This window comes from Mustelus asterias, chromosome 18 (genome assembly GCF_964213995.1).
Source record: "Mustelus asterias chromosome 18, sMusAst1.hap1.1, whole genome shotgun sequence".
Lineage (NCBI taxonomy): Eukaryota > Metazoa > Chordata > Chondrichthyes > Carcharhiniformes > Triakidae > Mustelus > Mustelus asterias.
In genome coordinates this window covers 64,775,137-64,847,225 of record NC_135818.1, presented here as the reverse complement: position 1 = coordinate 64,847,225, position 72,089 = coordinate 64,775,137, and the positions used below count along the sequence as shown (strand labels likewise).

Here is a 72,089-nt window from a genome sequence, read left to right as displayed (position 1 = left end):
TATTCCAAATGTGGTCTCACCAAGGTCCTGTACAGTTGCAGCATAACCCCACAGCTCTTAAACTCAAACCCCCTGTTAATAAACGCTAACACACTATAGGCCTTCTTCACAGCTCTATCCACTTGAGTGGCAACCTTCAGAGATCTGTGGATATGAACCCCAAGATCTCGCTGTTCCTCCACATTCCTCAGAACCCTGCCGTTGACCCTGTAATCCGTATTCAAATTTGTCCTACCAAAATGAATCACCTCGCACTTATCAGGGTTAAACGCCATCTGCCATTTTTCGGCCCAGCTCTGCATCCTATCAATGTCTCTTTGCAGCCTACAACAACCCTCCACCTCATCCACTACTCCACCAATCTTGGTGTCATCAGCAAATTTACTGACTCACCCTTCAGCCCCCTCCTCCAAATCATTGATAAAAATCACAAATAGCAGAGAACCCAGCACTGATCCCTGTGGTACACCGCTGGTAACTGGTCTCCAGTCTGAAAATTTTCCATCCACCACCACCCTCTGTCTTCTATGAGATAGCCAGTTACTTATCCAATCGGCCAAATGTCTCTCTATCCCACACCTCCTTACTTTCTTCATGAGCCGACCATGGGGAACCTTATCAAACGCTTACTAAAATCCATGTATACAATATCAACTGTTCTACCTTCACCTACACACTTAGTTATCTCCTCAAAGAATTCAATCAAATGTGTGAGGCAAGACTTACCCTTCACGAATCCGTGTTGACTATCCCGGATTAAGCTGCATCTTTCCAAATGGTCATAAATCCTATCTCTCAGGACCTTTTCCATTAACTTACCAACCACCGAAGTAAGACTAACCAGTCTATAATTACCAGGGTCATTCCTATTTCCTTTCTTGAACAGAGGAACAACATTCATCCCTGTGGCAGTGAGGAGCCAAAGATCAAAACCAAAGGCTCTGCAATCTCATCCCTTGCCTCCCAAAGAATCCTAGGATATATCCCATCTGGCCCAGGGGACTTATCGACCCTCAGGTTATTCAAAATTGCTAATACATCTTCCCTCAGATCATCTACCTCTTCCAGCCTATCAGTCTGTATCACACTCTCATCCTCAAAAACATGGCCCCTCCCCTTGGTGAACACTGAAGAAAAGTATTCATTCATCGCCTCTCCTATCTCTTCTGACTCCATGCACAGGTTCCCACTACTATCCTTGACTGGCCCTAACCTCACCCTGGTCATTCTTTTATTTCTCACATAAGAGTAAAAAGCCTTGGGGTTTTCCTTGATCCGACCCGCCAAGGACTTCTCATGCCCCCTCCTAGCTCTCCTAAGCCCTTTTTGTAGCTCATTCCTTGCTACCTTGTAACCCTCAAGCGACCCAACTGAACCTTGTTTTCTCATCCTTACATACACTTCCTTTTCCCTCTTGACAAGACATTCAACCTCTTTTGTGAACCATGGTTCCCTCACTCGGCCATTTCCTCCCTGCCTGACAGGGACATACCTATCAAGGACACGCAGTATTTGTTCCTTGAACAAGCTCCACTTTACATTTGTGCCTTTCCCTGACAGTTTCTGTTCCCATCTTATGCTCCCTAATTCTTGCTTAATCGCATCATAATTACCCCTCCCCCAATTATAAACCTTGCCCTGCCGTATGGTCCTATCCTTCTCATAACTTATTTCCTATCTATCTTTGTATCATCAGCAAATTTAGCTACAATACAGTTGAGGACTCAGTATTGATCCCTCTGATTCTATTTATCCCTAGTAATTAGCCGGTGCTCTATCCACACTGATATATCACCCGCAACACCATATGTATGTGGGATCCTGAACTTTATAAATAGGGGCATAGAGTACAAAAGCAAGGAATTTATGATGAGCTGTATAAAACACGGATACAGTCTCAGCTAGATTATTGTGTCCACTTCTGGACCCTACACATTAGAAAGGATGCAGAAAAGATTCACAAGAATGGTTTCAGAGACAAAAAATCCAGTTACATGGATATATTGCAGAAACTGGGACAATTTTCCTTGGAGAAGAGGAGATTTGATGGAGTGTTTGAAATCATGAGGGGTCTGGATAGAGTAAGTAGGGAGAAACGTTTCTCATTGGAAGGCTCAAGAACCAGAGGACCCCAATTTTAGGTGATTGGTAAAAGAAGTAATGGCAAAATGAGGATTTTTTTTTACACCGCAAGTGGTTAGAATCTGGAATGCACTGCCTTGGTATCAAAGTCTTTAAAAGAGAATTAGATAATTACCTGAATTGAAAAAAATGTATAGAGTCACAGGGAAAAGGTGGGGAAATGTAACTAGGTGAGTTGCTCTTGCTGAGCACGTGAACAGACATGATGAGCCAATTAGCCTCCTGTGCTGGAATCATTCTTTAATGAAAGATAGTTTTTTTTTCCAGCTGGCAATTGATAATAAGGAAATGGGTTTTAGAACATAGAGATGGGGAAATTTATTCAAACAGACTTGGGCGGCATGGTGGCACAATGGCTGCCTCACAGCTGCCTCACAGCCCCAGGGTCCCAGGTTCAATTCCACGCCTCGGGTCACTGTCTGTGTGGAATTTGCACATTCTCCCTGGGTCTGTGGGTTTCCTCCCACAGTCCAAAGATGTGTAGGTTAGGTTGATTGGCCATGCTAAAATTGGCAGGGGGATTAGCAGGGTAAATGCATGGGGTAGCAGGAATGGGCCTGGGTGGGATTGTGGTTGGTATAGACTCGATGGGCTGAATGGTCTCCTTCTCTACTGTAGGGATTCTATGATTCTCCCTGGGGTCAGGCAGGCTCATAAACTACCCGTGTAACTCATGCTGCTTACCCCATGAATTGAGGTAAGTCTGAAAACTGCAAAAAAATTCTCATCCAGAATTGGTTTTTAGCTTAAATGGCGGGGGCGAATTTCCACATCATGAGTTACATTGTTTTTACACCATTGGTAAAAGATTTGTCTCCTTTGTTCCCTGCTCTCCCCGGAGAAGTATTTAAGAGCTTTCTGCATCAGTTCTATGGACATCTATTGGAGGCCTCCTATCCCAACCAAAGCAGGTGTAATAAGCAGTGCTGCATGGACATTAAAACTCACACAGTAACATGTTTACATTGTCAGAGACATATATCAGAGGCCGAATGATATTCTCTGATATTCGGGTAAGCGTTCTCCAAGGCAGCCTTCGCGACACACGACAGCGCAGAGTCACTGAGCAGAAACTGATAGCCAAGTTCCGCACACACGAGGACGGCCTCAACCGGGATATTGGGTTCATGTCACACTATTTGTAACTCCCACAGTTGCGTGGACCTGCAGAGTTTCACTGGCTGTCTTGTCTGGAGACAATACACATCTTTTTAGCCTGTCTTGATGCTCTCTCCACTCACATTGTTTCATCTCTTAAAGACTTGATTAGTCGTAAGTATTTGCATTCCAACCATTATTCATGTAAATTGAGTCTGTGTCTTTATAAACTCTGTTTGTGAACAGAATTCCCACTCACCTGAAGAAGGGGCTAAGAGCTCCGAAAGCTTGTGTGGCTTTTGCTACCAAATAAACCTGTTGGACTTTAACCTGGTGTTGTTAAACGTCTTACTATGTTTACCCCAGTCCAACGCCGGCATCTCCACATCATTAATGTAGAACACACAGGAGTCAATTGTGTCCAACAAACACCCACAAACAGAAATGTGATAATGGCCACATAATCTCTCTTTTATGATGTTGATTGAGGGGTAAATATAGATCAAAGAAGATAACTCCATCACTCTTCTTCAAAATAATGCCATGTGATCTTTTACATACACCAGGCAAGTGGGACGTCAGTTTAACATCTCATTTGAAACACCTCCAACAAGACAGCGCTCCCTCAGCACTGCACTGGAGTGTCAGGCTAGATTAATAATTATATACAAGGGCATGTCTTATGCAATGCTGTGCCTGTTCCTGAGAAGCCATCATTGTAGTTGGGATTGGGGGAAGGGGTGAAACTCTGCAGATCACTAACCCTATCAGAAATAGCACGAAATAATTGCAACTCTGTGTAAGCAATGGCAAAATAAATCATTGGAAATAGTATTATACAACTGCTGGAATTGCTCATGAAAGTCATCAGGATCAGTCACTCCTCAGTTACCACCCAGCTGAGGTGAGCAGTAGATGCACCACATAATTCTCAATCTCAGTTGTCTGGAGCGTGACGCAAATGTAAAAGCAGGAAATTTGGACTTGCAACCTCACGGGTCCTTATTATGACATATCCAAATGAGGCCACTTTGGATTCAACGATTGGATTGTAGGAAGGACTAAAAAGCACAAGGGTAGTCAGGCAGAGCAGCTTTATGGCAGAGAGCCAGCAAAGACGGTTTCTGTTCAAATTTCTTTTCACAATGTTATTTGTCCTGACTATGCATCTTACACAACAAAATGGTGCGAGCTCTGATCTACCGAGACTATAACAATGTTAATGAGAATTGAGTATTTTAAAATGAATATTATAAAGGATACTGGAAAAAGCTGAAAAATGGGATTAAAGTGAATAACTTGTTCAGGAGCTAGCATTGGTACCTTTTGAGTTGTCATTTCTACAATTTGATGTTAGGAATGAGATAGAGAGTGCACTTACACCACAACTATAATATCAGTACAAAGTAGTTTATAGTTTAAACTTATATTGCAAAATGGCCATCATTTTAGACAGAAGGAAGAATGCCAACAACAGAAGGTGCAGCCAAATCCAGGGTCACAATTCAAGCTGACTCAAGAATGAAGTGGAATGAGATTCTTTAGACAAGGATCTTACTCAAACTTGTTTCAGAATCACATTGGGCTATAACTCTGGATTTACATATCATAGGCACAGTTTTCCACATATGCACATATAGTTCATGACCTTGCACCTGTTCACCTTGGTGAACATAAAAAACACAGACTGATGAATAGCAAAACTCAGTTCATTAGTTTAATTGTCCACAGATTATAATGTTGTCATGTAATGAGTACCAGATCCTCATAAGTACAAGTACAATAGATAATCAGTTTGATAATATATTGATACACCGCCTTCAATGTAGCAAAACATCGTGGTGGATGGGGTTGCTTGGCTTTTAAAATATGTTACATTGAAAGTAATTGAAGAATTTAGTGGACATGGCTAATTGTACACCAATACATGTATACATTCATGTGAATAATTTGGCTTATAGTTTTTCTATTCAAACACCTACTGTATACTTATATTCAATTAATGTCACATATTAGTTGAGTTAATCACATGTGTAAAGATGGATCTGATAGACAAATGGTAGTTTTCAATGGAAATATCTCTACATGGAGCAATTTCACTCATAGTCCCTTCTTCATAAACTATTATGATGAAGGCTTTCACAAGTTTATTGATGACCAAGAATAGTATTAGACATAGTAACAAGGTAACAAGGCCAAGGAAACCTCCTGTTTATTGCCACCTATCACCTTCCCTCTGCTGATGAATCAGTACCCGTCCATGTTAAACACTTGGAAGAAGCATTGGGGGTAACAAGGGCACAGAATGTTCTCTGAATGCAAGAGATCAATGTCCATCACCAATATTGGCTTAGGAGCACTTCTAACCAAACTGGCTGAGCCCTGAATGACATAACTGCCAGGCTGGGCGTGTAAAGGTAGTGAGAGAACCAACATAAGGGAAAAGCTTATTTGACCTCATCTTCACTAATCTGTCTGTTGCACAGGCCATCCATGTCAGTAATGGTTGGAATGACAACGTCACAGTCCTTGAAAAGATCTTCACACAGAGGGCACATTCCATCATGTTGTGTGGCACTACCACTGTGCTAAATGTAACTGATGCTAAACAAATCTAGAAGTCCAAAACTGGGTATCCATGAGGCACTATAGGCCAACAGCAGCAGCAGAATTGCATTCCACCTCAAATTGTAATTTCATGGTCAGGCATCTCCCCCAGTCCAACATTACCATAAAGCCAAAAACCAAGCTTTGTTCAACGAAGAGTAGAGGACAGCAAGCCAGGATCAGCAACTAAAACTGAGGTGCCAATCTGGTGAAGCTACAAAACAAGAGTACATGCATGCTGATAGTGTAAGTAGCATGCTAATGACAGAACTAAATGATCCTGAAACCAATGGTTCAGATCAAAGCTCTGCAATACAGCACATCCAGTTGTGAATAGTAATGGGTATTAAACAACTAACAAGACAAGAAAGCTCCCCAAAAATCATTATTCTCAATAATGGTGGACCCCAACATGTAATGCAAATGACAAGACTGAGTGGATGATCCATCTTGATCTCCTCCTGAGGTTGCACTATTACAGATGTGAATCTTCATCCAATTCAATTCACTCCACATGATATCAAGAAACAAGTAAGCACACTGGATATAGTGAAATTTATGATCCTGACAAAAACTGTCTGTAGAACTGTAGACTTGTACCTTTCAGGTCAAGCCATGCCCCTAGCCAAGCTGTTTCAGTACAGCTACAATATTGCCATCTACCCAACAAAGTACAAAATTACCCTGGTACATTCTATGCACAAAAAGCAGGATAAAACCAATCTGGCCAGTTACCACCCCACCAGTTTACTCTCAATCATCAGCAAACTGACAAGAAGGTGACATTAACAATACCATCAAATGGTATTTATTCACCAATAACCTGCTGTACAATGCTCAGTTTGGGTTCCATCAGGACTACTCAGCTCCAAATCTTATTAATACTTTGGTCCAACCATGGACAAAAAAGTTGAATTCCGAAGGTCAGGTGAATCATTGCCCTTGAACTCAAGGCAGCATTTGACTGAATGTAAAGTCAAGGAACCTTACCAAAATTAACGTCAATAGGAATGAAGGAGAGAACTCTCCACTGGCTGGGGTAATATCTGTACAAAGGAAGATAGTTGTTGTTTTTGGAGGCTAATATCTTAGTCTCAAGGCATCACTGCAGGAGTTCCTCAGTGGAGTGTTCTAGTCCCAACCATTTTCAGTTGCTTCATCAATAGCCTTCCCTCCATTGTAAGGTGTTTGCTAATGATTACACTTGTTCAATTCCATTCTTAACTCAGAAAATGAGATGCCCACGTGCAGCAAGACCTGAGAAACATTCTGGCTTGGATTAATGTGGCGTATAACATTCACACTAGGCAAGTACCTGGCACTAACTACCTTCAACAAAAGAGTAGCCAACTGTCTCCTCTTGATATTCAATGATATTTCCATCAGTAAATCCCACTATCAACATCCCAGGGGTCACCATGGACCAGAGATTTACTTTGTCTAGCCACAGGAATAATGTGGCTAGTTGACCAGGTCAAGGACTGGATATTCAGTGATGATGAACTGACTCTCGAAAGCCCATTCTCCCATCAACAAGGCACAAGTGAGGTGTAGTAAGAAGTCTCACAACACCAGGTTAAAGTCCAACAGGTTTATTTGGTAGCACGAGCTTTCGGAGCCCTGCTCCTTCATCAGGTGAGTCACCAAATCCATGGGAGGGGGGGATTTTCCCGTCCCACCCACCACGGGAATTGTAGCAGTTGGGGGAGGGGCGACCATACAAACGCCTGTTAACCTTGGGTGGGATCTTCCAGTTTTGGGTCGAGCGCGGCTGGAAACTCCCGCCCATAGTCTCCGCCATTTAGGAGAACAAGGATGACTGAAACATGACCACCTGCAAGTTCCCCTCATGCCATTTGACTTTGAAATATATCAGAATTCTTTCACCATTGTTGGGTCAACATCCTTACTGATAACACGGTAGATATACCCACACCGCAGGGATTGCGGCAGTTTAAGAAGGTGACTCACTATTACCTTTTCTCGGGTCAATTGGGGATGAGCAACAAATGGTGGGCTGGCCAGCAATGCTCACTTCCCATAAAAAATGGCAAAGCGGGTGAATGGCTGGTGTGTGGTGGATATTTAATGTAATGTAATGCTCATTGCTGCCATGTGCATACAATGCAGGGATAGCCGCTAAAGCTAGTGGAGCAGGAGATACACCAGTTGGGTCTGGTGGGTTATAAAAAGATAAGGCACTCATGCTGCATCAATTGTGTTTGCAATTGCATTGCTGGAATAGGACAAGATGAAACTATAGATACTGAAGTTGCAGGGGGCATTGACACGGTCACTTGTAAAACACTGTGTTGGGCTTTAGGACATGAAAGTGAGGAGGGCTCGGACTGAGGAGCAAATCACTGGAAGATGTTGCTGCGGCTTTATTCATGATAGCAGGTGTATTGGAACCAAGGGATGGGCGAACATCTGGGGGGGGGGGGGGGAAATACTGCATAAATCCTCACCTAACCGCTCGGCTATTAGCAATGTTGTTCCAGCTTGCCAAAGATAAGTATTGTTGATTTTGTTTCGACTCCTCGCTGATTAGATTTTACGCTATTGTATCGTAATTTGACCCTGTTCTGTCCAGCACTGACAGCTTAGAAAAAGGTTGGCACCTTTTTTTTTTAACGAAGGGTTAAAACGAACCGGTTTCCCCTCTCAATTTGTATTTTATTTGTAACTTTCTGTTGTCAGAGTGCCTGCAAGAACGCCTCGCTCCGCTTTGTTCTCGTTAATTCCCCCTCCCCCTGTGAGTGAGTAGTGGCTGCAGATGAAAGCGGAGCCCGGCACTCATTAACATTCCGCACAGGTCCAGGAATACCGGCTGCGGCACAGTGCGATTGTCATTTCAGAGAAAAAAAACAATCACCAGCTCAACTTCCACTGCCACACCGATGCTGATTTGGTACAATTTCCCGCTCCTTTATCCCTTCTATTTGCTTGTACCACGGCCACGCCTGGACGTAAGCGTATGGGCTGTTCATATAGACGTTCGTACATACCCATTAACGAATACGCAAAAAAAAAATTAGAAAATCAGATGCTACACAATATGTGTTCATGTTTTGGATCCAATCTGTAAAAGCGATGCATTACAATATCCAGACGTGCTTGTGAAATAAATACGAACTTTTTAAAGTGTACGCTATCAGAGATTTACTGTGCACCTTGCACAGAAAGTTACATGTGGTCTGATATAGCAAACTGTTGTGTGTGATGTCAGCATCTGCAATTGGTAATGGTGGAGTGTTACACGAAGCTGATATCAGACTAGTGCGTATCCAGGGCTAGAGATCCGGAGTGATGTTTATTGGATACATTCTGCAGGTGGATAGGGGCAGCCACAGACACGTTTCGACCCTTACCGAAGGAATAGTGTAGCGTAAACAACCGCCTCCCCCACCCGCGCCCCCCCCCCCCCCCCAGGAGAGAGAGAGAGAGCCCCTTCCATCCCGCCTGATGTTAACCGTCTTTCCCCTCTTTGTGCGGGGAATGTTTGATGAGGGTGGTTGCCGCCTGCCGCAGGACACTGCCATGTGCCCACAAACCCGCGGGTGTCTCCACCTAACAACACGACACCGCCACACACAGCCTCGGTCTCCAGCCAACAACATGAAAAACAAGTGAGTTCAAACCACTCCAGCCACTCCCGGGAGCGAGCGCTGCGATTTTCTCCATAGATAATACACTTTTGTTGTAATTGCCACATGCGAGGCAGGCGCCTGCAATCCGTTCTGCTCTCTGCAGTGTGAGATCATTCATGCACTGATCGGGGCTCAGGCTCAGCCCGGTTTATGAATTTCGCGTTCATATATCTATATAGTAAGAAAAACCATTCATTCTCTTTATTTTCTCGACTGGCTTGGAATAAGGCAAGGATGCCTAAAATGTTGACTCCAACGTATGGCCTTTCATCTTAAGTCCGCGGATTCAGAGTAACTGACTGCAATTTGCGAATGCAAGGAAAAGGAAGATTTTGGCGATCGAAGATGAAATTTCCAATAGAATCGTCAAGAAAACACACTAGTTGTGACCCTCCAGGTTCGTAGCTGTACTGCAGTAAGAATTTGTCTGTGTATGTATGTCTGTGTGCTATTCGGATTTGTGTTCCACGAATTGAACGGTATTTGCCCAGTGGGTTAATTAATATTCTTAACCTATCATTTAAGGTGCAGATACATAAACAAACCGGTGGACAATTGGGCGAGCGAGCAACCATCACCCTATAAATGGCCAAACATTTTCCTGGTTTGGCTCACATTTACTGGAAACGACTCATTTTAAATGATATCTCCCACTCCAGGTCCTGACAATATCATTTTGAAACGATTCATTTATCTGCTGCACAGGGCTATCAGAAGGGTTACTCTATGTGGAAATCCCTAACCATTCCAAATTGCCTGGTGGGAACACCGTTTATCTCGCTCGCTTTCTGTTTATTTCATTGCCGTTTCGTTTTAATCGATCGTTTCCTATACTTGAGCAGCTCTGCTGTGTGTGTGTGGCTGGTGTTTTTCTATTGCTGGATCACTCCAGCAAGCACACAGCTGAGCAAAAAAAAACCCGCAGTCTGATGCGGGGAGGAAGCAAAGCTTCTGGCAAATTGCTGTTAAATGTATCTTTTATTTTCTGAGACTACACTGTTCATTGACATATCAAAATGGGAAATTAATATGTTTATGCCTCTCCAGCTCTAAATCAGCTCCCCATTCGCTATCCCCCCCTCTTGCTGCCTTGTCATATTCCCGTCTTTGGGGGGGAAAATGGTTCTTCCATCGCAGCAGGCACGGCACAACAGTCTCAAAGCATTCACCAGTCACGCTTCCCCGATGGGAAACTGAAGTCTGTTACTGCCCCGCTGTATTGTAAGGGGGGCAGTGGTAACCTCCGAAACACTCAACAGCGGATGACATCATTCCAAACAGCTTTTAATTAACAGACCAAAAAAAAACCCCCACGAACTCTCCATTATACTTGCTCAGTTCCCAACGGCTTCAGAAACCCTATGCAAATATCCAAACCGACTTCTGGAGTTAGCAGCTCCGCCGGCGGGGTTGGGCCACCAGATGTTACAAATGTTGGGTACTCGCCAGGCTAACGTGAGTTGGTCCCAGTAACAACTACAAGTGCCTGGGAGCTCTCGTGTTGCGCTGAACCCATTAGAGGCAAATTCACGATTCCGGTAACCCTACACAAGATGCCAATTCCTGCTCTTTTACCGGTCCCAAGCCACTGCTGCTGTCTCCGGTAACCCCTCGCAGAATGACACCCACTGCCCTTAAACAATACCCAAATAGATATAAAAACAGAAAATGCTGGGGTTAAAAAAAACTCAGAAGATCTGACAGCATCTGTAGAGGATAGAGAATGGGTCATCCAGACTCGAAACGTTGGCTCTATTCTCTATCCACAGATGCAGTCAGACCTGCTGAGTTTCTCCAGCATTTTTTGACTTTGTTTCAGATTCCAGCATCCGCAGTAATTTGCCTTTAACCGAATAGATCTTGAAATAGCTAGGAATTCGACAGAAAAAGAGGCGTGGTTTCAGTTAATACACATTTCCCCTAGTTAGTTGAACCTAACATATTGTTAACCAACACGGTTTTAGCTGAGAAGATGTAGGTATTGGTCGGGGTTAAGTTGAAACTAATGTTTGAGTTTTAAAGAGGCGCCCTTTCTCACCTCAGTGTCTGAATTCTATCACTTGGTTGGACACTTCCATTTACCCCACATGCTGAAGGGACGCTGACCCAGTGTCCACTCGCCTATTCGTAACTTTACTTATTGAGAAATGTCACCCAATTACACGACCGTCACGAGGGAGCGCTACTGACATGCCCCTATTTAACACTGAGAATACTATTCCGGCAGCAGGAACACTTGTTTTTCTTGACATGAGTGCACCGAGCAGACTTGAAGAGGCTGATTTACACACAATTTAAACAGAGGGCGTTTCACCTATCCGCACACCTCCAGGAAATATCTGATCACAAGGTCAGACTCGGAAGGAAAATATGAAGTTAGAATGTATCCTTAACTTGCTATCAGATTGTCAGCCAAGGCTGCAAATGCCCTTCCTTGGCGCACAGAAGGAGAGGTTATTTCCCCCCCTCCATCCCGGGATCGGAGTTACTCTTCCTTTCTTTTCGTTTCAGTCGCTGTTCAGACCACCGTGCAAGCCTGTGACCCGAAGAGCAACGGGCACTACCCTGTGCCCAGGCTGTCTATCTCCTCCAGGACCACGGTGGTAGCCAGCATGGACAGTGGTCCCCAGTCATCGCCCACAGTCATGAAGTGGAAGACGGTGCTGGCTATCTTCGTGGTGGTTGTGGTTTACCTGGTGATCGGGGGCACGGTCTTCAGAGCTCTGGAGAAACCTTTCGAAAGCAAGCAGAAGAATAAGATCACGACGGAGAAATCCAACTTCCTTCGGAATCACCCTTGTGTAAACCCGGGAGAACTTGACGCGCTCATTGAGGTAAGGGAATGAACTCGTGTGTTGAGGTTCAACTGCGTGCATCTCCCGTATGCTAATGATCGGGTAAATAAATACATGCATTGTGATCAGCCAGAATTCTTCCCACCAAAAGCAAAGTGTTTAGACAGAAAGAGCTTGTTCGGTTTTGGTCAAGGGAAGCACTTTGATTTTCAGAGGGAGAAAGGGTCCTTGTTCAAACTTATAATGCCCAGACCTTCTTGGCAGACCATTCCGAGTTGCTTTCTACTCATAAAATCACCTTAATCTACAACTAACCACCAACAGGTACTTAGCATCAGGGAAGAATGTCAAATTGTTACAAATAAACATTTTTCCCCCAAATAAATACCTTTATTTTTCTTACTTATCTCAGTGGTCTTAAAGGTTGCACGCTGTCCATAGTTAAATAGCTAAACAAGCCCAGGTTAATTCATACGGGCGAAAGGTAACTTTTGAACAAAAGTCAGGTGGCGTGGTCACTCAAACACAACTACACCAATTTCACTTTGGATTTCGGCATTCATTTAATGCCGCACCATAACCTAACGCCGATTATCCCCTAATCTCCAATCAGTCCGTCGACAATGGTATTGCTCAGGCAAACTGTGAGGTGTATTTGGCATTTTGGGTCATCCATTTCGCCAGTGGCTGCCAGTCAGATTGCGCTACGTAGGATACAGGAAACAAAACAATGAAACAACAACATATGCTAAATCGTGCCGGTCTATTTTTTAAGCCAACAGCCGAACACAATATTACATTTAAACGAAGACTAACGAGCCCCTGTGCATTATCTTTTGTCCTGAATATAGAGAAAGACTTGCAATTAAATGCCCCTTTCACCACCTCAGAGTGTTCAAAAATGCTTTGCAACCTAGTGTAAGCGCTGCTATTAGGTAGGAAGCACAGCAGCCAATTTGCATGCAGCCAGGCCCCACACATAATCAAAAAAGTAACGGCTAGATAATCTTTTATTTAGTTATATTGGCTGGGGGGATCATTTCTGGTCAGGAATACATTTCGGCAGAACTCCCTAATTCCGGGGTGGCACAGTGGCATAAGTGGTTAGCACTGCGGCCTCACAGCACCAGGGACCCAGGTTTAATTCCTGGCTTGGGTCACTGTCTGTGTGGAGTTTGCACGTTCTCCCTGTGTCTGTGTGGGTTTTCTCCGGGTGCTCCAGTTTCCTCCCACATGTGCTGGTTGGGTGCATTGGCCATACTAAATTCTCCTTCAGTATACCCGAACAGCTGCCGCAGTGTGGCGACTAGGGGAATTTTACAGTGACTTCATTGCAGTGTTAATGTAAGCCTTGTGACAATAAATAAACTTTAAAAAAAATAGTAGTGAAAGTGGGCGATTGAAAAAATGAAACTGACACATATTGGGAATGTGCAGAATCAGAATTCCCGAAGAATAGTTCATGAAAGAAAGTTGAAAGTTTTCCCAGAATTAATTCCAAAAAAGGCAACCAATTGATACTTAGTAAGATTTGTAACAATATTTTTTGGGATTTCCCTAGTAACTTTGTTACAACTGATGTTGTCAGTTGAACAAATATCAAGATATGATTATCTGATGAAAGGCCATCAACCTGAAATGTTGACTCTACCTTCCATGGATGCTGCCTGATCCAAGTGTTTCCAGAATTTTCTGTTTCTAATATGTTTTAGTATGATCTGAAATATTCAAACCAGAAGTGACCAAACCATATGTACCACTTAACTGCATGCCATGAAACTCATCAGTTTGCATAACAGAGTATAAAAGACCAAACAAATAAAAATGCCGCTTCATTAAAGGAGGCAAGAGTTAAAAATGCATTAAAATACTTCCATCCCAGATGCATTACAAGATCATTTTAAATTTAATACGGCAGTTTCATCTTGCTGCTTGTTACTGGAATGGTCAACAGGAGAGTAGCACAGAATCTCTACAGTGCAGATGAAGGCCATTCAGCCCATCAAGGATTGGCTCTCTGAAAGTGCAATCCAGCTAGTCCCCATAACCATTCATAGCACATGTCCTTTCTTCTCAGATAGCAATCCAATTTCCCTTTGAATAGTTGGATCGAACCTATCTCTCCACCACCCTCTCAGGAAGTTTGTTCCAGGCTCCACTCACCATCTGGGTGAAAACGTTTTTCCGCACATCACTTTTACTTCTTTTGCCAATTTAAATTGAGTAACTTAACAACAACTTATATTTAAACGGAATCTTTAACATAATAAATTGTCTCGAAGTATTTCACAGGAGCATTAGAAATGCCACATTAGGTCTGATCACCAAATGATTGGAAATAAAAAGATAGGTTTTAAAGAGCGTCTTACAAGAGGAAAACAAGTAGAGAGGTGTAGGGATGGTAATTCAGAGTTTGGGACCTAGACAACTTCATGCACAGCTACCAGTGGTGGAGTGATTAAAATTGGGGATACCCAGTAACCCAGAATTAGGTGAGTGCAGGAACCTTGGAGAGTTGTGAGGCTGAAAGAGATTACAGAAAAAGGAGGGGCAAGGCTATGGAATGATTTGAGAACAATAATAAGAATTTTAAAATCAAGATTTTTTTAAACTAGGAACCAGGTCAGCAAAGGCAAGAGTAATAGATGAACAGGACTTGGTGTGAGTTAAATATGGCAGCAGTGTTTTGGATACCTTTAAGTTTTCAGAGCTTGGCATGTGGGAGATGAGTATTATGATTCCTGTTGAGACTGTTAATGGTTAAGGGGGAATTCGAACAGTCAGTGATTCACTGAAATAAATTATGCCATAGGATTTCATGTTTTTAATCGCAAGCAAATTTTACTGCTTATATAAGAAAATAAACAAAGCAAGCTCTACTGATTTAACATTATAGTTTTTCAAGATTTAGGCTAGAGTATATTCACTTTTCCTTTTAGAATTCAAGTCATGCTACTACTCTCTGGAATTTGCTTTTATTTCTCCTCGGTATTCTAGCTATTTGCTGAGGTACAAAATTTCGTAAGGATTCTTCCATTAGCTTTTGGCTAAGCAATCCTCCAACCTTTGTTCAAAACCTCACAACTGTGGATTTATCAGCTCCAGCTAAGGCTTCTCTGCATTCTCCATACTAATCACTAGTTTTTACAATGAAGGTTACTGCAGATTTATTCCTCTAGCTTCAAGCTAGGAAAAATTATACCCCTTTTCCATCAAGAACTTAGTCTCCAAACTGAACTCGAGCCTCCACCTGCATTCTTCATGTTGAATTATAAAGTTAATATTTTCTCTGCTTAAAGTGCAGGCCCGGCTAACATTTATCTTTTTTTCCACTTGGCTCAGTGAGCTCTAATACTATCTGTCTGTTCCCAAAATGAACTGCTGACTGCCTGCTTCTGGGAGCAAACACACACAGATTAACCTCACACAAAAGTATGGTTCCCTACAGCTTATCTCTGTAGCAGTATGGTGTACCTGGGATGTCCCAAACAGGAATTCACATTAATTAACACTCAGCTTCAAAACCAAACCTTTGATTCTGAGACCCACATGAATAAGTTAAATTTCTAATTAAGTCAGGATATTCTCCTTAGACTTACTGGTTCCACCAAGAAATTCCCTTGCTTACAAACAGCTTTTTAGTTTCTTTTCATCTGGGAGGGAGTTATGTAAATAATCTAAATCTTTTATTGAGGTAGGTGTTGACCTCCTGATTCTATCACAAGCATAGAAATGGATCATTCATTGTTTAAGTTTCTCCCTTCTAATTCTGACCTGATTAAATAAACACTCTGAACTGTAATTAGCCATGATCTGTTTGCCAATTCCACAGCCAAGTGTTACCATTGAATTAACATTTAAAACTTTAATCATCAGCCTAAGTATAAGTTATACCTCTAAACACACATGAGATATTCACATCAACCAGAAGTGCATTGGAATGGTTAAGTCTAGAGGTAATGAAGGCATGAATGAAGGTTTCAGATGGCAGCAGATGAGCTGAGACAAGGGCAAAATCGGACAATGTTAGGGAGATGCAAATTGACAGTGGTAGTGATGGTCCTAATGATGACACATGTATGAAGTTGGAACAAAAACAGAAAATGCTGGAAAAACTCAGCAGGTCTGACAGCATCTGTGGAGAGAGAATAGAGCCAATGTTTCAAGTTAGGATGACCCTTTGTCGGAGCTCTGATGAAGGGTCATCCTGAACCAAAACGTTGGCTCTATTTTCTCTCCACAGATGCTGTCAGACCTGCTGAGTTTTTCCAGCCTTTTCTGTTTTTGTTTCAAATTTTAGCATCCGCAGTATTTTGCTTTTACCCGAGGTTGGAAGCTCATCTTGGGGTTGATGTGACACCAAGGTTGTGAACAGACGAGCTTAATCTCAGACTGTTACTGGGGAGGGGGATGGAATCTGTAGTTTGGAAGCAGAGTTTGGAGTGAGGACCGAAAACAATGGCTTCAGTCTTCCCAGTGTTAATCGGAGGAGACATTTGCTCATCCAGTCCTGGATTTCTTGATAAGTAGCCTCATAATTTGGCGATAGTGGAGAAATCAAATAGAGGTGGCTCGTGAGGTAGAGCTGAGTGTCATGAGCATACAGGTGAAAACTAACACCACACTTTCATAAGGCTTTATGGGCCCTGTGCTCTATGGGACTTACACACAGTATTTTGAACAAAAGAGAAAATGCTGGAAAATCTCAGCAGGTCCGGCAGCATCTGTAAGAAGAGAAAAGAGCCGACATTTCGAGTCCAGGTGACCCATTGTCAAAGCTAAAAGGCATAGAAAATCAGAGATATTTATACTGCAGGGGGAGGGAATGAAAGATGAGTCGTAGCCATGGAAACCAGGGGAAAAGACTGCTAATAGCTGTCCACAGAGAGAATAAAGGGTGTGAATGGCCAAACGGCAGAGAAGCCGTAAGCTGTGACAGCTGAAGATGTTGGGGAGTGGGGGGGGAGGAAATGGAACAGAGATAGAGTGTAGAAAAGGGGAAGCGGGGGCAAGAAAAGGAAAGGGAAGGGGGATGAAGTAGGGGGAAAGAGTTGGGGGCAAGAAAAATGAAGAAAGACAATAAAGAAATAAAAGGTAGAGAGCAGTAAAAAATTAAATAACATAGAATGAAATCAAAGGGGGCCAAGGTGGGGTAGAGCAAATCATCTGAAGTTGTTGAACTCAATGTTGAGATCGGAAGGCTGTAAAGTGTCTAGCCGGAAGATGAGATGCTGTTCCTCCAGTTTGCGTTGGGCTTCACTGGAACATTGCAGCAGCCCAAGGACAGACATGTGGGCTTTTATCCAGTATTTTGAACACATCTGTAAAGCTATTTACCTGTGCTCTCACAGACAAATGCTTCTATTGCTTTATTGTGGATTATTTTTAAAGTACAATTTATTAATGTTGAATTGTTTCTTTCCAGCATGCAATTGAGGCTCTTGGCGCTGGAGTGAATCCTGTAGATAATTCAGCTAACAATACAAGTCACTGGGAACTTGGTAGTGCCTTTTTCTTTGCTGGGACTGTGATAACCACGATAGGTAATTTTAAAAAATGTTACCAATATTAATATTATATGTGAAAACAGTTTCACTACAATATAAAGCATTCCACAATATCTGTATGAAACTCTTCCCCTTTTATGTTTTACAATCCTCTTCTCTTCACACATAAACTAGATACATGCCTTACCAGTGGCGTAACTAAGAATGCAAATTTGGATGAGCCCTAACTTATGGTGGACAGGCACTGGCTAAGGTCTGCAGATCCCTCTTCTGATGCATATTTGCTTTGTTCCCTATGTTGAATATTATCTAATGAATGCACAAATGGAGTACGTATGACTCAAAATAAAAAAAAGTTTTTAAAAAATCATCTAGTTGAAGTGTTGGATCAAGCATTCTGAGTTAAAACTGAAGCGTGTTTAAGATCCACAAATTATGCTGATTGCAACAGCACTGAAAACACTCTGCTGTAAACCATACATACACAAAAAACTTATCTCTGATACCATTTTCTTCCCGTTCTTCCCATTAATTTACTCTAAAAGTTTGTTGCCATTCTTGAATTTGCTACCAATTTGGGGGAAACACACAGTGCAATAATAACAAGTATACTCCTTTTCTGTACCCATCCTTTCTTCACATTGATTACATTATTCCTGTTTGTGGGAGGCCCAGAGTCTAGCGAGTGGAGCAGCCATCTTTGAATGGCTCTGCCCTCTCCATTGAGCTTCCCTGTTAGTGCTTGATCGGATCGTCTTCTGTTCCCTGTCACAGCACCACAACATCCACTTTGGGCAAAAAGGCAAGGAGCAGGTCCCAAATTCACCCCAGCCAGAATAGGGATCAAGCACTGTGCTATTTGCACCAATTTCCTTTATGTATCCTTTCTTGGGATATGGGCATCAATGGCATTTGCTGCCTTTTGAAAATGGCCATTTCAGACCAGTTGAGGGTGTCTGATTTCCCTCTCTGGAGTACATTACTGAACCTGATGGGTTTTTACAACAATCGATGACGGTTTCATGGTCACTGTTATTGAGACTAGCCTTCAGTTCCAGATTTTGTCAATTGAACATAAATTCCACCTGCTGCCGTGTCACCAGAACATTAGCCTGGGCCTCTGGGTAACTAGCCCAGTGACATTGGCACTATGCCACCATCTCCCCACTATCTAATCCACACTAGCTGTCCCCAAAAAGGAGTCCAAGCTGTTGTTGCAACATGTATTTTACAGTCCCGAGCGATGAGTAGGTGATGGTAGAGGTTCCAATTTTCTTTCCATCACATGGGTGACCAGGAATCTATCCTATATCTTACCACCTACCTACTGGTACATATTGGAAGAATTTACAAATTGACAATCTGTTTGACCACATTATGAGCACACCTTCCATCAAGTCTTGGAGTGGAACTTGAACTTGGAGCAGGACCTGAACCTCGAGCTACTGGCTTAGAGGCAGGGACACTATCCAATGCACCACAAGATTTCCTGTGTCTTAATCAAATAGCGAGGAGCAATCCATTCCTGAAAAGTACTCATATGTTTAATGAATCTGGAGCATCATATCATACAGGATAAAAAGTGTTGGGTGAATCCAAAGGGAGTGTAAAGAAAGACTTATATTTATGTAGCAACTTCCACAATATCAGAAGCCACCAAAAGTACTTTACAGCCAATGGAATACTTTTGAAATGTAGCCACTGTTATAATGTAGGAAAGGTAACAACTAATTTGCACACAGCAAAGTCCCACAAACAGAATTGTGATAATGATTACATAACCTGTTGGTTGAGAGATGAAAGGGACTTTCTGACAGTATACACAGTACCTGATTGATGTCCTCCTGGTGGGCTGTGCAAAAAGAAACACAAAATAAAAATGCCACCTTGTAAAAAAGCATACAGATACCTTACACCCAGCAACATCCCCCATCTTCACCTCATCAAGATAAATTCAACACTTGTCAAGAAGTAGTCAGTCATGTGATTGTGACACTAGTAAGAATAACAACTGTTACTGTTGGTCCCTGTTGGCTCAGTTGTGATGTGAATGGTGTAAAGTTAGTGAGGCTATTCAGTAATATTGACAGTGATGATGGACGATGATATAGATTATGTCATGGTCTGAAACTCTTCCTCTTCTTGCCTTTCTCCCTCTCACCTATCAAAGCTTTCACAGTTTTTATACACATTGCCTTCCTCAGGTCTTGAACTTACAAAACAAACAAAAAGAACCAAACACAGCGGGCATTGGCTAATGGTGATCTGTGCATTAGATTCAGCTACCAGACATCTCCAGCCTCAACACCTCCATTCCTTAGACCTTTACACTCTAATCAGTGATCAGTGCTGGTACCTCAACTGTTTTCAATATGTATAAATGACATGGATGAAGGGATGGCTGCCAAATTTGATGATCGCACAAAGATAGGTAGGAAAGTAACTTGTGAAGCGAACATAAGGAAGCTATTAAAAAGATTTGGGTAGGTTAAGGGACTGGACAAAGACCTGGCAAATGGGGTATAATGTGAAAAAATGTGGAATTGTCCATTTTGTCAGTGAGAATAAAAAATAAGCATATTATCTAAATGGTGCAAGATTGCAGAGCTCTGAGATGCAGAAGGATGTGGGTGTCTTAGTGCATGAATCATAAAATGCTAATGTGCAGTAACAGCAAGTAATCAGGAAAGCTAATAGAATGTTATTATTTATTGCAAGGGGAATTGAGTACAAAAGTAGGGACATTATGCTTCAGTTGTACAGTTACTAACGTGATCATATTTGGAGTACTGTGTACAATATTAGTCACCTTATTTGAGGAAGGAAGCAGTTCACAGATTGTTTACCAGACTAATACCTGGTATGGCTGGATTATCCTGTGAAGAACGATTGGACAAACTAGGCTTGTATCTACAGGAGTTTAGAAGAGTAAGAGGTGACTTGATTGAAAATTTGAGAATTGCAAGGGATCTTGACAGAGGTTTAATGCAGATCTTTGTTCCGATGAATATATTGGCTGCAAAACAGCCTTGAATTTCATTTGGGCCTCTGATTTCCCCCCTGTGACGGTGTCAGTTATATCAGAGATGTGCAGAGAATGTTTCCTCTTGTGGGAGAATCTAGAATTAGTGGTCACTGTTTAAAAATAAGGCGTTGCCCATTTAAAAGGGAGATGAGGTGAAAATGCTTTTCTCTCGGAAGCTTTTGAGTCTTTGGAACTTTCTTGCTGAAAGGATGGTGGAAGCAGAGTCTTAGAGTATTTTTAAGGCAGAGGCGGATAGATTCTTAATTAGCAAGGGGATGATAGGTTATCGGCGGTAGGCGGGATGCAGATTTGAGGTTACTATCAGATTGGCAATGATCTTATTAAATGGCAGAGCAGGCTTGAGGGGCTGAATGGCCTATTCCTGCACTTTGTTCTTATGTTCATATGTTCGTGTACCACTGGTTGTTTTACCAACAAATCCACATCACTCATTAGTTGTCTGCGCATTGGCTTAGTGTTCGTTCTTCTTTTAAATTACAATTTAAAATTATTTCAATTGTTTCAAATTGAAACTTGGCTGCTTTTTCTCTTGTTAACTTGGAGCAGAAAACTTCTGACATCACTCACAAAGTGGTTCAGAGCTAATGGGTTATTGGAGAATTTTCCTCCTTTTTTAAATCCCAATTTGGAATGACAGGGAGAAATCTCATAATATCATCTGTGCAGTTCATTTCCCTACCTGAGCTTCCTCACTCGCCACTTCCTCACACACTAGACTTTTTTGGTTGACTGAGGGAAACTACGATGCTGAATGCACCACTGTATATGGACCATTGAAAATCACTGGATTTTGAAGCATTTACAGTCCAGTATTTACACAGGCTTAGATTTGGATGGACCTGCTGCTAATTTGGTGGAACATCTGAAGCCCTGCACTTTATTGTAATATCTTTCAATTAAGGGAAAACAAACTTTAAGCTAAGTCCCCTTGAGAATAAGTACTTGCTGCAAATGTAAAATTACATATATTTTACAGAAACACAGGATCGCTACGTTGCAGGAGGGGCCCATTTGGCCCACTCTGCCTGCTCTGGCTCTCTAAATGAGCATTGGTATTTAGTGCCATTTTCCTGCCTTTTCCCATAGCCTTGCATGGTGTTTCTAATTAAATAATCATCTAATGTCCTCTTGAATGCCTTGATTGAACCTGCCTGCACCACATTTCCAGATAGTGCATTCCAGACCCGAACCTCTTGTTCATGATTTTGAACATCTCTATCAAATCTCCTCTTAGCCTTCTTCTCTCCAAGGAGAACAATCCCAATCTTTCCAATCTATCCTCATAACTGAAGTTTCTCATCCCTGAAATCATTCTTGTAAACTTCTGCACCCTCTCCAATGCATTCACATCCTTCCTATAGTGTGGCATCTAGAACTGTACACAATACTCCAGCTGAGGACTAATTATTGTCATATATGTTTTGCATAACTTCCTTGCTCTTGTCCTGTATACCCCATTAATAAAGCTCAGTATACTGTATGCCTTATTAACTGCTCCCTCCACCTTCAATGATCTATGAACATGTACACCTAGATCCCTCTGCTCCTCCTTAAGAATTTTACCCCCTTTGTTTATAAAGTTCCACCTCACATTTCTCTGCATTGAACTTCATCTGCCACCTTTCTGCCCACTCCACAAACTTGTCTATGTCCTTTTGAAGTTCTATATATCCTCCTCACAGTTTGCAATGCTACCAAGTTTTGCGCTACCCACAAATTTTGAAATTGTCCTCGGCACACCAAGGTCTAGGTCATCAATACATATCATGAAAAGCAAGGGTCTCAATACCCACCCCCTGGGGAACTCCACTACAAATCTTTCTCCAACCTGAAAAATATCCATTAACTATTTTTCTCTGCTTCCGATTATTCAGCCAATTTTGTATCCACATTGCTACTGTCCCTTTTATTCCATGAGCTATAACTTTTCTCACTAGTGTGTTGTGTGGCACTGTATCGAATGCCTTTTGAAAGTCCATGTAACCACATCAACTGCATTACCCTCATTGACCCTTTCTGTTACCTCCTCAAAAAAGTTTGTTAAATGTGATTTCCCCTTTAGAAATCCACGCTGCCTCTTCCTAATCAACCCACATTTTCCATGTGATTACTAATTCCATCCTCAATAATTGTTTCTAAAAGCTTCCTCACTACTGAAGTTAAAGTGACTGGTTTGCAATTGTTGGGCGTATCCTTACAGTCTTTTTTGAACAAGGGCATAATATCTGCAATTTTCCAACCCTCTGGCACCTTCCCTGGTTCTTGAAAAGACTGGAATATTATGGCCAGTGCCCCTGCAATTTCTACTCTCATTTCCTTTGATATCTTTGGATGCATCTCATCTGGTTCTGGTGCCTTGCCAACACTTCCTCCTTATCAATTATTTCCTCCTCTGTTACCTGAATAGCTTCTACCTCCTTGGCAAAAACAGATACAAAGTATTCATTTAATACCTCAGCCATGCTCCCTGCTTCCATGTGTAAATTCCCCTTTAGGTCTCCCTTTTTACCATACTCATCTTTTTACTACCCTTTTACAATATATATACCTATAGAATATTTTGGGATGCACCTTTATATTGGCTGCCAGTCTTTTTTCATAATCCTTCATCATTAGCCCTCTACTCTGGAACCTTTTTTTACTAAATCTCACCATTTTTCTACCACTTCCTTTCTTGAGAAACCTCCTGAAAACCCATCTCTAGTTGTGCCTTCACTTATCTTTTATTGCTCAGTGGCTGTTTCTTTTCCATAAAGAAGGCTCGCTGCATTAAAAGGTCAAATAAGTGTTTTGGTTTGGAATCAGCATATGTGAATTAGCATTGTAATAGAGAATGCATTTATGATCTGAATTGACAACTCTAACATTCAATCTTTTAAATACCCAATTTGAAACATAAAGGCATTGTATGTTGGAAGAACACTATACACTATTCTGGTCTGCTGCACCCCCAAGGAAACATTGTGGGTGGAAATTTACAAATACCCTGGGAGCGGGCTGGCAGGTGGGGAGGCTGCAAAATTTGGTGCCATGGCAGCAGCCCATGCCTATTGCTTAGCTGTCTCCACTGTTAGTTTACCAGTGGTGTGTGTGGTGTGGACAGTTCACCCACTCTTGGGCCATTGAGACCTAATAAGTGGCCACTTTAGGGCCTCTTCCTGCTGCCGCTGCTATTTTACCAGCAGCATCAGGAGGCATCAATGCCATGTGGCAAGGCTGCCGGGCACTCTTGGTGATGCTGCTGGAACTAGAGAGCCTCCAGCCATTTGATTGGCTAGCTGCTCTTGGAGGTGGGGCTATCTCCCAGAATCCCTACAGTGCAGAAGGAGGCTATTCGGCCCATCAAGTTGGCACCGACCCTCTGACAGAGCATCTCAGCCAGACCCACCCTCATACCCTATCCCCATGCATTTACCCGCTAACCTATGTATCTTGGGACACTAGGGGGCAATTTAGCATGGCCAATCCATCAAGTGGGGGCAGAAATCTCGCCCTGAGCTAGATAACAGTCTGACAGCTGTAAAATCAGCTCAAGACCAACCGACCAAATGGCGGTGAGCACACCCCTGATTTAAGGTGAAGGCAGTAAGAGTTTTAACAACACCAGGTTAAAGTCCAACAGGTTTATTTGGTAGCAAATGCCATTAGCTTTCGGACCGCAGCTCCTTTGTCAGATGGAGTGGAAATCTGCTTTCAAACAGGGCACAGAGACACAAAATCAAGTTACAGAATACTGATTAGAATGCGAATCTCTACAGCCAACCAGGTCTTAAAGATACAGACAATGTGAGTGGAGGGAGCAGTAAGCACAGGTTAAAGAGATGTGTGCTGTCTCCAGACAGGACAGCCAGTGAGATTCTGCAAGTCCAGGAGGCAAGCTGTGGGGGTTACTGATAATGTGACATAAACCCAAGATCCCGGTTTAGGCCGTCCTGATGTGTGCGGAACTTGGTTATCAGTTTCTGCTCAGCGACTCTGCGCTGTCGTGTGTCGTGAAGGCCGCCTTGGTGAACACTTGCCCGAAGATCAGAGGCTGAATGCCCGTGACTGCTGAAGTGCTCCCCCACAGGAAGAGAACAGTCTTGCCTGGTGATTGTCGAGCGGTGTTCATTCATCCGTTGTCGTAGCGACAACAACTACGACAATGGATGAATGAACACCGCTCGACAACCACCAGGCAAGACTGTTCTCTTCCTGTGGGGGAGTACTTCAGCGGTCACGGGCATTCAGCCTCTGATCTTCAGGTAAGTGTTCTCCAAGGCGGCCTTCACGACACACGACAGCGCAAAGTCGCTGAGCAGAAACTGATAACCAAGTTCCGCACACATGAGGACGGTCTAAACCGGGATGTTGGATTTATGTCACACTATCAGTAACCCCCACAGCTTGCCTCCTGGGCTTGCAGAATCTCACTGGCTGTCCTGTCTGGAAACAATCCACATCTCTTTAACCTGTGCTTAATGCTCCCTCCACTCACATTGTCTGTATCTTTAAGACCTGGTTGGCTGTAGAGATTCGCATTCTAATCAGTATTCTGTAACTTGATTTTGTGTCTCTGTGCCCTGTTTGAGAGCAGATTCCCACTCCATCTGACGAAGGAGCAGCGCTCCGAAAGCTAATGGCATTTGCTACCAAATAAACCTGTTGGACTTTAACCTGGTGGTGTTAAAACTCTTACTGTGTTTACCTCAGTCCAACGCCGGCATCTCCACATTAAGGTGAAGGGACAGGCCCGATGCCTCCACATAAACTTCAACCCCACATCACAGCTCAAATGAATGTTTTGGTTTGTCATCAGCAAATGTAAATCGGTATTGTAAAAGAGAATGCATTTATGATCCAAATTGACAACTCTTACCATTCAATCAGGGTGAAACAAAGGGACCTACAGTACACAACCAAATCTTTGAAAATGTTTTTCATGATATCCTGTAAAGATTCATTTTAAATTCAATGTCTATCAACTAAAGCTTCCATGCTTTTCTGTAACTATTAAAAGTGATAATAGTAAGGATAGAAGACATTTATAGCCATGCTTTTAGTTTATAATCATCTTAGTCAATAAGTAAATCAATTATTGTTGAATTTTGGGATCATTATTTAAAGCTATTTTAGAGGTAAAATGCATTTGGTGACAAAAAATTCTTATAACAATGTACAGAGAGATGGAATATGGTACATTCTGCAAATTTGTAGCATGATTGGCATCTAGAAATGAAAAGTATGCTGTTCTTCCAGCAAGACTCACAGACTGACCTCACAATAGGTGACTAGAATTTTAGTTGTTGTCAGCATTATAATTGTATTAACAGGTAAGGAGTGTACTTAATTTTCAAAAGGCTTTTTTCGAACTACTAATCAAAAGAGAAATAGATTCAAAGTGTGGTGCTGCATTTATACCAAAATTTTATCAGTACCTGAAAAGAAAGAGGTGAAGCTCCTTCATCAGTGCTGGTTCTATAAGGTTCGGATGAAGACTTTCCATTCAGGCAGGATATTTCAGGTGGTGGGGTTCCCCATCCCACCACTGAAAATGTCAGTGAGTAATACACCCCCACTCCTGCTGACTATCCCGCAGCCATATAACATTCTGTAGAGTGTTAATTGGCTTCAAAGAACAGTACAGCACAGGAAACAGGCCCTTCGGCCCTCCAAGCCTGTGCCGCTCCTTGGTCCAACTAGACAAGGCAAGCTTTCCACCCCCAACTGGACAGCAAGTCTCGCTTCAGAGAGCTACTGGCCAATCTGATTTGCCAGCAGCTCTTGTCCCAGTAGCATTAGGAAATGAGGAACTGGAGTAGGCCATTCAGCCCCTCAAACCTGTTTTGTGCGACAGAGAAAAACCAATTTTATAACTAAGCAAATTTTAAATTACAAATTAAATTCAATGATAATTGATCAACAATTTACTATAATAGTAGAACCAGTATTCAAAGCTCCATTGAGATGTGCCTTGGTAATTAGCTAAACATAGATACTTTTGCGCATGTAGATTAGGTCTAATTAGCATAATATATTCATGTATTATCTATAATGGCATAACATTTACAACCTTCATGTACTATAAACAAAGAATGCACAATTAATAACATGAAGAGTTAATGCTGGTACCATTCATTTCTCATGCTTATTTTCTCCCTAATATGCAGGCAAAGTAAAAACTACAGAACAAAAATAGATTTTTTGACACTATATTTCAATCCATCATCTCTGAACTGTTTCTTCTGGGACATCACTGATTTTATCGGTTGAACATTTCTGTTGGGTACACAGGACATTCAGATTTCAAAATAAGGTATCAATGCTTCAGAATCTACACAGAGAAACTGAATATCAATTTTGGATTACTGCGGTTTCTAACCAGAACTCTAATTGTGGATTCTAAGATAAATGATTATATGCACTTCTTGCATTGCTGCAGTACATTGAACTCACCTAACTTTTTTAGGACTGAACTAATTATATAATTTCTGAAAAGTATATATTTTTTGTTTCTGAAGTAAGGGTTAAGACATTTGGGAGCAAAAGATAGAGTAGTAGTTTAATTGTGCAGGTTAATAGTTCACTGATCTAAACCCCGGTTGCCACTTCCATGCTATATCTTTTACCTAGATCTCCGAACTGTTTGATGATATGGTGCATTAATTCCTGCCAACTATTCATTAAGTAGCAGGAGATCAGCATGTCTTTATCGTTATATCCCAAAAATATGTTCTTGTTTATTTTAATAGGTTATGGGAATATTGCACCCAGTACTGAAGGAGGGAAAATATTCTGCATCTTGTATGCATTATTTGGAATTCCTCTCTTCGGCTTTCTGTTAGCAGGAATTGGGGATCAATTGGGCACAATCTTTGGTAAAAGTATTGCAAGAGTGGAGAAAGTATTCAGAGTAAGTTGACAGTTATTCATTATTCTATTATGTAATTTTATGCACTATGGACTCTATGTTCATTCTCAGGCGGTTTTAACATAGCAAACAGATTAACAAAGTACAAATTGAATATGCATTTAGCAAAGGTTACATCTTTATAGATTCGAACGTTCACATGTTTCATTCTATTAATATAACATCGTTCTCCCTTCATCAGAAAAATTAATAGCTCACACTTCCTTTGGTGCAATATGAGAGAATGATCCACATATGAACAGATAGCAAAATAACTACAACAATCAAAGTAGAAATCTTGACCAAAGCATTGTCTTTCTTTAATGGAACAAAGATGCCAAAGAACAAATAATATTATACTAAAGTATCCAGGAACTACACTCCAATGGTGTTATTATATATTTGAAATTATTTTTGCAAAGTGGACACATTGACAAAGCCACCATTTATTACTCCCGAGAAAATAGCAGTGAGCCTTATTCTTGAACTGCTGCATAATTGTCTTGATAAAACTGAATGGCTTGTTGGGGCATTTAATGGGCAGTTAAGAGTCAACCATGTTGGTTTTGGACTTGAATAAATGTATAAACCAGAGCAGGTAATGATGACGGATCTCCTTTCCTAAAGGACATTCGTGAACCAGTTGAGTTTTTACAACAGCTTTGTTGTCACTTTTATTGGTACTAGCTATTTATTTCTAGAATTTTAAAAAACTGAATTCAAGTTCCCAAGTGCCCATTGCCTTGCTCTCCAGCTTATTAACCCAGTAACAAATTAATACACTTCCATTACCAATGTCACTCAAATTATTTTTCAGCTACTGAAATTATGAAAAGAAAATGCATTATCATTAAGTAATAATGTAATATTACATAGACTTAAAGTAAAGCGCCCTTGAAGATGCCACACCCAGAACCAAGAATATTCATTAGCCTCAAAACCCTTCTTGTTTGAAGTTAAGTTGACATTCTTAGGTACTAGATGGCTATTTTGTTAAGACCCCAAAATAGATACCAAAACATATCTATTCTATCCTGAATATAGAATCATAGAATCCCTACACTGCAGAAGGGGACCATTCAGCCCATTGCGTCTGCACTGACTCTCCGAAAAAGTATCTTACCCAGCCCGCGCCCCAGTTTGAAAATTTAATATTGTTACAATCTCAGTAGAGATAAATAACTTGTCAAAATAAACTCGAAATCCCAGTTATTAATCAAAATACTTAAATCACAAATTTCACATTTTGAACACAAACATTTACTGTACAAGATTTAAACAAAGCAGGTGCTAATGCACATGCCTTAAACCCAAAGATCTCAACAGAACACTTCTCATTCCGCTTTTATTTCCATCCAAGAGTTCCCCTGTACTTCACAGGATCTTGAAGGTTCTTTCACTTCCCCTTTGACCAAACCAAGGTGTGCCGCCACTCTCAGGAATTCACTTTGATTTTCCTCAGTGTCTCCACTATTTTCTGAGGTATGAGATTTCTTGAGGTCCTTCCACTAGCATCTGGCTAAATAAACCCTCGAACTTTCTTTCAACATCTCATGATTGCGGACGCCCCAGTTCAAGCATGGGCCCCACTGCAATCTTATTCAGTGACGTCAAATCAGAAAAGACCCTTGGTTTCTGATAGCCCTTTGCTCCTAGTTCCAGCTGCTTTACAACTCCTGGCAGATTTTGTCTCTGTATCAAAGATGCTCCAAAGCTGACTGCCTGTTTCTGTGAGAAATCACCCAGATAAAACATTAAAAAACCTCCCTTTAAATCTACCCTCATGGCAATGTAGCATACCTGGGATGTCTCAAATAGAAACTTAAACTAATAATCTCCAATTCCAAAACTTCTCCTTTGTTCTGGGAAACCACTTCAATATGCTACATTCTAAAATTTCAATCCTCAGCCTGAAAGTGACCTGCCTTAAAAAATGAATCATAAAATTCTATATTTGTTACAGTGCTTGGGGTGTGAATTAATTCTCTTGATTACTACAACAGGAAACTGAATGAATACCATTAACTTAACTAAGTCACGACAGATTATAAGTAGCAGGAATTTAAAGCTTTTCTGCAAGTAAAATTCTTATGAAAGTTTTTATCAGGCAATGTACAGCTCATAGAATGTCATCACAAGGGCAGATGTGACTTTGTAGCTAACAACAAAGTACTTGTGTTTTGCTGTATCTTAATTTAAGTTACTGCTCGTTTAACCCAATTTTAAACAATGAAGGAATAAATGTTAGCTGTAATGGCTGTCCATGAAGCAAATTCATAATTCCACAGAACCTTTTCAAAGACTACTTCATGAAACAACATGTGTGACAGTACATTATTACATGCAGTGGAAGGATATGTGTTTTCATCTTCAATTCCCCATGTGGTATTGGTTGTAGCATCAGTGGAGTTGAGGCCTTTCTTCATATAGAATACTGCAAAATTGAAGGTATATCACCTCAGGTGACTGTTAATACATCATTGCAAATGGTTATGAGCTGCCAGGTAGCAAAGCCACCATTGCACTCTCTAAACAAAAGAATGCTGTGTGACACCTTTAGACCTAAAGAGGATAGAATACAAAGTAAAACACATTTTAAAAAGGGATCATCTTGCATTATTGTGTAAGAAGTATGTTGCAATCCTTGGTCCTTCTTAAAGAAATTAGATTTTCTGGCAGAATATGAGTAATTCAGGAGCCATTGTAGTCACAATCCCCACATTTGGCTAAATGTGTACCTTTCTTTTATTTGTAATTGTTAAAACCTGTGAAATTATTAAACAACATCCTAACCTTGAAGGAAACATCGAAATGTGGAACACATCCTTTTCCAGTTCTTATGAACAGTTGAATCTGATTTGATATATTAATATCAATGAATATCAATGTCATTATCAATAAGTCATTAAAGATCTAGTGTGTAATATGTAGTGGTTGCAAAAATTCCAAAGAGAAGTGAAATTTCAGTCATAACATTTTAATAATTGTATTTTAATTATAAATATATGAATCATCAGACTAAATTTGCACATTTACCAAGGCAATCAATTATAACAGCTGTTATGGTTCAGATCAGAAACTCCAAAGTGTTTTATGAAGCCTGCCTGGATACTAAGTTTTGCATCTTGAATTTGACTAAGATAAGCACGATATGTTTCACTTCAGGTATGATTCAAATGACCCACTAGGAAGCTTTTATCAAACAAAGTTTATTTAAGCATATAGTTAACATGTATGGAAAGAAAATTAGCAATAACTTTTATCAATTAAAAACAAAAAGAAAACAACCACAATAATGTATAACCCTTAACAAACATATCTAAGATGTTCCAATCAAACCAATCCCATAAACAAAACCCTTTAAACAAGTTCAACACACAAAGTCTAATGCTCACGTGATACTGGAATTGAGTCCTTTGGGTGAGGTCTGTAGTTCTCTGGATAGACTTGGAACAGTTGAAGTCAGAACAGCTTCCCAAAACACCAGGGGCTCTAGGCATTCTCCCCTTCAGAAAGGCAAGATCTTGCTTTTAGATGACCAGCAGAATTTCCAAAACCAGGGAAAGAGAGAGAGAGAAAGATTTCTTTCCAGCTTGCTGTCCCTTCTAAAACCAAACTAAACAGCAGCTCAAACTGAAAATGAAATAACTCCAGTCCACCTGACCTGCCAACCAATTTTTCCCCTAGCAATGCAGAGTCACAAACATCCCAGTAAAAATAAACAAACCAGTTTAAGCAGCAATAAAAAGGCTCCTCTAGACAAACCAGTGCCATAATGAGAAAACAACTGAAAGAAAAAAGGCCTGCTTACAACTGCAGAAGACATGATTTAGTAAAAAACATCTCTTAAAGGTACACTAACTTCACACAGCCCATACATTGAAAAGATCTTGTCCTAAGTTGTTTGTGGAGATTTTAAAGACAAAACAGATTTGCATCTTTAAATCCTGGCTTGACAGTTCATGAAATATCGTACACTAGCCAGCAGTTCTTCCAATTGATCTATCTCCATCTGAGCTCAGAAACTAATGTCCATCAAGATTCAAATTAGTTTTTCTCAATGGGCATGTTTATCAGGTTCTGGCCTGACTGCTGGACAGAGCGCTGCGTAACAGTGCAGACCAAAATTAACCCTTCCGCACTTTGTCATTCAGTTGCGAAGGTACACTGATGATGGAGAATTCTATGAAAAAGGCTATCATGCCTTTTGGGGAATTAATTAAGAGATATCAGATGTAGAGGAAATGGAGACAAAGTTGGGGGTTAAAGTCCCAGTCAGTTCTGGGGCCAGATTGTCTGAATGGGGACTGGGAAATTGATTTTATTTCCAAAGGGTATATATAATTCATGGGTTGATCTTAGATCTGATTCTTCCCCCCCCCCCCCCCCCCCACTCATCCCATCCCCAAACAAGTTCAAGTGTGTCAATCTTGAGGAGTTCCTGTGTTGCTCTGGGAATTTTGTCATTTACACCCTTAAAGGGTTTCATTGGCACTCATGCCAGTTGAAAGTTGGGTCGTGTTCAGCTGAGGCCATAGGAAAGGTGCCAGGCTCTGCCGGCTGTACAATGATAAATCCTGGAGGGGATTGATTATTTTATGCTGCCAGAGCTATGGCTCCATTGGAATCACAAATCTTTCAGTGCTGGTTTCTCTTTAACCTGGAAACAACCTTGTTATGCAACTCAATGGGATGTATGTGTGTGAGTGTGTCATTCTATCTTCTAGAAGACAGATGGGGAGTGGGTTCTGTTCTGGCCTTGCAGTTATCAGCTACCAGCTCTGAACGCACGAATGACCCCACCCCCACGATATGGGATGAGGTTGTGTCATTTAAAATGGGTCCATCAAAAAAAAAATTGGCAACACTACTTCCTCACACGCAGTCTGAGCCAGCCAAACGATCTGAATTGGGTTGATTTATTCAGATTTGACCTGCATCCCATATGTTTTCTTTTAATTTGATCGTTCTGCCCTTATGCCAGATCTTACTGAGATGGCAGTTAATCAAACAGTATTGCTCTTGAGTATAGTACTTGGAGGTGTGCAAGAGTACCCTGGTTTGTCTTGCCTTTTGATTTTTCCTCCAGCCTGTATGGAAATATCTTGCTTTTGCTCTACACCTCACGCTGATAGCATCTGATAGCATGGCTAAGGATAGAAATTCACCATATGGTCAATTGGAAAGGAGAACCCAAATCCTACCATTTAATGGCATAGTACTTTGAAGTGCCAGCATGCTGTGCTACCATCCTATCCTTCAATGCAGAGTTTCAGATCAATTCGGACTTCAGATGGCTCTTGTGCACATTTCAGGTAAATGTAGTAATAGGCACCGTGAGTGGTAACTGCAAACTATATCAAAATTATTTTCTTACTTCAAAATCCTAATGCAAGTGTTGACTTCATGAATCCAAAACTCAAAGTATAAGCATTACATTCAGTTTTGGGGTTAGTATTTGCCTCAAACTGTTTCGTGGTTCTGGGACCCTGGAGATGAGTGCCTGGAATTTCCATGCATATTCTCGACTGGGTGATTAGCAGAACTCCCAGAGAAATGACATAAACTGCTGTAAATACCCGCTTAATACAGTTTCTCCAAGGTTTCCATTACACTGCTACTGAAGCGTTGTCAGGCAATAAGGATAATCTTGTGAAAAGATTTTCTGCCATGGTCTTACATCCAATCCAGAAATGGGTCCCCTCTCTCTGTTGGCCATTTGGAAAACATTCATTTCAATTGCTGGCTCAGATATTTAGAGAACTCCCTTATGAATTTAATTTTTGTTCTTTAAATGTTATGCTAGATTTTATGTTTATAAGATGAGGAATATTAATGCTGGCAATGAGGCTCCCAACGATGTCTGATTGCACCAATTCCTTCAACAGTCATTTTCGATCTTTCACTGGTTAATTTACTGTCAACTGAGTGGAAGTTTTATATCCTGGGCACATGCTCATTGATGTAAAATCAACAAAGTTCATTTTGCATAAAACCCTTACACCCGGCAGAGAGAGACGACTGTAGGCATATTGACTTTCTAAAGTCAGCCAATGACAAATTCACAATGCTCCCACTGCAGTCTGTACTATGAAATATGAAAGAAGGATTTGTCTTCATCTATCTGCAGTGACTCACATGTCCACTGGTCTTGTGATCTGTCATTATATTTGGTGCCATTACCTCTGGACAAAGTACAGTGGCAGGTGGAAAAGTCAATGAGTGCAGCTATGGGAGGCCAGTACACTTCTGCTCTTCTCTAACTAGTACGGCAATGTAAAAATCTATTTTCCTTTGACTAATGCCTTAATAGAGCACCCAGAAGTTAAAGAGCAATATAGTAACTACTACACCACTGCCCCCCTCCCTCCATCTCCACATAGTGGAACCTCGGTGTCAGGGGTAAAGGATACAGCAGCATCTGACCCCTATCTGTGCTAAAACCCATACTCGGAGGCTTCACATCATTGCGTAGGGAAAATGCTCTACTTCCCAACATTATCCGTGAGCATAATAATGACTACTCAATTACAAATATATTTTTTAGCAAACAAAGCATTTTTGCCATTTCAATGTCCAGTATTTACATTAAATTAAATTTTGTCTTCAGTTGTAGATATAAATATAAATTAATCACTTATCTCTTCTTTTCAGAAAAAGCAAGTGAGCCAAACTAAAATCCGAGTCATCTCCACAATCCTTTTCATTCTAGCGGGCTGCCTTGTCTTTGTGACTATCCCAGCAATTATTTTCAAGCACATCGAAGGTTGGACAACCCTGGACTCCATCTATTTTGTTGTTATCACCTTAACAACTGTAGGATTTGGTGACTATGTAGCAGGTAAACAGTGTAGTGGCCTCTAAGAACATTTCAGGTACAAATTTGTGGCTTTAATCAATTTGTTTAGTTTATATATTTACTTGAATTGTTTGACAATCGGCCTGATATTTATTTTGAAAGTAAAATGTTGCAGATACAGTGGAGCCCCGTTGTAACGCGATGGTTGGGGTCCATAAAATGTTATCGCGAATGTTATCGGGGTCGCGCTAAATCACTAAACTGGAAATAGTTTAAAAAAGGGTCCAATGATTCTTTGCGTCATATCCGATTTCGAGCTAAATCGGGCCGCGTTACAACGGGGCTCCACTGTATCAGATATCTGAAGTAAGAATAAAAAATGCTGGAAACACTCAACGGTGACACAGTGGTTAGCACTGCAGCCTCACAGCGCCAGGGACCCGGGTTCGATTCCCGGCTTGGGTCACTGTCTGTGTGAAGTCTGCACGTTCTCCCAGTGCCTGCATGGGTTTCCTCCAGGTGCTCCAGTTTCCTCCCACAATCTTAAAGATGTGCTGGCTAGGTGCATTAGCCATGCTAAATTCTCCCCTCAGTGTTACCCGAACTGGTGCCAGAGTGTGGCGACTAGGGGATTTTCACAGTAACTTCATTGCAGTGTTAATGTAAGCCTACTTGTGACACTAATAAAAAACTTTAAACATGCTCAGGCAGCATCTGTGGAGAGAGAAATGTTTCAAGTCTGTGATGTTTCGTCAGAACTGGGAACACTAATTGACCAAGTGATAAGGAGGGGGGAAGAGGAAAAAGAACAAAAGAGAAAGTCTGTTGGAAGACAGGAGAAATTAAATGATAAAAGAAATTGTGATGGAAGGACAAAGGAAGTCGCAATGGAACAAGTAAAGAAACAAAGGCTATGGGCCAAGTGCTGGTAAATGGGATTAGGTGGGAGGTCAGGTGTTTCTCATGTGTCAGAGCAGACTCGATGGACAGAAGGACCCCTTCTACACTATATGATTCTATAAGTATGCGTTTCTATGAGGTGTGAATAGCAAGATCATGATTAGCAGCCATCTGAAAGCAAATAAAATAAAATATGAGATGAACAAGAGAGAAAACCAATCCAACAAGTAAAATGAAACAATGGGCAGAGGTTACAATCTAAAGTTCTTGAATTCAGTGTTGAGTCCAGAGGGCTGCAAAAGTGCCCATTGGAAGGATGAGGTGCTGTTTCTTGAGCTTGAGTTACTCTTCATTGAAAAACTGAAGGAAGCCCTGGTGAGAAAGGTCAGAGTGGGAGCAAGATTGAGAATTAAAATGACAAGAGGACTAGAAGCTCAGGGTAAGGCTTAAGACTGAACGGATGTCTTCTGCCAAAGGGTCACCCAGACTGCATTTGGTCTCTCTTATGAGCAGCAAATGCAACCTACTAAACTAGAAATACAAGTAAATCAATGTGTCATCTGGAGTAATTGGGGCTTTGGACAAGAGAGAAGATGCTATAGGAAGTGGGGCAAGTGTTGGCAATGATTGAAGAGTGGACCAGGGCATCACAGAGGGAATCTTCCTGTTTGGAATGCTGAAAGGGAGGGAAAGAGTGTTCCGTGGTGGCATCAAGCCGGAGGTGCCAGTAATGATGGCGGATGATCTATTGAACACAGAGGCTGGTGAGCTGCAAGGCGAGGACAAGGGGATCTTTATCATCATTCTGGGAGGGAGGGGAAGAGGTGAGAGCATGAGTACCTGAAATAGAATGGACACAGTCCAAGGCTCTGTTCACCATGGTGAGAAGAACTCCTTGGTTGAGGAAAAAGGAAGACATTGGAAGTGCTAAATTGGAAGATTTGTGTAGTTATTTATTTCAGTCTATTATTAGCTCTGATCCAATTTGTATGACTAGAATAAGGACGAAGGACCTGGCTACAATTTGTCTGACCAGGGATGAATGTAAATCTGAGTGAAAAACCAAAGCTATCCAAGATATGGGGAAGCATATAAGCCTGTGATTAGGAAATAATGACATTCTGAGTTGATCCTTGGCAAGCAAAGCATTGCACTAATGGCTATCTGAGTGACCCTGGCAATTTAAACATCCAGTCACATAAATTTTACAAAGTGCAGCTCTACTGTAGCGATGTCTAATTACAATTACATCTGATTTATTTCACATTCCAGGAAGGTGTTAACTGTTTGTAATGAAAATAAATATAGTGAGTGCAAACACTTAATTAAGAAAAAGCTGTCATTGTTCCATGCATCCCGGAATGTATAAAAAGCTCAGCTTTTTTGGACAATTGTATAACCTCTGGTGCATTATGAACTTTATGGACCCGATTTTACCATTCTGTTGCGCCCGTTATCGGGCACAAAAACTTGGTAAAGTCGGTCATGAGGTGAGTAGCGCGATCCGCGCTCACCTCCGCGCCAGTTCCCCCTTTACCAAGGCCTGAAAATGACCACAATCGGGACCGCGCCCGAAATGGGCACGATGGCCATTTAAATGTATTTGCATGCATTTAAATTGACTTAATGGGCTGCATGCCCAACCTTACCGGCACTTCCCCCTTTACCACCGCGTTCGCCCATCCAGAATCGGCGCAAAACAGACTTGCTCTACAAAAGTCCGATTCAGGCGCTCCAGTTAGTGAGGAGGTAAGTGCCTAGCATCCGACGGCTCTCTGCCTGAGATCAGTGGGAGGAAAGGGGGGGTCCATTGCCACTCTGCCTGAGATCAGTGGGGGGAAGGGGGGTCTGCTGCCACTCTGCCTGAGATCAGTGGGTTGGAAGGGGGGGTCCGCTGCCACTCTACCTGAGATCAGTGGGGGGAAGGAGTGTCCGCTGCCACTCTGCTTGAGATCAGTGGGTGGGGGAAGGGGGGTCCACTGCCACTCTGCTTGAGATCAGTGGGGGGAAAGGGGGGGTCCATTGCCACTCTGCCTGAGATCAGTGCGGGGAAGGGGGGGTCCGCTGCCACTCTGCCTGAGATCAGTGAGGGGGAAGAGGGGTCCGCTGCCACTCTGCCTAAGATCAGTGGGGGGCAAGAGGTGAGGGGCCTGTGATCAGCCTGGGTGGCGGGGGTGAGGGGGATAAGGAGGTCAGTAATGTTGTAGGGGTGGGGCAGTATCTGTGGGAGTCAGGGGGAGGCATTACCCGGGCCGGGAGGGATGTGGCAGGGGAGCAGCATTCTATAATATTTTTTCTGCGCATGCGCAGTTGAAGGCGCCAATCAGAGCTGCAGGGTTTTGGGTGCATTGAGCCCCACCCACAGGCTTGAGCAGTGCGATTCAGAATCGCTGATATTTTTTCAGGCAGAGTGCGTATGGGGCCTCTGAGAACGGGTCTTAAAGTCGGATCTGAAACACTTCCAGTTTCAAGTCCACCCAGCACTTGGAATCAAAATGTCAAAACAGGGCCCTATGTTTTTAGGAAAAGTTATTGGTCTGTCGTTAGCACCTAAGGCGCAATCAGCAAAATGTGCCCAAAAACCTTTGGACACTTTGCCAGTTTTGCCAAGGTTACGTTATGCTGACGCTTCCACACAAACTCATTGGCATAAGCCCGAACTTTATGGCCTGAATCTCCTGATATGGGGAGCAGCAAATGACTCAGTTTAAGTCACTATGCATGTTGGGAGCCTGAGGATGCGCAGAACTTACACGGGAAATTTAAACTTCCAACTGTTGGTTTTACCTCGCCTGGAATGCTGCTTAACTCCCGAGTTCTGTGGAATCAGATGGCCGGAATCGCAGCTGGTTGCCCTATATTTACTTAGAGCTTATCCTCGCAGCCTCCTCAGGAGAGCAGTCCCAAGTAAATTAGCTGGGGTGACACTGCACACCAGCATCATTTCCCCCCCCAACAATGATGGCTTCCCCCCTCCGACAATGTACACACCACCACTTGACAATGCTTAGCCTCTCCTAGTAATGCAGAACCACAACTACCCCCCTCCTAACAATGTTCACCCACTCCCAAAAATGTTCAGCCCCCCTCCTGACAATGTAACCCACCCTCCTGACAATGTTCTACCCCCCCGACAATGTTCACCCCCTCCTGACAATGTTCACCTCCTCCTGACAATGTTCAACTCCTCCTGACAATGTTCACCCCCCTGCTGACAATGTTCGTCCTTCCTGACAATGTTTGCCCACTCCTAACAACATTCACCTCCTCCTGAAATGTCTCCCCCACTTCCCCAACAATGTTCACCCCCTTCAGAATCACTTTCTGGAATCCCAGGCTCCCACTGATGTCAGGAATGTCAACATTGTAGCTGACACATCCCCCCCATGTCCCTCAACCCGTTAGGGTCTCCTCCCTCCCTCACCCCTGTTGATTACTCTCCGCACTCCCGCAGGACACCCCCACCCTTGACCACTCCGGGGTTTTTCCACTTCCCGACTATCGCACTCCCACAGGATTTCCTCCTTTCTCTTTCCACATCACTGCACCCCCCTCCGCCCCACCCCTCAGCCCGATGGGAGGCCAGACCCTCCACCCTCCCCCAAGTTTAACCAGATCTAATTGGACATCCTTGTCCCCAGGTTCAACTGGACCCACCCAGACACCCTCCCCCCCCAACTCCGACCCGAACCCCCCTGACCTCAGCCCCCCCCTCCCCCCCTCCCACTTACCTTAGACAGTCTTCCTGGCCTGTCAATTTCAATGGGGTGGCAGGGGGACGATCTAGAACAAGAAGTCACAGGTATAGGTTGAGAGGCGGTAGATTTAAACCTACCTAGTTTATGGCAGTTAGTGCGGTCAAAAAGGAGGCGTGTTCTCTTCACTTTGACCCTCCTGCACTTTGATATTGAACCTTGAGGATGCGCTGCCCTGCCTGGAACCCGCTCGGAAACGTAAGTTCTTGGGCACAGAGTGGCAACCTGCAACTCATTACCACTCCTAAGAAGTTGAGGCTCCAAGCAGCGCATTCTAATTAATTGATTCAGGAATAGATTTGGGGCAATGGAGCCTCAAGCTATTAGGTGGCGTCATATAAAAGGCAAGTGAAAACATTTTCTTTCCAATTGAGGCTAAGGAACACGATTAAAACACTTGTGCAACTGACTTCTGGTCCCTGCTGTCCACCATTAACTAATTACTGCAGCAGAGCAGGGCGCGCCTCTGTGGTTTCAACTGACTCATACCAAGGGCAGATCAATTGACTGTTTTAGACTAGTTTAACCTCCATTTAAAGTAATTGTAAAATCAAGACGAGAAACTGACCAAGGTCAGGCTTCAGTAGACTGCCAGTTAGATTATTAATGCCGAATTAATGTGACCATGGACATCTGTGCACCCGTGTGTCTGGGCACAACGTCCTCAACCTTCCAATATGGGGGGTGGAGAACTTAAGTTGCTGGTGCACCTGAGGGTCATGAGGAAGTCCCGGGGTGAAATATAGGGAGAGGGGATGCGGGGGCGGGGGGGGGGCTGCGGTGGGGGAGCAATCTAGAACAAGAGGTCACAGGTATAGGTTAAGAGGAGGTAGATTTAAAACTGAGATGAGGAGGAACTACTTCTCGCAGAGGGTGGTGAATTTGTGGAACTCGCTGCCCCATCGCGCGGTGGAGTCTGAATCATTGAATAGTTTCAAGAAGGAGATAGACTTCTGATTTTTAAAAATCAGGTTAAGGGGACATGGAGAATAGGTAGGGATGTGCATTTGAAACTAAGAAGAGATCAGCGGTGATCTGATTGAATGGCGGAGCAGGCTCGAAGGGCTGAATTGCCTACTTCTGCTCCTAATTCCTATGTTCCTATGTATTGCTGGGTGTGTCGGGGGTAAGTGACCATTGTCATGGGTGACCTTGTTGGAGGGTGAAATTGTGTAGTTTAGGAGGCTGACAGGTCCATTTAAAAGCAGAACATAAGGGGCATGTCTTCAGCTCATGATGAAAAAGTGGGTGTGGCTTTGCTGGAATCACTGTCATCGCCTAGTCTCCTGACTCTGCTCATCACTGGATTCGAACTGGAGCAAGGACCGGAAATCTCCAGCGCAAAGTGGTAAGTGGGCAGTAAAAATCGTAGTCAGTAGTGGGTACACCCACTCTACCGCTGACCGGGAAGGGTCTGGGCCAGTGTTCTCAACATCTCTGTATGAGATGCGATCAGCAGTAACTCACCTTTCTAGTGTGAGAGCATAGCAGTTTTGTGGATGCAGATTTCTTCAGGCGAGTGATCTTTTGTAGAAGATTGTACACACTCATTAAGCGGTTATGCACCATGCACACTTCACATTCTGCAATCTTTAGCACTATTTCATTTCTGCCTACATTACGTTGATATCTAGGAATTTTATGTAATTTGCTTTGATTGCCTAGTGAATAAGTTTGAAAGCAATATGCCACTAATGGAGGAATCCACTTTGATCAGATATTCCTCCTCACGCTGCCTCTTAAGGGTGAGTTACCCATGTTGGCTGAATTTTAGGCAAAGCATTGAGCAGAACCAAATAAATAATTGCTCACACTTGTGATATTAGGGGCTTCAGCACTTGATAAACCAGCAACAATAATTTGATGTTTTACTTCGGAATTCTATTTATGTGACTTTGCAAGGAGATTTTTGTATGAAAAATGTAGTTTCTTGGCAGTTTGGTGCATTGTTTTCAAATTTTTACCTACATAAAACACAGATTTAAACAGACATAAAACACAGGGCGGCACGGTGGCACAGTGGTTAGCACTGCTACTTCACAGCTCCAGGGTCCCGGGTTCGATTCCCGGCTCGGGTCACTGTCTGTGTGGAGTTTGCACATTCTCCTTGTGTCTGCGTGGGTTTCCTCCGGGTGCTCCGGTTTCCTCCCACAGTCCAAAGATGTGCGGGTTAGGTTGATTGGCCAGGTTTTAAAAATTGCCCCTTAGAGTCCTGGGATGCGTAGGTTAGAGGGATTAGCGGGTAAAATATGTGGGGGGTAGGGCCTGGGTGGGATTGTGGTCGGTGCAGACTCGATGGGCCGAATGGCCTCCTTCTGCACTGTAGGGTTTCTATGATTCTATAAAGTTTTTTTCTAAAAATGACTGAGCGTATGAGATTCTTGAGATTAGATTTAAAATATTTAATAATTCATTTTACTTCTACAATAGCCTTTTTCGTTGCTTGATCTAAGATTATTCTGCGGCAGTAAAGCAATCCCAAGAGGGCAACAACTTTCGCTTCAATAAAATTCAAACCATAATAATGAGCAATTATTTGCATTGAGAAATGACAGCCTATGGAAAATATCAATTACTTCTATTACAAGAATCTGAAGACAAGAGCCGGTGTAAGATTTTGGAATATACATTGATGCAATTATTGAAGCATTTTAGCCCCCTGCATTACACGGTGAAGATAATCATGTGGATTATGACAAATTTGAATTAAAATGTTGTTACTTTCTGCAGCATTAGTTGATAGTTAACCCGATGTAATATTCATTCAAGAGAGTTAGAAATGATTGACGTCCATTTGCATGGTATCTTTCAGTACCGTTGGTTTGTTAATGTCATTACTGTTGTAATGCAGGAAATGCAAAAGCTAATTTGCATGCTGCAAGGCCCCAATAACAGCAATGAACTAAATCATCAAATAATATTGTTTAGGTGCTGGGAGAGGGATTAATGTTACCAAGGATGCAAACTACTACCACCATGTACAATATACAACTACCACAGTACAATGGTTAGCACTGCTGCCTCACAGCACCAGAGACCCAGGCCGGAATTTTACCGGCATGCGTGCCCCGATTCCGGGGGTGGGCGAAGCTCAGAGAACGGCATTCTCCGTTGACCTCGGGGGGGGGATTGTATGAACCTTGGGCGGACATGCCGGTAAACGTCTGCCCCAAGTTTCGATTCTGGCCCTGTGTCTGCGTGGATTTTCTCCGGGTGCTCCGGTTTCCTCCCACAGTTCAAAGATGTGTAGGTTAGGCAGATTGGCCATGCTAAATTGCCCCTTAGTGTCCCAAGACGTGCAGGTTAGGTGGATTAGCTAGGGTAAATGCATGGGGTTTTGGGAACAGAGCAGGGGTAGGGGGTGGTGAACCTGGGTGAGATGCTCTGTTGGAGAGTTGGTGCAGGCCCGATGTGCCTCCTTCTGAACTGCAAGGCTTCCATGATGATTCCCTGAATATCTCGATTACTACTATGACATTTCTTCACTCTGTTTTTGGAGTTGTTATTTTTGTAAGTACACTCCTTTTGAAAACATCCCCATAAATTACAGTGTAATAATGTCTTGACTTAAATATCAAATTATTAATTAGTTATCCTATTGTTACAAATATTTGTTGGAGAAATTGTATGATGACAATATTACAATTTTAGTAAATGTAGAAATGAATGGAGAAAATACAAGAGTAGAAATATTTATTTCAAATACATTTATTTCTGTTTAATTATCACATCCTCCTAGTTTCCATCTTGTTTTACATTTATTTTACTTTTTCATTCTCCTGTTAATCAAAACCCTGTTTTGTTAGAGAGAAAAAGTATGAAAATTGATAAACCCAAACAGGCCGAAGCCAACAGCAGAATGGGGAGAATTGGATGATGAATGAAGCAATCATTCAATTTCTAAAAATGTTAACAGATTACTCAATTTTAAATTTCATTAGCAGAGTTTTTCAATAGCAAATAAATCCATGAGTAAGATAGTCAGTTGAGGTTCTCGAACAACGCACTGCAGAGAATTTGAAAATTGCATGTATACTACATGCTGCAACTTGTTGAATGGATCTGTCCTTTAATTTATTAGCTGTAGATTATTTAAGTACATATAAAAATTGTTTGTCTGAATAGACGTATAATTCAAATTCATCTCACGAGTCAAACAAGTTTCATTTTTTCTGTTCTGTTGTGGATAGCAGTCTCAGCTGATAGGTATTCATAATTTTGAAGTTAATTTCACAAGACTAGTTCAGTTCTTACATGGAACTCCAAAAGAAAATCAGTGATGACTGGCCATTTACAGCCTCAAACTCTTTGTTTCTGTGTTTGTCAAAATGCCCTAAGTTCTTCTACTAGTTTGCTTCATGCATTTTTGATACCTTGCCAGTTGCAAGGCCCTATGTCAGTCTAATCTCATGGCTTAATGGATTACTCTGCACAAACAGATAAATAATTGAAAGAATAGGATGTACAACATAAATTAGTGTAAATGTAATATGGCAACAGAAACAGCAAGGCAGATGTTCCGTTTTTACGACAGACAAACCAGTGGCTAGTATTGCACTTGAGGGCCGACAGGAATACATTCGTGTGAGCAAAATACCACCGATTGTGACACAGCTTGTGCTTTTCCTATTGATTTCTGATCAGAAGTAGTAATTTCAGCTGTTTGTTTCCAGCTCTGAGTTTGATTGGCTTAGGCCAGTTTCAATCAAACCAAGTGTCTGAACCAAGGCCACTTTACTTAATGCTGTTAAGAACTGCTGCTGTTTTGAGTGTTTTATGAGTTGGTGAGTATTTTTGTGAACTTTAACATTTACAAAAAAATGCTTTAGAAATTGTTGGACATCACCAATATGTCTGAGAGTGCTGAAACCTCTATGATCCACTGTCACTGAATGATCACAGCAGGTGACAGAGGTTAGCAGTTGTTGTGAAATTGGATCTTCTTTGAAAACTAAACAATGGGCTCTCATGTTCCAATATATTGTGCAATATTAAGGAACAGTTGAAAGTTTTAAATGTGTACACTTAGTTTTGTGTAATCTGTTTATTTAGGCGGAAACATATCTATTCATTATCGAGAATGGTATAAACCGTTAGTCTGGTTCTGGATTCTAGTGGGTCTGGCCTACTTTGCAGCTGTCCTCAGCATGATTGGAGACTGGCTACGTGTGATATCCAAGAAAACAAAGGAAGAGGTAAGATGCTGATATAAATGTGTGAGCCCTCTTTGGAGGTAAAGGCCACCTACTAATTAAATCACAGGAATTGTAGAGCACAATAGAGCACATTAGTACCTCGCACAGCAGAGTTTGAAGCTCTTCTTCAAGTGAGTACGGTCAACACAAACCCTCTGTGCAGAGAAGAAGGCGAGAGGGAACTTAAAAACAGCAGTTCAGTTTTGGAATGAGGAACGTACGGCATTTCTTCAGTGGGACAATGTGTGGATTTTCACAGCAAAAGAATTGTTCAGTGGCGTGCTTCGACTGCAGATCTCAATCACAGAATATCTCCCCAATCTCCCTGCTTGCACATCATCTCCCGCCATGTTGATCTCCCCCTCTGCCTCATCCTCTCTGTGGTCCGGCAGGTCCTTTGACCTGTCGCATGCTCCTTCTTCCATGCTCAGCAAATTATATTTCACAATGGTGTGTCCAACAGCACAAATGTGTGGTGGCATGGAACTTGTATGTTGCAGTGCCAGGGTTTCTATTCAGGAATATGAGAAAGATGCAACGCATCAAATAATGTGGACACCATGGAATGTTACATAATAAAAGCATCATGGCTGATTCTTGTATATTGGACATTAGCTTGCAGAAACCATCCGAATATCTAAGGGCTGCTACACCTTCCAGCTGATGCATTAGAGCTGTTGTCTGGAACACTGATCACTACATGCCTTCCAGTTATAGCAGCCTAAACTCTTGGGAAGCCTACCAGTCAAAACATTCTGCGCCTATTCAAGTTTTCACATGTCAACAGAGCCTCAAAAGTCAGAGTTAGATTGCAAAGTTTCGCTAGTAAACCATGAAGTGTACAGGCATCATGGTGGCACAGTGGTTAGCACTACTGCCTCACAGCGCCAGGGGCCCAGGTTCAATTCCAGCCTGGGGTGAATAACTGTGTGGAATTTGCATGTTCTTCTCATGTCTGCGTGGGTTTCCTCCGGGTGCTCTGGTTTCTTCCCACAGTCCAAAGATGCACGGGTTAGGTTGATTGGCCATGTTAAATTAATCCTAGTGTCAGAGGGATTAGCCGGGTAAATATAAGGGGTTATGGGAATAGAGTCTGGGTGGGATTTGTTTGGTGTAGACTCGATGGGCCAAATGGCCTCCTTCTGCACTGTACAGATTCTATGATTCTAAGCGGAAACCCAAGAGTCAAGAATGCTACAGATATTAAGGAAGGGCAGTATCTGCAAAAGCTGATAAACAGCTCATAGAAATCATAGAAACCCTACAGTACAGAAAGAGGCCATTCGGCCCATCGAGTCTGCACTGACCACAATCCCACCCAGGCCCTACCCCCATAACCCTACATATTTACCCACTAATCCCTCTAACCTACGCATCTCAGGACGCTAAGGGCAATTTTTAGCATGGTCAATCAACCTAACCCGTACATCTTTGGACTGTGGGAGGAAACCGGAACACCCGGAGGAAACCCACGCAGACATGAGGAGAATGTGCAAACTCCACACAGACAGTGACCCAAGCCGGGAATCGAACCCAGGAGCTGTGAAGCAGCAGTGCTAACCACTGTGCTACCGTGCTGCCCAACTGATGCAATTGCCGCATCAAGGCCAATAGTCACTCTACATTGGCATGGTGTGGACATTTTATGTTGGATCACTGGTCTTTCACCTGTAGGACCTGCTCTGACAGGTGTAATTAAGGTGTTCATGCTAATGGGTTCTCTAGAGTGAAATGAGGTCAGGTTGTCTCCGCTTATTTCCTGGGGATTTGAAACCAGCAACAAGGAATTCCCTTTAGGAAGCATTAATTGGCTAGCAATATTGTTATTTGGTGGTAAAGCCCAAAGGTGCTTTTTGGAATCTTGAAGCTTTTTGCCAGCAGAATCCGAGACAGTTGTGCAGTCTGTATAATCTAGAGCTTATTATATTGCAGTCTTTTGTCATTTAAGTATTTTGTTCCATTGGTACAATTTAAAGACTTAGTGAAACTCAAAAGGAAAAGTTCCATTGTACATATCAACAGGGAGATATTTCAAGTAACAGGTTAAATCTCTACAAATCAACCACTAAATGCAGTGTTTGTTTCTTTGCTTTATCATTTTGCAATTCATGTGGGTTAGGAAGTTGAATAATTCTTACCCGAGGGAAGGGGAACAAAATGTTCAAATGCACTGGTGGAGGAAAAAACATTGACAATCCATTATCTAAATTAAACTGCAAAATGCTTTTGCTTCTGTTCGTACAAGTTGCAACATTTTTCAAACTTTCCAACATGCAAACTAATCTGTAACTTCAAAGTTTCTTCTATTTGTTCATGGGATGTGGGCACTGCTGGCTGGGCCAGCACTTATTGCCCATCCCTGGGGGCATTTAAGAATTAGCCACATTGCTCTGGGTCTGGAGTCAAATATAGGCCAGACTGGCTAAGGATGGCAGATTTCCTTCCCTAAAGGACATTAGTGAACCAGATGGGTCTTTCTGACGATCGACAATGGTTTCATGGTCATTATTAGACATTCAATTTTATTTAATTCAAATTTCACCATCTGTCATGGTGGTGTTTGAACCCAGGTCTCCAGAGCATTACCCTGGGTCACTGGATTACTAGTCTAGTGACAATACCACTATGCCACTGCAGTGGGGAAGAAAAGAACCTGCAAGATGATGACACAGCCTATCAAATGGACACTGACACTGCCACAAACACACACAACTTTAGTTTTCTTACCTATTTTGTGTGGAAGGTTGCCTTTATTAAGCATTACTGTTGATCTTATGTGTTACTGTTGCCTCAACTGATTCATTCTTGCGTAACAATAAATAATGATTCCTATGTACTTGCAGGTTGGTGAAATTAAGGCTCATGCCGCTGAATGGAAAGCAAACGTGACGGCAGAGTTCAGGGAAACGCGAAGGCGACTAAGTGTGGAAATTCATGACAAACTTCAAAGGGCAGCAACCATCCGAAACATGGAGCGAAGACGGCTTGGTTTGGACCAACGAGCCCATTCCCTTGACATGCTCTCTCCTGAGAAACGGTTAGCGTTTGCGGGTCTGGAGACGGGTCAGTTCAAGGCATCATCTCAGGAAAGTATAAATGGCAATTCTAACAATCTGCAGCAGAAAGAAACAAGGCAATATGACAAACACATGCAAGGAGCTTCAGAAGACAACATCATCAATAAGGTTGGATCTTCAGCAAGAGGACCCAAACGATACAAAAATAGAGATTTAAAGAGAGAGATACCAGAGAATGTTAGAAAAATATATGAAACATTTGGAAATTGCACACTGGATGAAGAAAAAAAGGAACAGGAAATAGAGAAAGAAAACAATACTAATGTTCCAGCTATAACAAGCTACGTTCAACATTCAGAAGTTGAGGACGACAGAACACCCAACGAAGCCAAAAATCCAGAGAATAGGAAACTACTTGAAAAAAAGATATGAAAACACCATGGTGAACAATATAAAAAAGTTTGTTTGGAGATTTTTTTAAACTATTGACATGTGCCTTATCATTTTTAAAATGTGAGAAAAACCATTTTCACATATGCATGGTCTACACAAACCTTTTAGATTGATTTAGTGTACCACTGTGATATAAGGGTTGAACTACCAAATATCAAACATTGGCTTGAATTAATCTGTTTGAACTATGGGATTGTTGAAGACTGTGTTAGTATCAACTTGGGAAAATTATACATGGACCTAGTGCTCATTACCAATGCAGTATATCTTAGGAAGGAAGTGGATGGCTCTGTATATTACCAGAAGCCCCACAAAATCACGTTTAATACTGAGAGGATTCAGCTTTGGAATATTTATTTCCACTAATTTATTAGAACTGTTCGACAATTTTTAAACAAACATCAGTTTGTTTTAGGAACTCTGTGCATCTGCTTGGCGTGCGCTGTACAACCCTTTGAAAACGTTACATTTCTGATAGGTGTAAGAATTCTGCAGCAGAGTAATGTAGCAGAACTGAAAGATTGCAATAGCTGAGTGTAATTGTTGGAGACTGACTTTAAGCACTGAACAAAAGACTGCGGTCTGCATGTCCTTGTCTTTGTAATTTAATAAGTAACTTCTGAGACTGATCTTGATAAATGTTGATATCTCAGGGCTCTCCTGTCCTGCTTTTACAAAGTTTCCTATATTAGGTTTTAATAAAAATTTAGGGTGTTGGGAATAATATTACACTAAAGTAATAATTCAAAGAAAGCATGTTGGTGTACGGATCTATGATCATTCTCTTGTTGTCTGTGATTCTTCTGCAATTAATACAATTAATTCATAATGGTTCTTGAAAATTAACATCAATAAAATGAAGACAGATGCCGATAAAATTAAGCAGGTATTTTTAATCCATGTTGTGCTGTTTTTGTCTTTCTCCCCCCCTCTGTTAAGACAACCGCCTCCTGTTGAAGAGGCTGGTAAAACAGGTTACCACCACCGTCGTACTTCCACCCCCTGCCCCCACTCAAGTTGCCCAGATCGCAGGTGCTGCAGTTCAGAAATGACCAAAAGGATATCCACTCCGGACCAGATACTCCCCTTCTCTAGAAAGTCTCATTTCGCAGCCAATTAGAGATTTATGCATGGATTCACAGTGCTATTTGCAACAGATATTGCTGGGACTTGAATCTGCAATCTTGGCAATTTGAAAGGAGTGGTTTCATTGATGTAAAACACAAAGGCCTGGAAAATTCATGAAATGGAGAACTGTATCCCAGCTTAAGTGCCAGCTATTCGTTCTGACACTCTGGATTCAGTTCACAGGTTGGGGAAGGACTGCACAATTTGGACCTTTGATGGTTTGGGGTGTATTCTGCCTACTGGTAGAAGAATCTGGAAACACCAGTTAAAGTTCCCAAACTGCAGGCTGCCTGTTTTTAACCTCTCCTTCAGAAAGGAATGTCAGGGAGTCATTTGTTAAACATATTTTAAAAATGACCCTTTTTTTGCGAGCCCAGGCTCTGATCCAAGCTTGAGGTAACAGATTTGCCCGACATCTGCAGGTACATCTTTCTCTCCCCGGGTACTGTGCTGACCTGACCCTGAGTCCCACCTGAGGGGGACATAGAAAATTCCTGCACCGAGCTGGTAGTACCCAACAGATCTAAGGCCTGGCTGATTTTGTGACTGTTCCAGAGGGATCCTGTTAAAGTTAGGAGTCTGCCAGATTGGCCAGTGAATTTCAGGGCCAAATTATATGCGCTGAAGACCAAACGATCCAATATTATTGACTAATGAATAATCCAATTTCCATATCTCTTTATTCCTCTGAATTTGTATTTTCTTACTAAAAACATTGATAACTTTATGCTGTTTTCTTTTTCTGAATCTTTGATGTCAGTGTTGATGGTTGTATTGAACAAGATTATGTCCAGAAAGTAGGAGTTCAGTAATGGCTCCAATCTTGCAGTCAGCGAACAAGCCAAGGTTTACTAAAACAACATAGAACATAGAACAGTACAGCACAGAACAGGCCCTTCGACCCACGATGTGCCGAGCTTTATCTGAAACCAAGATCAAGCTATCCCACTCCCTATCATCCTGGTGTGCTCCATGTGCCTATCCAATAACCGCTTAAATGTTCCTAAAGTGTCTGACTCCACTATCACTGCAGGCAGTCCATTCCACACCCCAACCACTCTCTGCGTAAAGAACCTACCTCTGATATCCTTCCTATATCTCCCACCATGAACCCTATAGTTATGCCCCCTTGTTATAGCCCCATCCACCCGAGGAAATAGTCTTTGAACGTTCACTCTATCTATCCCCTTCATCATTTTATAAACCTCTATTAAGTCTCCCCTCAGCCTCCTCGGCTCCAGAGAGAACAGCCCTAGCTCCCTCAACCTTTCCTCATAAGACCTACCCTCCAAACCAGGCAGCATCCTGGTAAATCTCCTCTGCACTCTTTCCAGCACTTCCACATCCTTCTTATAGTGAGGTGACCAGAACTGCACACAATATTCCAAATGTGGTCTCACCAAGGTCCTGTACAGTTGCAGCATAACCCCACAGCTCTTAAACTCCAACCCCCTGTTAATAAAAGCTAACACACTATAGGCCTTCTTCACAGCTCTATCCACTTGAGTGGCAACCTTTAGAGATCTGTGGATATGGACCCCAAGATCTCTCTGTTCCTCCACAGTCTTCAGAACCCTACCTTTGACCCTGTAATCCACATTTAAATTAGTCCTACCAAAATGAATCACCTCACATTTATCAGGGTTAAACTCCATTTGCCATTTTTCAGCCCAGCTTTGCATCCTATCTATGTCTCTTTGCAGCCTACAACAGCCCTCCACCTCATCCACTACTCCACCAATCTTGGTGTCATCAGCAAATTTACTGATCCACCCTTCAGCCCCCTCCTCTAAATCATTAATAAAAATCACAAAGAGCAGAGGACCAAGCACTGATCCCTGTGGCACTCCGCTAGCAACCTGCCTCCAGTCTGAAAATTTTCCATCCACCACCACCCTCTGTCTTCGATCAGATAGCCAGTTACCTATCCAATCGGCCAACTTTCCCTCTATCTCACACCTCCTTACTTTCATTATAAGCCGACCATGGGGGACCTTATCAAACGCCTTACTAAAATCCATGTATATGACATCAACTGCCCTACCTTCATCAACACAGTTAGTTACTTCCTCAAAAAATTCAATCAAATTTGTGAGGCACGATTTGCCCTTCACGAATCCGTGCTGACTATCCCGGATTAATCCGCATCTTTCTAAATGGTCGTAAATCCCATCCCTAAGGACCTTTTCCATCAATTTACCAACCATCGAAGTAAGACTAACCGGTCTATAATTACCAGGGTCATTTCTATTCCCTTTCTTAAACAGAGGAACAACATTCGCCACTCCCCAGTCCTCTGGCACCATCCCCGTGGACAGTGAGGACCCAAAGATCAAAGCCAAAGGCTCTGCAATCTCATCCCTTGCCTCCCAAAGAATCATAGGCTATATTTCATCAGGCCCAGGGGACTTATCGACCTTCAGTTTATTCAAAACTGCCAGTACATCCTCCCTCCGAACATCTATTTCCTCCAGCCTATTAGCCTGTAACACCTTCTCTTCCTCAAAAACATGGCCCCTCTCCTTGGTGAACACTGAAGAAAAGTATTCATTCATCACCTCGCCTATCTCTACTGACTCCATACACAAGTTCCCACTACTGTCCTTGACCGGCCCTAACCTCACCCTGGTCATTCTTTTATTCCTCACATAAGAGTAAAAAGCCTTGGGGTTTTCCTTGATCCGACCCGCCAAGGACTTCTCATGTCCCCTCCTAGCTCTCCTAAGCCCCTTTTTCAGCTCATTCCTTGCTATTACGTTTCTCATAGTTTGCAACAGGAACTTGCTTTCTTGGTTTCAGTGTGGCTCCACCACTAAGTTGAGTGGGAAGGCCTTTAGGCAAGGCAATCCCAATGAGACCTGGGCCCTTTTGAGTTAATCAGCTGAAGACATGCCCCTTGAAATCTCCCTTCAAACCCAAGACAGGTGAGTGTTTTTAAGCTGTTATAAATTCTTTCCTTTATTCCACCTTTAATTCCAGCCCCCACAACCCAGACTCCTCCCAGCACCCCTGCTCTGCTCCCAACCCCATCCTGTCATGCCCCCCGGGTTGGCGGAGGATGCGGGTGTGTTTTGAGACATCTGCTGATTTAAGAGGCTGTGTTTGTGAGCGGCTTTTATACCTTCTACAAGTACACCTAAATAAATCGCATAACTAACAGCGTAGCTGCAGGGTGATAGGCCCAAATCCTGGCAGGATTTTGATTTGATTTGATTTATTATTGTCACATGTATTAACATACAGTGAAAAGTATTGTTTCTTGCGCGCTATATAGACAGAGCATACCGTTCATAGAGAGGGAAACGAGAGAGTGCAGAATGTAGTGTTACACTCATAGCTAGGGTGTAGAGAAAGATCAACTTAATGCAAGGTAGGTCCATTCAAAAGTCTGACAGCAGCAGGGAAGAAGCTGTTCTAGAGTCGGTTGGTACGTGACCTCAGACTTTTGTATCTTTTTCCTGATGGAAGAAGGTGGAAGAGAGAATGTCTGGGCTGCGTGGGGTTCTTAATTATGCTGGCTGCTTTGCTCAGGCAGCGGGAAGTGTAGACAGAGTCAATGGACGGGAGGCTGGTTTGCGTGATGGATTGGGCTACATTCATGACCTTTTGTAGTTTCTTGTGGTCTTGGGCAGAGCAGGAGCCATACCAAGCTGTGATACAACCAGAGAGAATGCTTTCTATGGTGCATCTGTAAAAGTTGTTGAGAGTCATAGCTGACATTCCAAATTTCCTTAGTCTTCTGAGAAAGTAGAGGCATTGGTTGGCCTTCTTAACTATAGTGTTGGCATGGGGGGGACCAGGACAGGTTCTTGGTGATCTGGACACCTAAAGACTTGAAGCTCTCAACCCTTTCTACCCAACATGGTCTCCGCCAGAGCCATTTCTGACAAACTGTAACTTCTGGATTCGAGCGTAAGTCAGTTCCCTGGACATTGCAGTTCTACTCCGGCCCTCAACGGCAGTAAATCTTCAGTGTTTGCCACTATTGGGAGCTCAAGATCTGACCCAATGGTATCCTTATGTTACTTATTTGTTACGATTCTTCAATACTAAAGCAAAGGGTGAATTCCATTGAGCTAAAAATTGAGTTTTCCGTTGAAGCATCGGAAACAATCAACAGCTCGAAAATGTAGGATGTCACAACTCGGACAGACAGGTAGTGAAGCAGGGAATACTGAAGCCTCATCTTTCTTCTCAAAGCTGGTTTTAGGTACATTGACACACAATGCGCACCATGCACCTCCAAATAAAAGAATTCTCCTTCAGCCTACTCCTATGTATCTATGAGCGTAGGTGAATTCCCAGTTGAGACCCACCACCTGAATATATTAACTACCAACCGATTACATTTATCACAGGAAAGGGCAATCTATCCCAACATATTTTAAATAGATATTTTTCAAAATGATAATACACCGCCATAACTTCACATGACATTTTACAGAAAACTTATTTTAAAATTGCATATAATTATGGATGATTTCTACAACCACTTCCTCCAAAACATTCCAAGAGATTTACTTGTATTAGTAATGGGGCTGGGTGGGGGAGGGTCAGTGTGAACACATTGAACAATTTGAACTCATCACCAGGGTGAGAAGTTTGGAGAAATTCCTTCCACAGATAATGGTATGCTTTGTCATGGGGTGTGATACCATTGCCTCTTTTATGGGAAAGCAGATGGATTATCTGAAGTGGAGCAAGATGCAGGATGTAATGACTTCAATCAGGCCATTGAGGTTGGCCTATTGGAGAATGAACTGCCTGATTAAGGAGCCACTGTAATAAGTCCTCAGAGGCGGAAGTCCCTTCACCAAAATTCCTTTATTTACAACATCTAACAACATTGCACAGAGTGCTCTTAGTCAACAGTCTACATCTGGAGTCCCAGAAGAAACAGAGACTCCCGGATAAGTACAAGTCAAAGGTACCCTGATTGGCCCATCAATTGGCTCCTTAATCAGGGACATCTTTTTGTGCCCAACCAAATAAACAAAATCAAATTAACTTAGGGACAACTCAAAAAGGGGCACCTCCCTAAAAGGAGGGGAAGCGCCCGAAACAAAAAACAAAGTGGAAAGGAAACTTAAAACATCAAAGTCAAGAATCCACAGACACAGGTAACTGCATTTGGCCAGTACAGGAATTGAACCCACAATCTTGGCATTATTAACATCACACTCTAACCATCTGAGCTAACTGGCCCACAGCGTTCCTTAATCAGGGAGTTGAACCTCAATGGCCTGATTGAAGTCATTACACAGGGCTATGGAGGGAGGGCAGAGCAATAGGATTTCGATTGCTCTAATAAAGAGCTGCCACAAATCCGATGGGCTAAATGTGTGGTAAACTTCTATGGTTCTATAGTTCCACAGATCTCTATTTTCAGAAGTTGACTCCTGCACTACTATTCTAGTTCCAAAAGCCCCGGTTTATCTCAGACAGTGAAGTTGGCTTGACAAGTGTCGAGCTGTGTATTTTAAAATGTTCATGTTGGTCCTTTACAAATTCCCTTCCTGGAATATTGAACCCAATTTACTGTTTGAATTGATCTTTTGCACTCTCTTTGCACTGGTGCTGATCACATTTCTGGCATAGATAGTGAAGCAGGATTGATTTAAATCTTGTAGCCTGTCTGAAAAGGCCCAGCTCATAATATTGAATTTTAACCACCAGGAAATCATTGTTCTTGTCTTTCTAATTCTGTAAACATTTGGTGTACATCGTAAATGTTTGTCCGTGCTCAAGGTGAAGGGTACGCCTGATTGGATAGCTCCGAGAAGCACACCTAACCTCATTGTTGAACTGAAAGGCTGTGGGTACTTAATGGGTGGCCCCAGGCAATTTGTCGAAGAGACCTTGAGGATCAGGCAGCTACACTGCTGGCAATGGCCCTTGGGTAAGTGCTCAAAGGGTACCATGAAAGGAGGATGATGAGGAGCAGGCAATGATCAGGAGGGTGGCTACTGGGATGAGAGTGCTGAGCCCAGAGGGTGGCGATCAGAGTAGGTTGAAGTTGCAATTGGAAGATAGATGAATTGTGTCAAAAATGGCCCATGATTTTAATGTGGGTTTGGGAGGGGGATACCTGCCACACCAAGATCCACATTTAGGTAAATCATTTTAACAAAATTGCCTTGATGGAAGTGGCCGGCCCTCCAACAGTCATTTTAAGAATCAGCTATTAAGCCACATTTAGACCTGGCACCGGCTCACTTGTGCGCATATTGCAGAAGGGTCTTTAGCAGGTATTGGGCTCTTTATTTACATGTAGACACCCTTTTCTGTCTGTTTCTAAATATGGTGCGCTGTGTACTTCTGGCCCAAAGTAAACCTGCATTTATGACCTGCCACTTTAAAGGCCTGGAGCCCAAATTTCATAGAATCATAGAATCCCTACAGTGCAGAAGGAGGCCATTTGGCCCATTGAGTCTTCACTGACAACAATCCCACCCAGGCAGGCCCTATCTTTGTAATGCCACATAATCCCCCTGACAGTAAGGGGCAATTCCACCCAGACCTGTTCCCCGGAACCCCAAGCATTTACCCCACTAATCCCCCTAACCTACACATCTTGCGACACTAAGAGATAATATAGCATAGAAACCCTACAGTGCAGAAAGAGTCCATTTGGCCCATCGAGCCTGCACCGACCACAATCCCACCCAGGCCCTACCCCCATATCCCTACATATTTTACCCACTAATCCCTCTAATCTACGCATCCCAGGACAGTAAGGGGCAATTTTAGCATAGCCAATCAACCTAACCTGCACACCTTTGGACTGGTGAGAGGAAACTGAAGCACCTGAAGGAAACCCACGCAGACACGGGGAGAATGTGCAAACTCCACACAGACAGTGACCCGAGGCTGGAATTGAATCTGGGTCCCTGACGCTGTGAGGCAGCAGTGCTAATCACTGTGCCACAAGTGTTCAAAAGAGGGCATAGTGGATATTATTACACAATTCCCAGGAGACTCAGAGGGTCTTCTGGGTAGAATGACATCATGCGTCTAATTTATGTTTTGTAGCATTACATCATTTTCCATTTAATTCTGACTCATAAGATATCTTCTCCCAGATGTGTCCCTTTGTTTGTGAGACAATATTCGATGAAAGGTTTTGCTGTGCAGCTGCAGAGCCACGAGAGCGCACTGAAGACCACCAATGGTAGCATCAGAATGCTGCGACACAAAGTCTACGGTTGAGATCAACCAGCAGAGGACATTGATTGTAAATGATTGACATTCATTATTGCTCGCAAGAATTCTTCAGTACTCTTGAAACAATTTTGAAACTTAAAACTGCTACCAAAAATACTGCGCAGTTATTGAGCAGACCATACGATGTGATCACTGATCTCCACGCCCATTCATTTCCTCCATGCCCCCTCATTCATAGAACCATATGTAGAAAATTAAAGTAGGAGTAGGCCAGTCAGCCCTTCGAGCCTGCTCCGGCATTCATTCATGGCTGATCATCAAATTCAATACCCTGATCCCACCTTCTCCCCAAGACCTCTTTAGCCCCAAGAGCTACATCTAATTCTGTCTTGAAATCACACAAGGTTTTCGCCTCAACTGCTTTCTGCGGTAGTGAATTCCACAGATTCACCACTCACTGGGTGGAGAAATTTCTCCTCACCTCAATCCTAAAAGGTTTAAGTTTATTTATTAGTGTCACAAGTAGGCAATGAAGCTACTGTGAAAATCCCTCAGTCGCCACACTCTGGCGCCCGTTCGGGTACACTGAGGGAGAATTTAGCATAGCCAATGCACCTAAACTGCACATCTTTTGGACTGTGGGAGGAAACCTGAGCACCCGGAGGAAACCCACGCAGACATGGGGAGACTCTGCACAGTGACCCAAGCCAGAAATCGAACCTGGGTCCCTAGCGCCGTGAGGCAGCAGTGCCAACCACTGTGCCATCGTGCCACCCTTATCTTCGCTTATTACCCCTTATCTTCAAACTATGATCCTTAGTTCTGGACTCGACTGCCATCGGGAACATTCTTTCTGAATTACCCTGTCTAATCCTGTTCGAATTTTGTAAGTTTCTATGAGATCCCCCTCACTCTTCTAAACTGCAATGAATATAATCCTAGCTGACTTAGTCTCTCCTCACTTGACAGTCCTGCCATCCCAGGAATTAGCCTGGTAAACCTTTGTTGTATTCCCGCTATAGCAAGAGCATCCTTCCTCAGATAAGGACACCAAACTGCACACAGTACTCCACGTGTGGCCTCACCAATACCCTATACAATTGTAGTAAAACATCCCATCCCTATACTTAAATCCTCTCGCTATAAAGGCCAACATACCATTTGCTTCCTTTACTGCCTGTGGTACCTGCGCGCTTACTTTCAGCAACTGATGCACAAGGACACCAAAGTCTCGCTGAGTATCCACCTCTCTCAATTTACACCCTTTCAAATAATAATCATTCATATTTTCCATGACTCCTCCATTCCCTCTCATATCCTAACCCTCTATACACCTATATTCCCCGTGCCCTCTCCATGTTCCCTCATATCACCCAGGCCCCCTCTATATCCCTATATTCCCTATGCCCCCATACTGCCCATCTACACCCCATAGCCACTTATCTAGTATCCACTCTGTACAATCCTCAGGAGCCATGTAATAGCAACGGGAACTCTTTGAAGTGGGTAGAGGAAAAAAAATAAACCTCCAACAACCTATGGGTGCTGTCACTGAAAAAAACACCAATGAAAAAAGGAAATCCCTTCAAGTGCAGTCCTGCAGATTTTTTTCTTAAACCCACTCTGTTTTGGAACACAAAAATTCAGCCCGAGGAAGCTAACGTCTCTTGACTGCCGAGGACTTTCCTGGGCACGGGGCAGCAAGACAATATTAGAGATTGTTACCTGAGAAGTTGATTATAGACTTTTACAACAAGCACAAATCACAGAGCAATTTTTATCGGTGTCTGAAATGTCCAGCTGTTACCTCTTCATTTCACCAACTGTTCATTATCCAACCTGATCCATCGTTTACTGATAATTGCATTCATGGGATTTTTTCAGATTCCATGTCCCGGACCAGGTTTTGGTATTCAGTCAGACCTTTAAGAATCATAGAAATCATAGAAACCCTACAGTGCAGAATGAGGCCATTCGGCCCATTGAGTCTGCACCGACCACAATCCCACCCAGGCTCTACCCCCATATCCCTACACATTTACCCGCAAATCCCTAATTTCCTACCTATCCCAGGACACTAAGGGGCAATTTTAGCACGGGCCAATCAACCTAACCCGCACATCTTTGGACTGTGGGAGGAAACCGAAGCACCCGGAGGAAACCCACGCAGACACGAGGAGAACCAACTTGTTCCAGCTACATGATCAATTATATCCCGAAATGATGGCGTTGTGTGTACATTTATCATCATTACTTGATTTTAAATTTTACATTTTTTTTAGAATTAGTTCTTTTTGTTTGATGGGGATAATTTTTTTCCAACTAGCTGACTTCCTATAACACTTACAGCAGATGGAACTGATAAAGCACTGGCTAATACTATAGCCAGTGTTGACAATGAACTTCTTAATACTGGTCCCAAAAAAGCTCAAGATAAAACTGTTGGTTTAACATCTGAAGAAGAAAAATTATCTTAAAAGTCAGATAGACATATTTTAGCTTTTTAAGGTCCTAGTCTTAATACTTTTGATGGTACAGCGGGCAATTATTTTTTTCACCTTTACTGATTTTTAAAAATTGCCGATGGTATATTCATACCAACTAAAAAAATAAACCTCAGTTGGCTGGACGACTGGTTTGCGATGCAGAATAATGCCAATAGCGTGGGTTCAATTCCTGTACTGTTCAGTTCACACACTTGTACTGAAAATGAAACATCGCATTATGATCTCCGTAGTGCCCCCCAATAGGGCAACAAAAATTGTGTTTCCTTCAATTCAACTCTCAATCTATTTAACTTTCGAGTCAAGAAGAATTGGGCTTCCCGATCAACAATTTCCAGTCGGAAAAAGGGGCAGTGTAAATCTCAAAGTGGGATGCATCAGACTGCTCATGTACAGATAAAAGCAAATTACTGCGGATGCTGGAATCTGAAACCAGAAGTGAAAATGCTGGAAAATTTCAGCAGGTCTGGCAGCATCTGTAAGGAGAGAAAAGAGCTGACGTTTCGAGTCCAGATGACTCTTTGTCAAAGGGTCATCTGGACTTGAAATGTCAGCTCTTTTCTCTTTTGCTCATGTACAGAGGTCTAAAGAGTTTTAGCTCACGCCCTCTTAATCACAGTGGTGTAAATATCAGTGGCTCTGCTCCCTTGGAAATGGAACTAACGCTGTAACATTTGGCTGAATCATAACTCCCAAAAATAAATGAGTGGGTTCATGTCAGGGATTAAAATACAAAAACTAGGAGATTTGAACGGAGTTGAATCATGAGATAAGTTCCTTTACGACACTGTTTATGGACCAGGAAGAGCATCAATGTTTACACGAGGCCCAACAGTCTAACCTAGTAAACCACAACTGTGTGATCTGTCTGTTCCATGCCTCTCCCCCACCAGCCCCCCCCCCCCCCCCCCCCCCCCCGCCCATCCAACACACACACCATCTGCTCCACCAGGAGACGTTGTCACTCCCACACAACCGCAATCTGGAACCCACTGCAATCTGAATCACAACCCCCTCCCCCCCGCCCCACCCCTTAGCGTGAACCTACCCAACCCCCCAAAACCTGACCCATTAACATGATCTTTCTAATTCTCTGAATATTGCTACCATCTCTGGCAAGCTACAGCTTAATGGAAACAGACATCCCGCCCGCATGAAAGGTCTCCCGCCTGTTAGTCAGGCTGTGCTGTGGACAGGAACTTTGTGGATAAAAATGGAAGCAGAACTGCAGTTAAATTCTGCAGGACATTTGAGAAACCTGTTCTTCTGGGTTCCCCCACTTCACAGAGATCCCCATTCCCTTCTCGCACACACAGAACTCACTAAAATCCAGCTATTGTTAAATTCAGTATAATACACCATTTTCAGCACTGTGTTCAGATGGTTTTCTTGTGGTATTTAGAAAAAGTAAATAATCAATTTCTCCGGCAGTGCAGCTACTTCAGTTGAGTGATAATAAACGGTGATACTGTGCAGTTACTGATGAATTTTGCTTTTTCTTTCTTTCTCCCCAGTAGTTCTTATTTACCCAACAACATGGGGCACCAAGAGATGAATAGACTATTCACATTGACTGGTTTTCTGCTGCTCATTGTACCAGATCCAGGCTATGTGTTTTCTCTGGGGCAATTCTCTGGGTAAGAAGTTTAACAACACCAGGTTAAAGTCCAACAGGTTTATTTGGTAGCAAAAGCCATTGCTACCAAATAAACCTGTTGGACTTTAACCTGGCGTTGTTAAACTTCTTACTGTGTTTACAGTCCAACGCCGGCATCTCCACATCAACAATTCTCTGGGGCCAGGCATTTCAGCATAAACCATTCAGGAACATTCGTTTTTTAAAAAATAGACTCTTTTCAAATAGCCAAGAGATAAATGAGGGTATTTGAGGGTTGATAAAACAAAGGCTGAAACTGTTTTCTCCTGCATACCAGGCCTGCTTACCATTAATGTTCATTGATATTGTTACAGAATATTTTTTATATATATATATATATATTTAGCTTAACTATTATTTCTGTGGGGATATTATGTACACATGGAAGTAAAAAAATACAATGTTAGTTCCGAGGAAAGAAACAGTCCTGGAAGGAAACCAGAACCAGGAAATAATGAGCTGAAGGCAGCAAATATAAATAGGGGCTCGACGTGCTTTGAGGCCTCTTTGACGATATCACCAATGAGACTGGTCAGAGAGTGTGGGACAGGATATGGCCTTTTTGGAGATTGTAAAGGGTGGTAGATGAGAAACCAGAAAATAGAGAATTAGAAAAGCCATGTCCGGAGGTGGTAGAGTGGGCAATATTGAACAGGTGGGAATAAGTGCTCTTGGCAATGGGTTGGAAAGGAATTGAACTGATAGTCAAAATTTGTGCTGTCAAGTTCATCCCAATTATTTGGCTGGGAAGGGGAATAAGGTTGAAAGTGATGAATTTGACTTTGGCGGCACGGTGGCACAATGGTTAGCACTGCTGCCTCACAGCGCCAGGGACCCGGGTTCAATTCCTGGCTTGGGTCACTGTCTGTGTGAAGTTTGAACATTCTCCCCGTGTCTGCGTGGGTTTCCTCCGGGTGCTCTGGTTTCCCCCCACAGTCCAAAGATGTGCAAGTTAAGTTGATTGGCCGTTCTAAATTGCCCCTTAGTGTTAGGGGGACTAGCTAGGGTAAATGCATGGGGTTATGGGGATAGGGCCTGAGTGGGATTGAGGTTGGTGCAGACTCGATGGCTGGATGGCCTCCTTCTGTACTGTAGGATTCTATCTTCCTGATGTGAAGCTGCAGCTTAATATCAGACAGGTAGTCTGACCGTAGAGTTTGTTGTTGGATTGAGGAGGAGATGAAGAGGGAGAGTGGGTGTGATTAGCGTCCATTTGGAAACTGCCTGCGGATAATAATGAACAAAGAAAAATGTTGCTTTAACTGAATGTTGCTATGAAGCAAACACTATTAAAAGTATTCTCTGTGTACTGGTCTTGATTAATTGTTGATAATATCTCCCGTAAATTCCCACAAATATTACTGGCTCATCAAAAGAGCGGATGGTATAGTGATAAAACAGTGTGAGAGTACCTCATAGGAATCCCATAGGAACTAATTCAACTGTGCAATAGGTGAGGTGGTTATGCAAAATCAATTAGCTAAATTTTTTTGCTGAGTACTTAGATCTGTTACCCAGCAATGTATGTGTTGCAAAGCCACCTTTGAACTGTGCAGCAGCCACTCCCTCGTCAAGTTTTAAGTTATTCTTCATTCAACATACCAGGAGTTTTCAGTCAGGACGTTTTAAGGGTTGATGATTTGACGCCATTACACTGGTGGTAGATCACTGCCTTCTGGACAGTATGTGCCTCTGTAGTATTCTTATATATAATTACATCGCAATGACAGCATATAAACAGGCCATTCAGCCCAACTGGTCGGGCAGCACGGTGGCACAATGGTTAGCACTGCTGCCTCACAGCGCCAGGGACCTGGGTTTAATTCTGGCCTCGGGTCATTGTCTGTGTGGAGTTTGCACATTCTCCCCGTGTCTGTATGGGTTTCCTCCGGGTGCTCCGGTTTCCTCTCACGGTCCAAAGATGTGCAGGTTAGATTGATTGGCCATGATAAATTGACCCTAGTGTCGGGGGGATTAGCAGGGTAAATATGTGGGGTTGTGGTCGATGCAGACTCAATGGGCCACATGGCCTATTTCTGCTCTATGTATTCTATGATTCTAGGGTCCGTGCAGGTGTTGATGCTCCACATGAGCTTTCTCCCACCAAATTTCATCTCACTCTCAGCTAACTCCACGTTATAATGTGACTATCTTGTTCACATAATATGGTTACACATGATGTGCTGGAAGAACATTAGGGTCCGAGGACAGGCTATTTATTACCAGTATGTACTAAATAGCTGCCAAGTGCTCTTAAAGTCATTCTCCTACTGCGAAGATGAAATGGCCGGAGCAAGGCCAGAGTGAGGATCTAGGGGTCCGCTTCAGGAAATCCTACAGAGTAGTGCACTTTTGTTTGTATGAAGGTGGGTGAAAGGATGAATGCATCGTCAAATGTGCATTGGTCCTGTGGCTAGCTGAGGTAGAAATGAGCTTTTTCCATAAGGCTGTCCTACAATCTAACTTCCCCATGTTAGCAGCGCTTCCGTGTAAGCTTGGTGAACATCACAGAGGTGAAATACACAAACAAGTCATTTGCAGAACGCTGTTTAATAATGTCAGGCTAAAACATTTGCCATTGTGATGCATAAAATATGGCAAGCTATAAATTTGGATTAACTAGCATTCTTGTATGTTGGATCAGATCTTCTCTTGCCAACAGCAGTGGATGTTGAGACGTTCACCATTGTGGCACCTTAGGACCCATCGGAAGTCTTGATGTATGCACAAGTGCTGTAACTGTCCTGGAAGTAAAAACTTTCAATGGCTGATTGGCATTACCCTCCACGAATGTCTCTTACATTGATCTTAGTGTCAAAGACTTGGGCTGGATATGTGCTAATTACCTAGATAATTATCTTACAATTGTTACATTGTTTAACCTTCGGTGTATCTCGGTGACTAAAAGCATAACACAAACCACCACCCCAACTGAACCAGCCGCACCTCCACTGACCCTACTGCCCACCCCTCAACCCCCACGAACCCACCACCCACCACCCTGACTCAACTACGCACCCATGCCAACCTGACAGCCCATCCCCGCCACTCAGTTCAAGGGAAATTAGGGATTGGAAACAAATGCCGATCCAGCTATTGTAGCCCACATCCATGGACAGAATTTTTTAAAATGATAAAAGGATAATTAAGGGTAATGATGAACATCCTTTTGATTGCCAAGGTATTGGATTGAATTTTACGTCCAGGAACGATGTTCGGCCAATGGAACTGAAAGTGTAACCTGAGTTCATGTGGGCAAATCAGAATTCAATCACAGGACTGGTAAACTGGCAACATAAGCATTGCCCACAATGGAAGCGGCCTCAATAGGGCTGCAGGCAAAAGGAGGCAACACCTCCATGTTGACACGTCCTCGAAGGGTAGGTAAGAAATCTTTCAACGCGTTAGGTCCAGGTGAAAACTCATAAAATAGTGGTGGGAAGTATTGAGGGAAGACTGGCAACTTCCCATCGCCACAGGATATTCTCAGAAGCGGGAATGGCGATGGCCACTTCCTGAGTTCATTCATTTAACACTCATTTCATTCATTCCAGTTCATTCATTTAACACTCATTCCAGTTCATTCATTTAACACTCATTTCATGACATCGGCATGGCCCCCCCAACCCAAGAGGAAACAATCTTCTACATTGAGGCAGCCTACCATCGGTTTCCTGGGATAGGAGTGGGGTCTTCCTTGATGGCTGATCCATAGCCCACGGAAGGCCCCCAGTGGTCACCACCTCATTTCTGACACTCTTGGTGGAGGGTTTAATCCCTCCTGCCTGGTCCTTGCTCATTGAAAAAAATGTCTTACCTGTTCTATGAAAGCATGTCAACATAGAGAAGCCGTCTCCTTTTCCCTGCAGCCTCATTGAGGCCACTTCTATTTAAGATGCCAAGATTGCCAATTTTCCAGCGCTGTCATTGAGCTCTGATTTGCCCACATGATCTTGGGACACACTTTCAGTCCCCTTGGATGGACATCCTTCCTGGAGGTAACATTCAGCCCATTGAGTGACATGTTTCGCAATATGTGGTTTGGGCAGTTAAACTAAGAATAGGCCATCCTGCAGTGAACTCTGAGTGGATTTTTTTTACCTGATCTATAGATCATATTCTTTTTTGCAGCACATGTTACTGGAAATGTGAATTGATACAAAGTCAACAGGGAATCTGGGACCTCATGAATGTCAGATTCAATAATCCTAACCTAATAAATTTGAGGATACAGAAAGGAAACTAGACAAAGGGCAGAGAAAGAAATGGGGGTGAATTCGAATCAATTTAGGTACACAGTAAAGAGAAGGAGGTAAAGACTGAGTTATAGAATGATTGCAGGAGGATGCCATTCAGCTCATTGAGTCTGTTCCAGGTCTTTCAAAGAACAATCAAGTTAGTTCTGCTCCCCTGCGCTTTCTACATTTACTTGCATTTGTTACTTCAAGTTTATGTACAATTCCATTCTGAAGGTTGTGACTACATCTGTATCCACTACTTCATCAGACAGTGTATTCCAATTCCATACTATAGGTTGTTCAAGATTTTTTTAATCTATTAAAACTGCCTGAATATTCTTTCTGGTCATGCATATTTCATTGTATAGTCAGGGTCTAGACGGGGGTTTTGGGGATTGTCTATGCACCCAAAGTATGCTGCTTGAGTCCGTAGTTAAGGTGGACTGGTCATTCTAAATTGCCCCTTAGTGTCCAAAAATGTGCAGGTTAGGTGGATCAGCCATGCTAAATGCAGGAATTATGGGGATAGGGTGGAGGGCTAGGCCTGGGTAAGATACTCTGTCAGAGAATCGCTGCAGACTCAATGGGCCAAATGGCCTCCTTCTGCACTGTAGGGATTCTATGGTTCTTAAAATCATTACTCTTTCCTTACAGAAGCATTTACACATTTGGACCTCGACACGAGGTTGGAGCTTTTCCCTCCGGATTTCTCAATCATAGAATCATAAAATCCCTACAATGTAGAAGGAGGCCATTCGGTCCATTGAGTCTGCACCAACAACAATCCCAATTCCACCCAGGCCCTATCCCTGTAATCCCATGCATTTACACTGCTAGTCCGCCTGACACTAAGGAGCAATTTAGCATGGCTAATGCACCTAACCTAAACATCTTTGGAGTGTGGGAGGAAACCGCACAATCATCCGAGGCCGGAATTGAACCCGGGTCCCTGGTGCTGTGAGGCAGCAGTGCTAACCACTAATCACGTGATCTGACACCATTATTACATCAGCATCATGTCTGCTTCTGATGTTAACCTTTTACAGTGTAAGCATCACTTTTGGTTCCACCTGGTCCACAAGATACCTTTAACTACTTTTTTATGAAGCCAAGACCCTTGCTGGAATTACATTGGCACAACATAACATCGGCTACAATGAAGCTAGATATCAAACATTATGTTTCATAGGCGGCTGATTCAATATTGCCCATCTTGTGCCACTGCCCAGTAAAAGTATATCAAGAGTAAGATGAAATAGAAAGATTGAGGTAGAAGGTAAAAGTCACAGTTGAAAAAATCCAAAGCAATTTCACTGTCTATGTGCCTGATTTCCATTTTTCCTCTAGTCCAGTAAATTCATTACATTAAGAAATAGTAGGAAATAGGAGGAAATCCACTCAAGTGGATAGAGCTGTGAAGAAGGCCTATAGTGTGTTAGCTTTTATTATCAGGGGGTTGGAGTTTAAGAGCCGTGGGGTTATGCTGCAACCGTACAGGACCTTGGTGAGACCACATTTGGAATATTGTGTGCAGTTCTGGTCACCTCACTATAAGAAGGATGTGGAAGCGCTGGAAAGAGTGCAGAGGAGATTTACCAGGATGCTGCCTGGTTTGGAGGGTAGGTCTTATGAGGAAAGGTTGAGGGAGCTAGGGCTGTTCTCTCTGGAGCGGAGGAGGCTGAGGGGAGACTTAATAGAGGTTTATAAAATGATGAAGGGGATAGATAGAGTGAACGTTCAAAGACTATTTCCTCGGGTGGATGGAGCTATTACAAGGGGGCATAACTATAGGGTTCATGGTGGGAGATACAGGAAGGATATCAGAGGTAGGTTCTTTACGCAGGGAGTGGTTGGGGTGTGGAATGGGCTGCCTGCAGTGATAGTGGAGTCAGACACTTTAGGAACATTTAAGCGGTTATTGGATGGGCACATGGAGCACACCAGGATGATAGGGAGTGGGATAGCTTGATCTTGGTTTCAGATAAAGCTCGGCACAACATCGTGGGCCGAAGGGCCTGTTCTGTGCTGTACTGTTCTATGTTCTATGTTCTATGAAATTAATTCTCTCTAAAAAAAAATGTTATTGCACCTGTGAGAAGGATTGGACCAGAATATTCTATACTTCACAAGACAACTTTTATGCTGACATTCTCTATTTCACAAAGTAGCCAATTAAAATTATAGTCGCGACTCAAGTGTAAAGTTCAGCTGGATGAAAACAGACAGAAAATTATAAGCATGTATTTGGCTTTTACCTACAGTTTATTATGTTCCTGTTCTTCCCAGATACTGGGCAATGATTCATGTTAATATCTACTTCAATGCAAGGGAGTGAATCATTTGTCAATTCTATGATGGAAATCAGTCCCTGAATGATGTAGTTGACTCGAATTTACAAATTGATGCTACAAGGGCAATGTGAAGTTGTTAATTTAGAAAATCTTGTACATAATGAAATATCATCATCACAAGACTCACGAGTAAGCAATTTACCATTTTGATTTTGACAGGTACAAGATGCAGTGTTCGCAAAAACTTCCATTTTAAAAAAGCAAACTTACTTTCAATGTTTTTGACACGTTCAACTTCCTGCATTGAACTGGTTGCTAAATGTGATAATTAATGAATTAATGAAGCCTTGGTGGTAAAATATAATGAACAGATTCATAGGGCTGAATTCTGTGGCAGGTGAAGTGGGTATCCTGGAGGGTGACGCTGGAGTTGTTGGTGCAGTGGACTGCCAGCACTCACTGAAATCAACCCAACTGCAAAGAAACATTAGTGGAAGACCTGAGGAAGAAGGGTCTGGCGAGGAACGGCAGAGGGAAGATCCCAGGTGGTCACAGAGATCAATGATGATTCCCTGCAGCTTCTCCACCATAGTTGCCCGGACATGGTGGGACATACTCTTCCACCAGGATGGGAGGAGATCTAGCCGCCAAACCAAAGGAGCCCTGACAGAGATTGCAAAGGATGTCCACTGCTATGGGGTCATCCCTAGAACCAAGCTGCCATGCTGCAAGCAGGGGCTAACGGCCTCAATCTGCTGAGGTGAGCGTGCTGCATATTGCTTTCCTGAGGCAATGTGTCAGAGTGTGATTGATAGAAAGGGAATGTCAACCCAGTTAATGGCAAAGGCCAGGCAGCAGCACTGGCTGTTGGAGCCAAGTCAGCCTCACTGCCAAGGGGCCGAGTCCATCAGAGTTGACTCCTGCACTGCCACTTCTGAGTGCCTGCATGCAGGAAGCATTCCTGTGGCACTATCTTAGACAGTCAGCCTACCACCAGCATAGGTGTTCTGTATGTTTTTGTTGGGTGACTAACAATGGCCATCTACCTGTTTGTTGGAGAAGACTGGACAATGCCAAAGAAAGGGTTCAAACTGGAGGAGGGGGGTGGGGGGATGGGGGGTGTGGTGGGGGGGTGGTGGAGGTGGTGGTGGAGGGGTGGGGAGGGGGGGTGGGGGGGTGTGGGGGGGTAGAGGGGTGGGTGGGGGGGTGGGGTAGAGGGGTGGGTGGGGGGGTGGGGTGGTGGGTGGGGGGTTGGGGGGGTGGGTGGGGGGGTGGGGTGGTGGGTGGGGGGTTGTGGGGGGGGGTGGGGGTGGGTGGGGGGTGTTGGGGGTGGGTGGGGGTGTGGTGGGGGTGGGTGGGGGGGCTGGGGGTGGGTGGGGGGGGTGGGGGTGGGTGGGGGTGTGGGGGTGGTGGGGGTGGGTGGGGGGTGTTGGGGGTGGGTGGGGGGGGCTGGGGGTGGGTGGGGGGGTGGGGGTGGGTGGGGGTGTGGGGGTGGGTGGGGGTCGGGGTGGGTGGGGGGGTGGGTGGGGGGGTGGGGTGGGTGGGGGGGTGGGGTGGGTGGGGGGGTGGGGTGGGTGGGGGGGTGGGGTGGGTGGGGGGGTGTGGGGGAGGTGGGGGTGGGTGGGAGGGGGTGGGGGAGTTGGGGGGTTGAGGGGGTAGAGGGTGTGGTGGGGGAGGTAGGGGGGCTGGGGGGGTAGGGGGTGTGGTGGGGGGGTGGGTGGGGAGGGTGGGTGGGGTGGTGGGGTGGGTGGGGTGGTTGGGGGGTGGGGTGCGGGGAGTGGGGTGAGTGGGGGGGTGGGGGGGGTGGGGAGGGGTGGGGGGGGTGGTGGGGGGGTGGTGGGGGGGGAGGTGGGGGTGGGGGGGGTCGTGGGGGGGGGAGGTGGGGGTGGGGGGGGGGGCATACCCCACACTGCTGATCCCCAGTGGAGGAGGCAGCTTGACCACAGAGGCCAGCATGGAAGCCATTCCATAGCAGATGATGAGACAGGAGTGGACAGATGAGAGAGAGTGATTTAACACTGTGCGAGGTTAAGGTATTCCCCATGCCCCAGTATAACTTACTGGGTGCAGCTAAATGATAAGGTCAGTGAAAGGAGCAGCAACAAGTCTGCAGAGTTTTGACACTTTATTGAATTGCTTGGAGCTATCATTAAGGATCAGGTGAAATGTTCTTGTATTGCTGTGTCCCAACCCTCCATTGCACATATCCCATTGTGCCTGTCCTACGGTCCCTAGGATCCTTCAGCAATCCTGCTCCTGGTTTTCATCTTCTTCCATTTTCTAATTGCTGGAGGAGGCATTGCACCCCATGAGATTTTCATTGTTCAAATCTCTCCCTCTGCAGCCCCAGCTTGTGCAGGGCACAGCAGCCCACCGCGATATGCAAGATCTTTGCAGGGACATACTGAAGGTCTCCACCGATCTATCTAAGCATCTGAACTGCATCCCCAGAAGCCATATGGCTTGATGGTTGCACAAAATGTCCTGCGGCAGGTATTGTACTTCTCTCTATCAGTGCTGGGATTTGTCACAGGCAGTACCAGCCAAGCCTTCAGTGGGTTGCATTATCTCCCAGTATCCATCCTTTAAGGCATGTGGTGGGTTCTGAAAAGCTGTGGCAATTGAGAATGCCTCACTGTGCAACTTTCGTGGTTACTTCCATCTACACATCTTCTGGAACCACTTGCAATGATCAATGACCAGTTACGCATTGTGAAGTTAGAAGCCTTTTGTGTTGATGAAGGTTGCAAGCTGGGAGTGGGAGCCTCAATGACCAGATAAATGCAGTTGGTTACACCCTGCATGTGAGAGAATATAGAGATGGCCACAAACCCTATGATCCTCTCATCTTGATTGCCTAGATTGGTGCAAAAGCACACATATTGGACTCTCTCATTGGTGGCTATTTTGATGCAACGATGAGCTGAAAGCTGGGGGATCACTCAGACATCTCCAGTGGATCCCTGGAATGACTCTGCGGTGTAAGATCACCGTTTCACATGGAGCTCAGCTCATCCTCCATTATGGCGAGCTGCACTGTGATGGCCTCCCTGGACAGATGCGGTCTTTGGCCACATTGCTGCTCTGACATTTGAAGGTAGCTAAGACTCGGGCAGTAGATCCTCCATGGAGGGTAACCTCTTGTTTGCACAGGAGGCTGATTGCATTCCTCTCTAGACTCTGCCTCCACCGCACTCTAAAGCAGTGTATTCCAAATCCTAACCATTGGTTGTGTAAAAAGATTTTCCTCGTGTCACCATTAATTTTCTTGCTAATCACTGTAGCTCGGTATCCTCTGGCCCTCAACACTTCTGCTAATGGGAACAGTTTTTCCACCTGTTCTGTCTAGAGCCCCACAATTTTGAACACTGCTATCAAATCTCCTCCCAACTTTCTCTTCTCTAAGGAGAACAACCCTAGCTTCGCCAGTCAATCCATGGAACTGAAGTCCCTCACCCCTGCTGTGACCATTTTCATAGATCCTTTCTTCACCATTTCTAAAGCCTTCACTTCCTTCCTAAAATGTAATGCCCAGGATTGGACACAATAGTCCAGGCCAATGTTTTATACAAAGAATCATAGCAACTTCCCTGTTTTTTTTATTCCATGCCTCTACTTACGAAGCCTAGCATTGCAGGTGCCTTTTTAACCACTTTTTTAACCTGTCCTGTCACCTCCAACGATTTTGAGCAAATATATCTGCTCTTGTACCTTCTTTACAATTATACCCTTTATTTTATATTGCCTCTCCTTGTTCTTCCTACCAAAACACATCATTTCACACTCTGTGTATCAAATTTCATCTGCCATCTGTCCACTCATTCCACCAGCCTGCCTATGTCCTTCACAATACTTCCACGTTTTGTGTCATCTTCAAATTTCGAAGTTATTCCCTGTAAATCCAGGTCAAGGTCACTAATGTGTATTGTTGTGAGGCTATGCTTCTTTATTTTTGAAAATATGACTTTCAACTGACTGGAAATTTTGTAATTTGAAATGTGAAAGAATAAACTACTCAAAAATGCAAGGCCACCTTCCAAGGTGAAGGTGAAAAATCAGACAAGACACCTCAGGAGAGTGTGAAGGGGAGACATTTTCTATAATTCAAAGGTCCTTTGAAACCCATCACTGCCTAAGGAAGAGACATTAAAATGCAAAGTACTGGATATTGGAAGTGTGGCTGCCACAGACAGACCCGCCCATGGGAGTACACAATGGGTGAAGTATGACAGGTCAGCCTGCAGCCACTGCAGAGAGATTGCAAGTGACGCAGGGAGTGTCAAGAAAGTTTTCAGTAGAGGAAACAGGCTGAAAAGCTGCACTCTTTCTTTCTCTCTTTCTCTGTCTCTCTCTCTCTTTCGGAATAAGTGTATTAACAGGTTTGTGAAGTCAACATCAGAAACCTACCAGCAAACCGAGATCTTGTAATAATTGCAACATTTTCTATATTTGACTGCATCCATTAAATCAGCTAACCTTAATCCCTTATTTGATACCAGTGTGTGTGTGTGTGAGACATCGCATTTTTATTATTTTATTTTCTCAGGTTTAGTGGTTAATAAATTTGCTCTTTCTTTAACTTGAGAAAACCTTATTTGATTGGCTCCTTCTTGCTCACTGCACAAACAGTAACATACATTTGGATTTGAAAAGGCATATCCTCGTGAAAAAGAGACTTAAACCTGTGTTGTGACCAACTGAGGAAGTTGAATGTAGGGCAGTCCGTTCGCTCCTCCTCCCCTGGTCATAGCAAAAGCAGTGGTCTTGGTACCAATCCCTGGGGAACCCCACTGTACATCTTCCTGCAGTCAAGAAACAATGCTCACTACTATTCATCATTTCCTGTCACTCAGCCAACTCTTTTATAGTTTTAGAGAGAAACTCCTGGAAGACCAATTTGTTAAAGCTGTTCTTTTTCCTTGTCCTTTGCAATGAAAGGTAGAAAATCTATAAGGAACCTTTAAATAAAACTGTTCAGGGTAAGTTCTTCCAAAACTGTTAGCCAGACTGCACTGTCCCTTTGATTCCATTGGCTTCAACTTTGCTGCAAGCCTATTTATGGCACTTTCTCAAATGCCATTTGGAAGCTCCACACACGCCACATCAACCACAGTATCCTCATCAATTCTCTCGGTATCTCATCAAAAATCCCAATTAAGTTAATTGCACACAATTTGTATTAACAAATCCATGCTGGCTTTCCTTAATTGATCCACACACGTCCAAGCGACTGTTAATTTTGTCTTGGATTATT

General features: G+C 43.1%; 1 protein-coding gene across 1 annotated transcript; it reads left to right on the top strand.

The window, feature by feature from the left end:
• The first annotated feature begins 11,850 nt into the window (after positions 1-11,850).
• Positions 11,851-48,727, top strand: LOC144506847 (potassium channel subfamily K member 10-like). The gene is made up of 6 exons (XM_078233202.1): positions 11,851-12,331; positions 17,718-17,835; positions 27,577-27,737; positions 34,389-34,575; positions 44,241-44,383; positions 47,227-48,727. The coding sequence occupies exons 1-6, from the start codon at positions 12,110-12,112 to the stop codon at positions 47,830-47,832; spliced, it is 1,437 nt and encodes a 478-aa protein (XP_078089328.1). The 5' UTR covers positions 11,851-12,109; the 3' UTR covers positions 47,833-48,727.
• Positions 48,728-72,089: the final 23,362 nt, after the last annotated feature.

Bases quoted from the DNA above. Each gene is read 5' to 3' on its own strand.
- LOC144506847 (XM_078233202.1), top strand. From the start codon at position 12,110: ATGGACAGTGGTCCCCAGTCATCGCCCACAGTCATGAAGTGGAAGACG. The intron at 27,738-34,388 runs GTAAGTTGACAG...TCTTCTTTTCAG, and splicing joins GAGTGGAGAAAGTATTCAGA to AAAAAGCAAGTGAGCCAAAC. The intron at 44,384-47,226 runs GTAAGATGCTGA...ATGTACTTGCAG, and splicing joins CCAAGAAAACAAAGGAAGAG to GTTGGTGAAATTAAGGCTCA.